The sequence below is a fragment of the Urocitellus parryii genome, chromosome 1 (genome assembly GCF_045843805.1).
Source record: "Urocitellus parryii isolate mUroPar1 chromosome 1, mUroPar1.hap1, whole genome shotgun sequence".
NCBI classification, from domain to species: domain Eukaryota; kingdom Metazoa; phylum Chordata; class Mammalia; order Rodentia; family Sciuridae; genus Urocitellus; species Urocitellus parryii.
This window is the reverse complement of record NC_135531.1, coordinates 133,775,376-133,846,877: the sequence shown is the minus strand read 5'-3', so window position 1 is coordinate 133,846,877 and position 71,502 is coordinate 133,775,376. Positions and strand designations below refer to the sequence as shown.

The following is a 71,502-nucleotide window of genomic DNA, read 5'->3' as shown; positions in this document are numbered from 1 at the left end:
AAGGGTCAGGAAATCCAAATTCTAGTTCTGCCTGGATATTTTTGTACCAGTCCTGTTACTTCATGGTGCCTCTGTTCCCACAGGTGCCACCGAGAGGATCAGGCTGCTACAGAAAAGGAACAGGGCAGAGGAGTGACACACCTGGATTCAGCTGGCAGGACTCAGAATCTCCTCTCCCCTTTCTTCCCACATGTCTCTCAGGTCCTCTGCCCCTTGTTCCTTCCCGAGCTTGGCATTCTTTCCCCAAGAGCCCGGCCTGCAAATGGATGGCACTTGCCTCCCTTTTCCCTCTTAGAGGCCTGGGCAGTGGATCTGCTTATCACCCAGTGTATAGATGAATAAACTGAGGCCCTGAAAGGCAAAAATGCCATAGCCCATCAGGGTGGCTTGAAATATCAAGGCATCACGTGTGGAGGTTGTGGAGAAGAACCTGGCGCCCTCTGAACCAGCTCTCATTTACCATTTGATATTCCTCTTGGTTTGGGAAGCTCAGCGACACAGATACTTAGACCTCAGGCTTGGACACTTAGAAAGGTCACAATAAATGATCACTGCTTGTAGTAACAGCAGAGCCTGGGACTCAGATGACTCGTACCAACACTGCATTTTTCACAAATTTGGAGTCCTAACACTCCCCAAATAACCCCGGGTCCCCTCAGATAATTCCCTCCTCCCCAGACTCTTGGCCTCTGCGAAAGACTTCTTTAGGAGGTTTGCCTCTCCCTCCTGTTCTTTTCCTCTCCTCTGTGCAGAGCTTATCTCTGCTTCACTCTCCTGTTCCCCTTGTCCCTCTGTTATCTCCTCGGGCCCACAGTGTCTCCCATTTGCACACAGCCACTCCATTCAAACTCCTTCTCCCTGGTGACTTTCTTCCCTTTGTCTCTACTCTCCCGAGTCTGATACACGCATTGCCTGAAGGTCAGGCTTACCTCTTAGATACATATGCATTTTTTCACCAGCAGTTGGAAAACAATTACTGCTCCTCTCCACACTTCCCCTCACCATGGCTAACTTTCCCCTTTCTCCCTACAACTTTCTTGGCTGAAAATCACCAGTGGTTTCTTTTCTTTTTTCTTTTTTTTTTTTTTTTTGATCCTAAATATCAGCTTCATGATAGCTTTTTGCAGGCTGCTTGAAGACATAGGGGACTGGATAGTCTCTTTTAATTTTCTTTCATAGGCCTTTGTCCTCTAGGCAATGCACACATCTTTTGGGCCTGGCCCTTGCCCCTGTCTTGTGAACACACCCTGACGCGTCGTTGGCACTACCTCCCCAGCCTATCAGTAATCACTCTCACGGTTTCTCAGCAGCCAGTTCCCTCGAAGACCACAAACTCCATGTTTCCAGCTCACACGGGAGACATCTCTTATGATTTATCTGAAACTTCTTGGGATTGCTCCTATTGTCTTGCTTTCACTTTACTTTGTGTTTATGCTCTGTCACTTGCAAATGGGAAGCCACATGTCTAGGCTGAACCTGGTGTCTAATGCTTTCCTCTCCCTTGTCTTTGATAACTAGTCCATGTTTCACTTCTTCCCCATCGTAACTCAGAAGTCGAATTACTAGTCATTCCTCTGTGTCTTTAGGGTATTGGTTCCAGGAACCTGTGGATTCCAAAATCAGTGGATGCTCAAGTCTCTTCTAAAAAATAATGCATCTAACCTCTGTACCTCCTCCTGTATACTTCTAATACCTAATATAATGTAGATGCTATGTAAATAGTTGTTATAATTTATTGTTGAGGGAATAATGACAAGAAAAAAATATGTTCAGTACAGATGCATTATTTTCAAATAGTTTTGATCAGTGATTGGTTGAATCTGTGAAAGCAGCACCCACAGGAACAGAGGGCCAACTGTATTTGCATGCCAAGTATTCTGACCTGGAAGTTTTAAGAGAGACTCAAAATATCAGCTCTGGCCACAGATAATTCTCAATTGGTTAGGTGCAAATTTTGAGGGTGGTGCTTTAATTTCAGTCTGGCCTCCGGTGGAGCTTACCAAATAGTCTGCTCTCTCACATTCCCTTGCAGTTGGGGTCAGAGTCTGACCAATGAGCTGGGGAGGAAGTGAGAGAGCAGAAGTGTTACTTCTAGGTCCAACCAGAGAAGAGCCAGGGCAATTTTTCAGCTGTCTCTTCACTTGCCCGGTGATTTGGCACACCTCAGATTTAGATTCTAGAGCTTAAGATCAAAAGCATTTGGTTTGCCTTGGGCACCTGCTGGAAGCAGGAAATACCTCGGGTGTTAAGCCACTGGGCTCATATACACCACATCATAACCTGGCCTAGGCTAACATTCCAGCATTCTGTGCAACTGGACCAGGGTTGCCTCTTATGGAATCGTTTCTATATGTTATGAAAACCTAAATTAATTTTAATATTGTTCCATATAAGCCATAAATAGAAAAATACCAATTCCAAGAATACAATGCCAACTCCATAGCCAACACAGGTAGATAAACAGATATAGACACAGAGATTCCAGAGCATCATAGATAGGGATATGATGGAAAGGATTTTAGTATTCTTAGATGTTTAGGCAATTGAAATTCTATTTGCATAGCTGAACAAGAATAGAAAGCAAGAAGCTTCTATGAAAGTAAGCCCTAGATAGATTCCAGAATCCAAAATATGCTCAGCTTCTCTAGGTCAAGACCCTCATCAGGAGAAATCCCATGCTTAAAGGAACATAATCACATGATCCAAAGGCAGATTCCTCTTTATTATTTTTATTTGTGCCACCTGCATTTTGAAAATTATACCATGGAAGAAAAATGGGTACATTTAAATTCAAATTTAAAATTCAAACTTTTATTGAATTAAGTAAAAGAATGAGTCACAAATTGAGAAAATATATTTTCCAGCATGCAGTGATCAAGGGATTAATCTTCAGAATGTGTATAAAGTGCTCTTTAAATCAAGTAAGAAAAAGATTTTTTTTTAAAAAAAAAAGAAAAATGTGAAAAGGCTATGAACTAAAAACCCTTAGACATGGAAACTATGTTAATCAGCTCTCTGTTACTGTGATAAAATACCTGAGATAATCGACTTACAATTTAAATCATGGTTTCAGTCTTATCATTAATTGGCCTCATTGCTTTTGGCCCTGAAGCAAGGCAGTACATCATGGCAGAGAGTATACGAAAGGGCAGAGCTCCTCACCCCATGGCCAAGAATTGAAAAGAGAGAGGAAGAGTATGGTACTACTGTCCCAATAGCCTTCTCAAAGTCATGTCACTGGGACATGAAGACCCCTCACTAAGCCTCACCTCTTAGAGGTTCTACCACCTCCCAATAGCACCAACCTGAGTACCAAGTCTTCACTTAGCACATGAGTCTTTGTGAGGTACTTAAGATCCAAACTATTGCAGAAACCACATAACTAAAAGCATATGAAATATGTTCAATCTCTGATAAGCAAAGTTGTCTACCCATATTAGATTTTTGTCTAAACTCTGGTCACCACACTAAGCAAAAATTATAAGCAAAAGAAGATATGATCCCAAAGCAAGGATTTACTTTGAGACAGAAGAGTAGAAAGCTCTGGATTTCTGTGCTAAAGCAGTACCCACAGGAGGAAGGCAAGAGGGAAGCCATATCCCCAAGACACTGACCAAATTTTGAAAAAAACAGGAATGCCTGTATCTTGGTCCATTTGATGCTACTGTAATAGAATATCATAGAGTGGGTAATTTATAAGAACAAAATTTTTATTTGGTTTATGGTTCTAGAGGCTGCGAAATCCAAGATCAAGGAGCGATATCTGATAAGGTCCTTCTTGCTGTACCATTCTGTGGTAGAAGGGCAAAGAGAGCAAGAGATCCAACTAGCAGCTTCAAGACCTTTTGTAATCATTAATAATCACTCACATGAGAACAGAGACCTCACAACCTAAACACCTCCCATTAAGCTCCACCTCTCAACAATGTTGCACTAGGAATTAAGTTCCCAGCACATCCTTTTGGGAGAACACATTCAAGCCACAGATGCCTTTGAGAAAGCAAATGTCTTTAAAAAGGGCTTCTGCTGGCTGTCAAGAGACCCTGAGAGCACCAAGAGAATGGATGTGTTAATGCTCCCTGCCAACAGATGCCCTAAAGAAGACTTAATTGTAATTGGGACAGCCAGCGGAAACTTTCTGGAAACTGTTGTAAAATATTTCATGCTGCTGTCAGAGAATGTGTTGCTGGGTTCATGCCCAGTGTTTTCCTCATCACCGTGGACAGACTGTAGTAGTTCATGCCTCTTATTGAAGTAATGAGTTACAATTGTTGGGAAAATTCATGTCGAAAAAGTTTGCATGTTTTAATGTTGGCAGTCACTTATTGGAAATAAGATTTATTGGTCCTTTGGTAAGATGTTAAGCTGGCAGCTTTAACTGAGGAAAAAAGTGTTAGAAAGCCAATGGAAACAACTTCCAACTCTAGCAATAATAGTGACCTACCCTTTCCTAGACAGCTCAGGATGGTGCTAAGTGTGGCTACAACTTTTACCATCAGGTGGATTTGGGGCAAGTTGAATATTCTCTCTGAGTCTCAATTTCCTTATCTGTAAATATAGAAAAGAACAGTGATTTTTGGACTGTTGGGAAGAAGAATAGAATCGGGTGTAGTACTTAGCACATAATCAGCCATCAATCAATGTCAAGCACTTGTTAGTAATGAGATTAATGGAATTGTCAGATCTTTGTCCACAGGGGTGACTGTGCTCTCAAACTCCCACATCACAGGGTGGACATCTTGGACTGTTTCTCCACCAATGGCCTTTGTTAGCAATGAATCAGCTTTGGCTTAACTCACAGAGCCCATTGTGACCCTGGGTGAGATCAATGACCAGGATGGGAAGGAGAAAGCAGAATTAAGAAACTCACAAAGCCAGTATTTCTAGTCTTGTGTTTCCCACTGCTATTCCTCAGTGCACCCCCTCTTTGGGTGATTTGCTCTCAGTCCTACCTGGAGTCCAACCCCTGAAGGTAGGGGGTAGGTTGAATGACACTCTTTCTGCCCTGCTTTAATTCCCTCCAAAGTCTTTATGGCTATTCAGCATGCCATATATATATATATTTTTTTACTGATTCAATTTACTGTCTGTCCCTCTGAAGCAGGATATTTAGGCCATGGAGGTGTGAACTTGTTCCCTGCTCTATCCCTAGCATCTGCGCAAGGTCTGTTTCAGTGTTGATGTTCAAAACAGCTTGTTGAATGAATTGAATAAATTCCATTGAATCAAATCTGTTGTTACCCAAAGTTACTATTATAAGATGAGTTATATCCTCCCATTCACATGTTGAGGTCCTAATCCTCAATAACTCAGAATGTGACTATATTTGGAAACTGGACCTAATAAAGGCATAATTCAGGTAAAATGAAATTTATGAGTACAAATATGAAATAATGGTCCTCTTAAAAGATATCAGGATACCTACAGACAGCAGGAAGACTCTGGGAAGACGTAGCAAGAAGGTGAGCCTCAGCAAGCCAAAGAGAGAGACCTCAGAAGAGACGGCCCCTCCTGACCCCCTGATCTCTCAGATGCTAGCCTCCAGAACTGCGAGACTGTAAATTTCTGGGTAAGTCATCCATTCTCTGAGAGCTCTGGCAAACTCAGACAATTATTGAGGAAGATTTCTGTAGCAGAAGTGAGTCTGGATTTCATTGGCTATTAATTCTTTAATAGCCCATCCTTTGAAAACAAAGAGTACCCCCTTATAAGCTGAGCAAATTCCCCAGTGGCCCAAAGACTAGAAAGTTTTCAGAGCCAGCTCTTCTCTTCCTTTGAATACAAATGACAGAGTCCCAGGTCTTGCCTTCTAGTGTCCACTCTTCCCCTGCCAACACCTTCCATGACTGCTTCAAGACTCACGTTGAGATGCAGACTGCACAGACAGTGTCCCTTGCTCACTCTGAGTCTCATCCGCTGAAGAAGACAGATGAAAGTCGTTGCATTTGCCAGTCAGGTGGACATCAGCAGTGCTCTTGAGACTTTCTCTGTGCAGGATTGGGAGGCGATAAGAAACGCAGTTGAGCTCAGTCCCTTGGGGGAAACCTGTAGTCTAGCAGGAATAAGACTTACAAACTTGAAACAAACAGAAATACAAACACACCCAAGGCAGGATCTAGTCATTGCTATCCTAAACTGTAGGTATATATATCCTCAACTGTAGGCTATTACAATTCAGAGAGGGATGAAGAATCTGAGAGCTGAGGTAGAGGAGAAGAGAGGCTGGGGGTTGAGTGTCCTGTGCTTATAATATTGGGACTCTTAAATGCATTATAACATTGCGATATTGGGACTGATAGTGGGGTAGGAGTTTGGGTTAGGCATTACAACCCCAGAAAATGGAAGAAATCAATATCAAGAAGAGGATTTGGGGATGGAATGGGATGGGATTGTCACATCCTAGTGAATATTCAATACATGGCAAGATCGCTCAGTCAGCTGTACCCACGCAAGATTCCTGGAGGAAATGAGCCAAGCATGTGATGGAGGATCCATTGCTTTGTTTTAAACTACAGGTCTTTTGTCCAAACCCCTGTGTAGCCTCCTGGTGAAGCAGGGAAGCTGTCTCTTTCTACCCAGCTTTCATGCAAACCCTAGACCCATCTGAATCCTGGCTTTGGCAAGAATTCAAAGAAAAACTGAAAGAAATCAAGTGGAATTCCAAGAGATACTGAGAGCACAGATTTATAAGTAGTAGGAATATTTTCCTGGGTCCTCTCCCACCAGCTTTATCAGAATTTTCTGGGTATGCAGTGTTGGAGAGTAAGCAAAGGTTGTGGGGTGCCATGATGTGTGGCAGTAGTGACTGGGCTGATCTGGAGGTAGGAGGACCACACTGAGGAATGACTTGCCAAAGGAAGAGGCAGCACAGGAAACCAAGTCCAATTTTAGCATCTGCCTCCATCCCTAAGACTCACCTTCACCATCAGTACCCGTCACCTTCCCTCTGCTCCCTGGCCACACACAAGTCTGAAGTCTAAGCAGAGCAGTCACCGTATCTGCGAACCCATCTCTGAATTCTCTCTACCTGTAATGAGTTCTCTGACGTTGTTATTCTTTATTACTGTGCTAGACAATGGAAAACATGAATTTATTTGAGTTACTTCCTTCTTTCTGGTTGTAATCAAACTGCAAGATATGTGTTAGAATTCTAATTAAGAAGCCTGGGAACTTTAAAAAAAAAATTCCCTTAAGCCAATTTTTTTAACGTCAAGAAAAATTTGTGATGAGCCTCCAGGCTATCCTCTGTTGAGTGCTCCAATTCTAATGATAGATGGTGTTACTAGCTCTTAAACACTCCCCAGCCTCTCTTAATTGACTGGCTTTGGCTCTGTTCCTGGAATCAGCTCCTTGGTAGCCTCTGACCGTGTAGATTGTTCAATATAGTGGAAGGAAGGTGGTGACTTTGAGTAGCACGCTCCTTTCTTACTGCCCACTTGTTCCAGCCTGAGCAACATATTAGGAAATAAGATCTCTCTCGCTGCCATATTACTTCTTTGAAATGGTAAACATCAAACCTTCACACCGCCTTTTTCCCAAGCATTAAGTTCACTCTTCTCTCTGTAGTATGGGACTTCTCAATCATGGGTAGTTCTCAGCTCTTCTCTGGATTTATGAATCTTTAGGTGTAAGGGGTTTTGGAGAGATGTGAGCAGAAGTGAGAAAAAGTGGAGACGTAGGAGAGGAAAAATACAAAAGCCACGGAGGATGGGACAGGGAGCATAAAAATGGGGCCTTCTAAGACAGATCCAACATTACTTAAAAGAAATCCATTTGGCTCTCTACTTAGTGCTTCTTGATTTCTCACCAAAGGGTTTGGTATAAAAACCAATAGATATTTATTTCCCAAACTGTCTTTGTGACTTTCTGACCAAGGGTGTTTGGTGTTTTGTCACAGGTTTGCTTTAGCAAATATGGGACCTGAATCTGAAAATACTTTGGGCTGTTCTAGAAATTATCCTCCTGCAGACAGACCTGATGGAAGTCCCCATAGCTGGGTCTTCCTTCTTAATTCAACCTTTAGAAATTCATGGCATTTTCTAGGACTGCCTTGATAATTCCCAGGTCAGTGTTTCTATGTTTGTACGTTTTGTTCCTAACTGAAAATATACATTTAAAAATTATTTATTGGATAATAGGCATACTGCGAAATGTTAGTAGGCAGGAAGATGAGGTCAAGGATAAAGAATCAATCTTACTTTGACTTCCTGTGCAAGTAGTCCGACTATGGGTTCCCTCAGCCATCAACATGACCAACATTAATTGTTGATAGATTTATACTCTCCAAATCTTATGCTTAAGACACACGTTAGGAAACAGACTTCCTGTCAGGCCTGGATGCTGAGTACTCTGTACTTTCTGACATGCAAAAAAGTGAATGCCTACAGAAAGGGATGTCTCTGCAGCCTCTGTTTGTGCAAGGATTCTATTCACTTTTTTTTTTCCAAGTCCTCTCACATTATCTCCCTTAATATCTTTTATTTTAACCAATTATATATATGCCAGCCCTTTTCTCCTACTATGTATCTGGTAAACTAGTTTTATAGAAAGTCTCATTCCCTTTTTTCTGACTCCTCTCAGTCCCAACTTCTCTCCTCCCGCTCTGTTAGTCAGCTTTCTGTCACTGTGACAAACTACCTGAGATAATCAACTTATAAGGAGGAAAGGGTTCACTTTGGCTCACAGTATTAGAGGTTTCAGTCCATGCTCAATTGACCCCATTGTTTTGGGTCTGTGGCAAGGCAGAATATCATCATGGGAGTGTGTGGTACAGAAAACTGCTTCCTATCTGCAAAGAGGGAGATAGGAGGAGTTCAGGGTCCCAATATCCCTTTTAAGGACATGTTCCCAATGACCTAACTTCCTCCTATTAAGCCCCATCTCCTAAAACTTCCACCAACTTGCAATAGCACCAAAGTGACCAACTCTTTAACACATGGCCTCTGGGGGACACTTATCCAAACCATAGCTCCTTCTGTATGGTCTCCTCATCTGGCCAACCCTGTGGTATCAGACTGCTTAGCCACCAACTTCCTCAATTGCCCTCCTGCTCCTCTGTCACATATCAGAGACGAAAGTGAGGTCTCTGGCTTCTAGCCTATCTGGCCTCCATAGCTCCCCTTCTACATCAGTGAGCTCACCTGACACTCACTGAGCTCAGGGGAGAACCGAGCTCAGGGTAATGCTCAGGAAAGCTCTGGGGCTCAACACCACCGGGGCTGGGATGGCCATTTGAAAGGTGCTTGATCAGGGCTTTTTGCTTCACAAAAAGCAGACCATCTGTGGGTTTAGCATTCATCTGCCACTGTGATCCTACCAGGAAATTCCTATGGTCCTCTCTTTACTGACATGTGCCTGCTGGGGCCTACAAGGACCCTCATTTGGGGAACTCCATTTTTGACATCTATCATAAAATCAGAATCAAAGTCCCTGCCCCAGAACTACAGAATTTAAATATGCATTTTTAACAAACTCTCCAGATGACTCATATGTGAGCGCAAATCAGAGAAGCTCTTCTCCAATGCCAGACCAGATCTGGAGGGTACAAGGTGTTCAAGAAAAGTAGTTTGATTAAGTAGCTTTTGAGACTGGAGAAGATAGTTGCCAGAAAATGGTGTGTGTGTGTGTGTGTGTGTGTGTGTGTGTGTGTGTAGCAATACAAGGACCCTTTGGAACTCCAGTTTCCTTTACTTCTTTCTTTGTACTACTAGAGATGGAATCCAGAGCCTCATACATGAGATGAGCACTCCATCCTACCTCTGAGCAATATTCCCAGCCCTTTTTAAATTTTTGAGACCCGGTCTTGATAAATTGCTAAAACTGGCCTCAAACTTGAGATCTTCCTGCCTCAACCTCCCAACTAGCTGAAATCACCAGTGTGTGCCACCAGGCTTGGCTGTAAGTTCAGTTTCTCTGCAATTATGGGGACCACAGTTCTCAGGGCCTCAGTCTCCCTCATGGAAACATGGAGAAAACAATCATTGCCTCCCAATGACTTGCATCTTCCCGGAGTTAGCCTCTCATGATAATACAGAGGCAGATTAAGGAAGATCCCTGAGGTACTCCCGTGTTTCTCATCATGTGGGAGCTTTCAAATAGGCATCAGAGACAGAAAGGAACCAGGCCAAGGCCAGAAGAGGGTGTAAGTGTTTCAGCCTCATAAGGCCCAGTTTTCTCATCTGTAAAGAGGAAGAATGATGTTTTATCTTGCCTGCTGCTGTGCACACCGAGTCGAACCCCAGCTTTGAAAGAGACGGATGAGCACCAGCCTCCTTCCCGGGAAGTTGTAGCCACTGACTTGCTCAGGGCCAGAGCAGTTCTACCTTTTGGCCATGAGCACCTGCTCGTGTAGTGAAGGGTTTCCAAAGGCCTTTACAAAAATTTTACATGCATCTTAAACAGAGAGCTGGGTAATTAAGCTCATTAGCAGAAAATAATTTGCTCAGCTTGCTGAAGGTCGGCAGCTCCTGCCCGTGGAGTGCAAGAGGCAAAGGAGAAGGAGCTAGAATCAGTAGGGAGGAGAGAGACGGGCTTTGCCATAGCCTCCCTTTTACCTTTTTTTGTAGGCACCGTGGAGGGGCTGGTGAGGGTGAATAGGGGGTAGCAGGGGCCTCTATAGTGAGCGATTAATGGTGGATAAGAAAAATCTGGGAAATTGTGTAGAGGACAATTAACCGGGGGAAAGTGGGTTTCTGATGGTCTCAAGAGGGAAGCATGCACCCAGCCAGAATCTGTTTCCAAATTTAAAAACCAGCTCTGAGGATACATGTCTCTCTACAATACACTCATTTGATGAATTCTAATGTTTAATATCTACTTTTTGCCATGCATCACCTGCGAGAAAACATAATGCGAAAGGAAAATTATGTTCTGCCTTCAATGAGTATATTTTATAACATTTATCCTGATTCTAAAACCCTCAATAGCTCTCATAACATAGAATATTATATAAAAACTCTTTTACTTGAATATTCAAAGTTTAGTCCCAATCCATGTTTTTCTTTTTTCCTCTGGCCACCACTACCCTTGCTACACCTCCCACATAGTCTCAGCACTTTAACCAGATAAAGGAATTTCCAACCTATCCGCTTGGTGGGCATTTTTATGTGCTCTTCCCTTGATTTAAAATATTTTTTCCCCTTCTTGTTTGCCTTATCAACTCCTATTCATCCTTCAAAGCCCATCTTAGGAGTTATCCCTTCTGTGTAGTCCTCTCAGTATCCTTGATCAATGATAATCTCTCTCTCCCCTGTGCTTCTGCAGTACAAGCCAAGTGGTTCCATTGTGCAATTTATTTTCCTACTAATTTGCAGCAACTGATTTCTTAAACCTTCTTCCCAGTTCTCTGATTCCTCTGGGAACTTTGTTTTTTCATCTTTTCTCTGCCATAGCATTCATCTTGGAAAAATGACCTACTGTTTCCAGTTTGCCTCAGTTTCCCCACAAGTTGAATAGACAGAAAACTCCCAAAATCTTTCTCATAGGAATGTTAAATATTAGCAAGATGCTTCTTCAGCACCTATGGAGCTCCTCTACGTAATGGGTGTGGAATTTTATCGGTGGTGGGGAATGAAAAAGGTACAGCTCCTGCTCTAAAATAATTTATCATTTAATAGGTCAGAAGAATGTATACCTTGATGATAAACATGAGATACAAGATGTGTTAAGTGCTACAAGAGAAGTACAAATTATAAACTGTAGATATGCGAAGAGAATTATGTATTGTTCAATTCTTATTTATTTATTTATTTATTTTGGTACAGGGTATTGACTCAGGAGTACTCGACCGTTGAGCCACATCCCCAGCACTATTTTGTATTTTATTTCGAGACAGGGTCTCATTGAGTTGCTTAGCACCTCGCTGTTGGTGATGTTGGCTTTGAACTCGCAATCCTTCTGCCTCATTCTCCCCTGCCACTGGTATTACAGGCGTATACCACTGTGCTCAGCTTGTTCACCTCTTTTATTATATTTTAGAAAGCAAGATTTGGGAGACTTGTAAAATAATGTTAAAGTATTCTGCCTTAAGACTCTGCCGAAGATGATGAGGTACTTTATTCCCAAGAGGTCTGAAAGTGTCGAAGGACATTGTCAGCCTCCTTAAGAACTCTGAGGTAGAAGGAGATCAATGAAGGGAATATTAGGACATGGTAACTAGCCACTAGATGGAGTTTTCAGCGGATGGAATATTCTGGAGCAAGCTGTCTTTAGGGGCATCACAAGTGCTTCTCTTAGAATGAGGCAGGGGACCCAGGAATCCTGACTCACGGAAGCCAGCTGTGGTCCTCAGAATCATCCAAGAAGGTGCTTGAAACATGGCAGTAGAGTAAGAAGTCTCACCCAGGTGCCATTCCCAGGATACTAAGTACTGCATATGCACACGATGGAGAGAGCGTGTCCACACTTGGCAAACTCCTCTTTAACAAACTTCTATGTTATAGAATTTCTCAGAGTCTGATATATTGATGCATTTTAGACATTTCAAAGAGAAAAACAAATAAAGCAGGACTTCCCAAACCCCTAAGTATGTAGAAAGTCTTTTATTTTACCAAGGCATTTCATGGAACTTATGTTCAATACAATAATTTAGAAAATGCCAGGAAAAAAGAGAAGAAATCTAAACCTTAGCAATTCCATCTCATGTAAGTTTTTGTGTTTATGAATATTTAAAGTATTCAAGAGAAGAAGCATTTGGAGACAATGGAAGTTCAATGCCTGTACCTTACTAATTCATAGGAGGAAAGAGGAAAAGTGCTCACAGGAGAAAGAATGACTGATTTTTAAATCTCAAATGTCTTTCTTGGCTTTATTATATTTTCCTTCTTATAAATGCCAACAATGATGAAAACAGATGATGGACTAACCTTACTGATCTAATTGCATTACTGGGATGCAGGTTGGTTGTGAACAATTCAAGACAGATACACGGTGCTCAGACTTTACCTCTTAGGGGAAGATATTTTTGTTTATAAAGCTCTAGCAGTCAGAGAAATGCAAATCAAAACCACCCTAAGATACCATCTCACTCCAGTAAGATTGGCAGCCATTAGGAAGTCGAACAACAATAAGTGCTGGCGAGGTTGTGGGGAAAAGGGTACACTTGTACATTGTTGGTGGGACTGCAAATTGGTGCAGCCAATTTGGAAAGCGGTATGGAGATTTCTTGGAAAGCTGGGAATGGAACCACCATTTGACCCAGCCATTCCCCTTCTCGGTCTATTCCCTAAAGACCTAAAAAGAGCATGCTACAGGGACACTGCTACATCGATGTTCATAGCAGCACAATTCACAATAGCAAGACTGTGGAATCAACCTAGATGCCCTTCAATAGACGAATGGATAAAAAAAAAATGTGGCATTTATACACAATGGAGTATTACTCTGCAGTAAAAAATGACAAAATCATAGAATTTGGTGGGAAATGGATGGCATTAGAGCAGATTATGCTAAGCGAAGCTAGCCAAGCCCTAAAAAACAAATGCCAAATGTCTCCTTTGATATAAGGAGAGTAACTAAGAACAGACTAGGGAAGAAGAGCACGAGAAGAAGACCAACATTAAACAAGGATGAGAGGTGGGAGGGAAAGGGAGAGAGAAGGGAAATTGCATGGAAATGGAAGGAGACCCTCAGGGTTATACAAAATTACATACAAGAGGAAGTGAGGGGAAAGGGAAAAACAGTACAAGGGGGAGGAATGAATTACAGTAGTGGGGGTAGAGAGAGAAGAGGGGAGGGGAGGGGAGGGGAGGGGGGATAGTAGAGGATAGGAAAGGCAGCAGAATACAACAGACATGAGTTTATCAATATGTAAAGCAATGAAGTGTAACTGATGTGATTCTGCAAGCTGTATACGGGGTAAAATGGGAGTTCATAACCCGCTTGAATCAAAATGTGAAATATGATATATCAAGAACTATGTAATGTTTTGAACAACCAACATTAAAAAAATAATAAAAAAAAAAAGCTCTACGTGAATTTTCAAACAGCTGGGATTAAACCTGGAGCGTCACCAGAATTTGCTGGGGATCCATTTCTTATGTCATTAGACACTTAGTGTTTAGGTCCCACCTGGAGGACCTAAATGCGAGGTTAGAATGTGCTGGGTCCATCCATCTGGAATGTCTTACACTTTAACCATCTCCCCCATTCAACTGACAAGAGAAAGAACTTTCTAGGAGAAGCTCCTCCACGGACCTCCTTGCCCTACTCCTCCTCCCTGAAGGGGAGCCTGCGGGGGGCCCCTCCCTCGGGGAAGCCCCACCCCCACACACACCAGCACAGAGCTGCAGTTAGTCCCACTGACTGGCAAACAGCCTGTGAATGGCAGCACTGTTGGCCTCCTCCACCCACACCAGCAGCAGCAACACCCCGTTTATCTCCAGGTTGAATGGTGGAGTACAGGAAATACTCTCAAAGAAATCAAGCCCATCTGCCTAGAAGGGCCTGGAGTTCCCAGGGTGGAAGCTGATGCCCGAGAATAGGGCCTTTCTTGTTTTGGCATTGGTCAGAGAATGGATTCAAATTTCTGAGAGAAATGGCTTGAGCTTAGACTTTCACAGTTCACAATACCCCTAAGGGAAGCCCACGAGGTGTCCTGGAACGGGGCAGGGCCAGAAATGGCAGAGGGAACCCACAGGAGCCAACCACATTAATGAGAACTAAATTGGCCACTTCATAGTGAATGCACAGCCCCCCCAAACACAGAGAGAGAGAGAGAGAGAGAGAGAGAGAGAGAGAGAGAGAGAGAGAGAGAGAGAAATGGAATGAAATTTTAAGAAAAAAATAAGATTGAAGGTGAAAAACAAAATAATGCAAAAACTCTATACCAATAGCAGACAAAAACATATCAAGAACAACAACAGCAAAAGCTTCAGATTTCCCTTATACTAACATTATAGAAGATAGTTTGTCCAGGATTTCTAATTTTAGAAACCTATTTTGGGAGGTTTCTGGGAAACAAAAGTAATCCAGCTCTTTATTTGCTCTAGCCCTAAAAGGCCTAACCTGCTATTGGCATGAATAAGCTGAGCTCATAGGCTCGTTGGTTCCCCCACCCCACCCAGAGAAATGAGGGAACTCTACAATTTGAAGAAAATCCTCACCCTTAGTACTTGTTCATATACACAGGGCTGTGGGCCCATCTAACATGGAAACTGACAAACACTCTGGCCCTTGAACCCTGGGAACTACTGAGTAATGCAGACTCCAAGGATGGGCTCCTACAGTCAGTGATGTAGAGGTGGGCAAGAGTCCATATCTCTAAGGGGTTTTCTTACAACCTATTGGAGCAGAGCAGGCATGATCTGCTTGCAGAATCTGTGATTTCTTCTGGGAACTGAAGGCAAACACCATTATACCTTATAATGCCCCAGCACTGCTGGATTCTTCTGTCACTTGAATTTTCAAAAAGCACTTCTCCTTCACTGTCATTATTCTAAACAACCATTTCAAGAGATAGTGTTCTGTGGACCTCTACTCAAAATAACTATCCAACAGGCACAACACATGTATTCCTGATGAGAGTTTCCATCCCATTCTAATTATCACTATCCTGACACCATTTGATCAGGGTAAACTTCCACCATTCTGTAAGGAGAGTTGATTCTGTGTTTTGAAGTTGCAAGACCTGCAGTGGTTTCTGATCCAGCACACAGAGTTACTACAATGGGACTCTTCTCCAAGGTGTGTGCACTGAGGATTTTATTGTAATCCCCAGGAGACTTTCTATAAGCACCAGTGTGTTGGAAATATGAACAAATCTCCAAATGCCTCTCAGCTGAGATTGTTTACCATCCCTGGTAAAAGCTGACTTGTGCTTTTAGAATGCAGCCCGCTTAGAGCTTCAAACAACACATTTCAATGAAAGTACCATGACTTTTTAATCTTTGTCAGACCACAGGTCCAAGCTGCAGCTACCCAGAGCTCTCAGCAGATCTGGTCTCAGATTATTTTTAAAACCCATATTAATTCTTCTTTTGGGTGCCTCCTAACTATTGTTTTGTGCCATGGTTTCATCTGAAAGAAGTTGAAATAGGAACATATGTTTTTTCAGTTATCCCAGGAAAAAAGCCTCTGTGAGGTAACCAGAGTGAAAAAGATCCTGCACTCACAGTCTAATTCTGCCTAGGATTTCGGGCAGTATTTTTAACTTTGTTTGAAAACCATGCAAAAATCCAAGTCTCTCCTTTGCTGAAAATGTTGTATTTGAGTTGAAATGAATCTATATTAGCTTCCTATTATCTCTCTAAAATAATTTTTATGCAATTAAGAAGATCTTGCTGCTATAACTTTTATATGTATGAAAGATTTAAGGCAGTATTTTAACACACTATATGAGGAATCATTTTGCCATAATGGTTTATCAAGAATAACCAAATTGCTAAAAATCAGTGCTGAAGAGGCTGGGGTTATGGCTCAGCGGTAGAGCACTCACCACGCATGTGCAAGGCCCTGGGTTCAATCCTCAGCACCACATAAAAATAAATAAATAAATAAATAAAAGTTATTGTGTACAACTACAAAAATAAATATTAAAAAATCAGTGCTGAATATTCCATGTGTTTTCTTTAATTCATTCTTTGTTGGTGGTTATCAATTAGTTCTATAACTCTATAAATGTGACTTGCAGTGCTAAAATTCAAGTTCATAAATCATGTGTGCATTCTGATTCATACACTGGGATTAATTGGAAGGAGTTGGAAAGCTGGATCATATTCCTAGAATCTAAACAAATCTTCATAATGCTTTCCAGTGTAAAGGTCTTAATTTTCAGTCTGGCAGTCTAGGATTGGACTTTCCTGCCACATCCCGAACTGTACTTATTATTTGAATACTTGAAAAATGTCATTCTGACTGGGGGCATCTGAAATGCCAATGCAGTTTTGAATGGTATTTCCTTGAATTCTAGTGGGCATTTTGTAATTCCTGATTTAAGAACTGTGTATCTCTTGCTTTTTTCCATTTTTTAATTGTATAGTGACATACTCCTCAGCCTTCGAGAGGAGAGATTCACCACTTGTGCTCTGCTACTTTTTCCTGGCAATGCTGCAGTGTATTTCTTCAATGAATGCATTTCTTTTTTTTTTTAAAGCCATGGATTCTGTATTTCATCTCATCACTGGATCTCTGTCGTGGCTTTCCAGCATTTCCACAGAGCCTGACTTATTCATTATGCAGCCATGCACCAGTTTTTCTGGCTCCATTCACCAGTTCTTCTGGCTCAAATCTCTGAAAATACTCAGTCATTAAATAGTGCCTTCCTTCTATGGAATTCCAAGACTTTCTTCAATGAAGATGTTTGCATACTCTACCCAAATGCAATGTTTTCCTTTGTCCACATTAATTGTACACACATTTTTGTTCCAAATTTCTCTTCCTTGAAAATGAAATTTTCATGAAGTAAATACTTTACTGACACATATTAATTTTTGGAAGATTCTATGACTCAAATTAAACAATTCCAAGCATATTTTCTTTCTACTTGACGTGACACATTTGTAAGTCTCTATCACATCAAATATCATATTTTGACATTAAGTATTTAACCCTCCCAGACTGCAGTTGTGGCTTAGTGATAAGAGTGTTTGCCTTGCATGTGTGAAACCCAGGATTTGATTAAGCATCACATAAAAATAAATCAATCAAATAAATGAATCATGTCCAACCACAAGAAAATTTTTTTAAAAAATTAAATTTAACCCTCCTATGTCTAAAATTTCAAATCTATATAACATCAAGTTCCAGCCTCAAAAGAGTTTTGATTATTTTCTACTGTGTTCTTAGTTTTGTTGGGGGAATGCACACATTGCTAGTTAAGCACTGATGTGAGATGCTTTGAATATATGTGTATCAGTGACTGTTGTCAGAGAACACATTTCCTCTTTCATTTTTCCTGGTTTTATCCCATGGGTAGCTAGATGGAGAGAAGAGCTCAGGTTCATTTGGGCTACATAAGATCATGACTCATAAGCAAATATAGTTTCACTAAATGTAATGGTCTAATCTCCAATTCAAAGACTGCACAATTGTAAATATGGGGATGTGCAAAGAGTGATGATAATATCTATATGTAACTCATTTTTGTCATTATTATTACCAGAATGATTCTGAGCAACATCAGGAGATGTGTGCTGCTTCTGAATCTGTTGAGATCAATGCAAGCACAAAAGAGGGAATAAGTAAACTTGGAAAAGGTAAGAACCACATAGAAGACTAAATACATTGGAAAGAATATGTCCAAGAAATATGAGCACTGGTATATACTAATTGTGCAAGACATGTGCATATTAAATAAGTAGTAATGTTTAAGAAAAAATTGTAAGAAGTGGAGTCTCTCTGTAGGTTTCAGCCACAGGTTAAATTGGATGTATAGATAAAGGTACTGAACTGTGAGTTGCATTTGAGACATACTTTTATCACAGGTAAATTTAAATAAGGAAAAGGCCTAAAAAAGAGGGAATGAAGACTGATGAAGGTAGTGAGTACACATCATCAAAAAGAATAAAAGTAAAAAAGAACCAGTGGTACTCAGGAGAGGGTAGGAAATCCCAACAATATGTGAGAAAAGAATAGGGTTTTCAAAATGTGGGAAGAATTTGGGTGTTTCCAGTTCCAAAGTTGAATGATGGGGAGGATTTAACTTTTCCACCCTTCCTGACTTACTCACAGTTGGGAATGAATTGAGCACTGAAGACCTGTTCCCACAGAGCTAAGTTCACTTTTCTTAAATGATTAGGCAGGTGTACAATTTAATGACATGCAACATGTTGCTACTCACTAGGGCAAAATTTTAGGGCAGAAACAGCAAATGGTTCAGTTGAAAGGATTTGGAATTATTACTGGGCATTTCCCAAATCCACAGGTATCTAAAATTAACTTTGGAAAGCTTAAAGATTCTTTTAAACTTTATTTTGAGAGAAGAATCCAGAGCTACATTCAAATTAACCTAGAGGAATTAGAAGCTGACAAATGTCACACTGACACTCTGCAACTGTTAGGAAACATCTCTTAGTGACCATGTTCAAAAACTTGTTCTGACTCAGTAGGTTGTACCTTCTATATGTTCATTATAGTCTATGGTGATTCAAATGATCCTGATCTGTAGAAAAAATGATTTGGAGCTGTGCATTGGATATCCTTTTGGGAACTATGCAAGAAACACTATCAGTTCCTACATTTCAAGACACATCCAGATCAAGTGCAAGCACAAATCTTGCTTTTCATTCGGAGCATGTCTCTTGATATGTGGGAGGGACCCAAAGACTAAGGTGAAGAGAAGATATTTCTTAGATAAATCTGTCACATTGACAGGCAGCAAGCCGTGGCAAAGAGCCACACATAAAATGTAAAATGTAAGGAGACAAGCTCCCATTTCCGTGGGTTCCTTTGGGAAAGCTAAAGGGATGGGAATGTGAGGAAGGTAACATAGAATTTAGCCAGGAAATATGAGGAGCAGGAGAGAATTCTCATCAGTTTGTCTGTTTCAACTCAAAATCCCAAGCAGTCATGATAGGAATCAGTTACAACTGGAAGAATCTGAGTAACCTGCAGCTACCCATTTCCCCCTCCATCTACATCCAGAGGCATCACAGTGTGTGAGGCATCCATATGTCTCATTCAGATGAGCCATGTTGTATTTTTGAAGCATCCATTGCTTTAAAGGATGCTAGTATTTCCATATTTACTATTCTCATTATCATCCTTAATATTGTTGATTTCATTATTTTATTGGTGGTTTGTGAGAAACCATGTCCCTGGACATTCCAGGAATGCACCATATGGCTGAGATAAATCCTGAACTCTAGAAAGCAAATGTTGTGATCATCTGGAACTTGCATGCAATTACTTAAAAAGCTGTCAAGATAAACCACACGAGACTCATTTTACAACCAGAAAACTTTTATGAAGTTTTCTCCTCCAACACCAATACAATACTCTTCTTGTATCAACAAATTTCTTTGAAACACACTAGTCTATTGATATCTGATAATTCTGAAAACTTTCAGAACCCTTTTTCTTTTTGGAAAAGTGACTAGTATTGCCTAGTCCAAACACTTTAGCTTTACTGTATATTTTTTTTTTCAATGGATGAGGAATCAATGTCTTCCCAGGATAGGGCAAAAAGAAAGTAATTATTGATTAAACAAGGGATTCTGGAAAAAGAAGGTACACCAGTTTTTCACATAAGTGAGCAATATGTGTATTACCTTTCATTCTAAACACACATATCTGGGCTAATTAGCTCAGAAAACTCACTCTGATGTGCACAGAAGTATACCTTCTCCTGAAAACTCATTGAAACATTGGATTTGTTAATTATGAGGCAAATGAGGGACAGGAAGTATGCTTTCAATAAAATGGATAAAATGATTCTGATAGGGTTCACTCAAGATATGTGCTGCCACATTTTAAACTCAGTTTCCTTATTACACTCCTCAGGGTCCTTTTTTCCTCTTCTGAAAACAGATCACTGTGCTCTTCAACATTCTGCATCTCTAGCATTCTATTAAAGACCATTGCAAAAGTGATTTTACCACTGGAAACTTAACTGCAAGTTTTCTGAAACGTATATTCCTGATTCTGATTTAGTACATTTGAGTCTTCTGTCATTGCTCAACATAAAGCCCCCAAATGAAAGAGGATTCCTAAAACTAAAGTAGTCTTCACCAATGCTAACTACCAGGACTAGGGTCCATATTCATTTAGTGTGTAATGAGGGTAGTTTTGTTATATTCAGATTTTTGGAAAGTAATTAATTTTAATTAGGTATATATATGACAGCAGAATGCATTTTGATGCATTCTACACAATTGCAGCACAACTTCACATTTCTATGGTTGTACACAGTGTAGTGTCACCATATACATACAGTACCTAGGGTAATAATGTCCATCTATTCCACCATCTTTCCTGCCCCCACATACCCTCCCCCCTCCTCTTTGCATATTCAGATTTATTTGAGCATCATCTCAATCTCTTTTCAGTTTGTTGGGATTTATATGATTCCTGCAAGGTAAAATTCATTTTCTATGTTTATTTTACATTATTAAGTGCATGCTGGATGGGATCAAATCTAAAATGTATATTATATCTTTTCTCCAAAAACATCAAGCCTATGAACAAAATCGAAGAAAAAAGGGTAAAATTGACGATGCAAACATGGAACTTCAATATAGGTAACTTTTGTGGTACAACTTTTCTAGAAAGCATATAATAAAACCTTTGAAAGGATAACAAACTATTCACACATTATATATATATATATATATATATATATATATATATATATATATATATATATACTCCACAATGGTTGTGATTATTGCCACAACATGTGAATGTTGATGCTTGATCCATTTTTCAAAATATTTTTGTAAATTCATGAGGAAAATATATTAAAAAGTGCTTATATCATACTTATCTCTAAAATTATATTTCCCAAACTGCAGTCATTACAGTGGTTAGTTGAAATATGAGGCTGATTTTCTTTCTTCCCTAAATTTAAAAGGAGATTAAAGGGGAAGAGCTAGAACTGAGATGCCTGAGAAAATGAAGATATGGTTTATGCTTGAATCTAGGAGGTCAGTTTCAGCCTGTGACATAGGAGAAACCCATTGAAAAGAGAATGTTCTACTATGACAACTTGTGTATGGACTAATTCCAAGACCTTGTACTTTGTTTCATGCTTTACTTTTGTTTGTGCCCTTCACCATTAATGTGATCAGTCTATAACAAGAAAGGATGCAATGTACAATCATATGTAATTTATTTTACTCCTTTCCTATAAAATGAATCTATTATTACTGGAGAAACTTCTTTTCAGGAATTTGGACTAAATGATCTAAATCAAAAATTAACTTACACATAGCAATAAGAGATTTCTCATATTCCTATGACATGGTTTGTTTATGTTTTTCTCAATGCTTGGCATTGAAATGGATTATTTTGCATGCTGGGCAGTTGATCTCCCATTGATCCTCTCCCACAGACTTTTCTGATAGTCCTGTGGGTTTTGTAAATCCAATTTCAGAACATTTCACACCAAGCTTCTAAATGAGTTCTCTCAACAGAGGAAGATTTTGCTTCAGGAGAAACTACTTGCTAAATGAAAGCAACATTCACAGTTCCTGCACTGTATTAAGCATCTCATTTGTAAATGTGAATAACAGAATCTCAAATTACTCAGACCCACCTTCTGTCTGTGTTCATTTAGTTAAAATTGATTCTATACATCTCACTGAAATTTTTCTACTCTCTATATTTTGAGAAAAATGTCATCCAATCAGGATGCATCAATTTTCTAGTGCACTGTTGCCTTCTCATTATTCATCTCCATTTCATGCACATGCCACTCAAGGTCACCTGCATATTGCATTGAAGTTGGTTCTGCTATTTATGCATATACTGCATATATGACCATCGGCCCACTTTAACACAAGGATGTCCAAGCATCTTAACTTCTCCAGGAATCTTTCATAATACAAATTTTGTCTCACTGTGTATTTGATCCCTCTCTCTGCCTGCAATATCCTCTGGCCATTCTCCTTGCCAATCCCTATATAGTCAGACAAGCATGTCCCATTTAAACCCTGTGTCTATGTATAGCCTTCCATTCTTTCAGCATTTCCTCTGTCTAGTGGATATCCTCACTTTTGAAGTCTTCTTTCATCTTTATCTCTAGAAAAATCTTTACCCCTGGTCCCTAGTTTCACCTCTAGCTCTTATCAAAAATTCAACTATAGGTAAAAATAAATAAACCTGTTGACAGTAACATGATATAAAAGCAGTTCCCTCAAGTTCAGTAACTGATGAACTGGATAGGAAACTGAATACTTTACAGCTCATGTGTTTATTACCCCATACCAAAGTTGTAATATGTCTAAAGTAGTCCCAAGGAAAAGCAAAAACAGTTTATGTCAGGAATAAGAGGTATAATCATGGACGTTTTGCATGACAGAGGCAATTTTAATAGAAAAAAATATGAAAAGAAAGGGAAATTAAAAAGAAAAACAATATGGAATTCATTTTATTAAGGTGTAAATGTGATCATTTATATGGGACAAAATTAAGTACAAAGGATTTTTAAATTTTAATAATTGAGCAAAGAGTAAACAGTGTGATGATTTTGGTTTACATGGAAATTTAATTTTTTTCTATAAAATTTTTATTCAAGTTGAATGGATCAAGTTGTGAGTTATTATAGGCATCATACCTGGTGAATACCTAGTGTCTCCCCCAGTGGTTTTCTGAGGTATTGGACCAGTAAAATTACTCTTCAATGATGTCAGTATAAATGGGGTTCAGAGGCACACATCCATAATTGCAGGTATTTGAGAGGCTGAGGCAGGCCCCTGCAGGGTTTCCAGTAAACCTTGGACTTTATAGACACTCTGTCTCCCAATATAAAGACTTGGGATCTGAAGTCAGCATTATAGTATTTGCCAAGGATACACGTTTTGGGGTAAAATACACAGGCCCACACACCAGCAATAAAAATTTCACATACGACATACAATCTCCTAAAGTAAAACTTCAATAAAAATATAACTGGGAAAATAAAATTATAAGGTTATTCATACTCTTCCTTTTTATTTGGATAATTTGTCTTTCACATGAATTTTTTAAGAAGTTTATCTGTAAATTTGTCAACAGAGCCACATTTGGACAGATCATCCGAGGCAGAACAGAAGAGTTTTCATGATATTGATGATACTGCACATCGCCAGCAAAAACTAGGCCAATTGAAATAACCTACTATAATACTCTTTGGGAATCCAAACATAGTAATTAAATATTTAAGTACAGAGAAGTTAACTGGTCAGCTACAACTAAAAAAAATTAAAGAAATCAATGCAACTATTAATTATATTTACCTTATCTATTTAGTTGTGGTTAGACCTAATTCTTTGGATGCAATTTTGGGGAAATCATGAAATTTTGAAGGTCTTTTCCTCTGTTCTCCTGTTGTCTGTGATAGTAGGTGGTTCATTTCCATGTACTTGAAAGGATTTCTATTCCATAGACTCATGTGGGTACTTGTAGTGTGCAAGTTTCTCTTTGGGATGTTTCCTAGGCAGTATTTACATCTGAGTATCAGAGCTGAAAATGAGCATATTTTATAGGCTACTTTCACTCACAAGTATCACTGTAAGGGGAGAGTATCACGGGGCCACCATCACCCTACTCATAAGATGTAAGCCATCTGAGAAAAAGAAGGTTTGAAATAACTAGTAAAGAAATAAGAGCCAGAGCTAGAAATTAAGTTTGAAAGGTGAAGCAGAGCTCTTAAATGGATCCCCAATTTCAGTGGAGCTGCAGCTGAGCAACTAGAAAATGTCTCCAGTTCTCCAGTTCTTCATTTAAGGGAGAGTGTATCAAAGGCAGGGATAAGTTTTCAGAAAGAGGAAAAGTGTGTGTGTGTGTGTGTGTGTGTGTGTGTGTGTGTGTGTGTGTGTACTAGGGATTGAACTCAGGGCCGCAAGACCACTAAGCCACATCCCCCCACCCTATTTTGTATTTGATTTAGAGACAGAGTCTGAGTTGCTTAGCACCTTACTCTTTGCTGAGACTGGCTTTGCATTCATAATCCTCCTGCTCAGCCTTCTGTGTCACTGGAATTACAGGCATACACCACCACACCTGGAAACAGGAGGAATGTTATTTTTTGGTGTGGTAGGTGTCTTGCAGCAAAGAGGTTGGTTAGCATAGTGGCCACACCCAACTCTGGCTGTGTGGCTGTGTAGCCTCACCTGGTCAACCCATCTCCAGTGCAGTGCTGAACCTGATGGAACTGTGTAAGAAGTCACAGGTTGGGGCCAGTCTCTCAAACCAGCAAGATTGCTGATGGAAATTCCCAGATACCAGACTTTTCCTACCCAATGGATTTTATGTCTATTTAATTCTCGTAAAGTGCATGGCTGGTTCCTGTCAGGAGAGAGTAAACTCCAACAACCATCACAGCATAAAGAAAAACATGTACTCACTGTACATAATATCTATGTTTTAAATTATCTCTAGAACAGCAATAAATGAAGAAATGGAGTAGGAAATAACAAGGTTGACCTCCAAAAACACCTGCCTTGGTTAAGATACAATTATTGGAATATATTTTTAATAGGAAGTACAGTGAAAGTGGTGGGACTAAAGAGAGACAGAATAGGAGAAGAGGAGAAGGGCAATAAAAATTAGAAATGAAAGGATTTAAAGTGAGAATAAAATTTGTCTCTGGGTACCACCCCCCCCCCAAATAGAATGAAACTCTCATTTAAAAAAAAGAGAGAAAAATGAAATAACCTGGAAAACAAATACAAATAGCAGGCCAAAAAATAATGAACAATAACAGCAAGAGTTTGAGACTCCCTAATGTTAACACAGTAGAAAATAAGATATTTCTGTCCAGGATTTCTAAATCTAGCCACATAACTTTGGGGGTTTCTGGGAATCAAATATTATCCAACACTATCTTTATTTGCTCTAGCTGCAAAAGGCCTAACCTGATATTTGCATGAATAAGCTGAGCCCCTCTGCTCCTTTGTCTCCCACCACACTCAGAGAATACTGAGGAAATTTAGCAATTTCAAGAAAACCCTCATCCTCAGTACTTGTTCATGACTCAGACAAGTGGGTCTATCTAATTTGGGAACTTCCTGACAAACACTCTGGTTCATGGAGCCTAGGGACTAGTATGTAATGCAGACCACCTGATTGATTCCTGTAGCCAGTGGTCTAGAGATGAGCAAGATTCCATGTCTCTGAGTAGTTTCCTGGCAACCTATTGGAACATGGCAGTCATAGTCTGCTTGCAGAATCTTTTGGAAACTGAAGGAAAATATCATTGCACCTAACAATGCCCCAGCACTGCTGGATTCTTCTGTCACTTAAATTCTCAAAACACACTCTCCTTCACTATCATTATTCTAAATACTTATTTAAAGATGCAGTGCTCTGTGGACTTCTACTCAAGTAACTGTCCAACAAGCATTACACATGTATTGCTGATGAGAATTTTCAGCCCATTCCTGACTATCACTATCCTGAAAACATATGATGAGGGTGAACCTCCACCATTCTGGGCGGAGAGTTGGCTATGAATCTGGGAAGTTCAAGACAAGCAGTGGTTTCTGATCTCACCCACAGAATTACTACAAGGGGACCCTTGTCAAAGTTGTCTGCTCTCAGGATTTTATTGTAATACCCAGCAGGGTGTCTACAAGTATCAGCATGGTGGTAACATAGACAAGAACTTGAAATGCCTCTCAAGCCAGCTGAGTGGCTTGACCCTATCTGCTCATGTGTGTCTGCACATGTGTATTGTTCTGTAGGAGGACAATTTTTCTACCAGAAATAACCTTGGCACTTGCTTTCACAAAGCTTCAAACAACATCGTTCAATGAAAGTGCCAAGAACTCTTCATCCTTAGGCAGACCACAGGACCAAAGTCTAGCTTCCCAGAGCCATCAGATCTGTCTCAGTTCTCTTTTACACCTACCTTAATACTTGTGTGGGTGCCTCAATAACCACAGTTTATGAAAGAGTTCCATCTTATAAAAGTTAAAATAAGAATGAAGGTTTTTTTCTGAAATCTTGCAGTGCCATTCTGCCTACGCAATTTGGCAGTATTTTGAATTCTGGTTGATATCTCTGAGAAAATTCAACTACCTTGTTTGCTGAAAATGTGGCATTTGAATTGAGAGGATAATACATTAGTTTCCTATTTTTCACTAAAGTATTTTCCTTTGTATAATTAAGGAGATTTGCTGTTGCAACTTTTATGTTAGAACATTTAGGGCACTGAATTCATATAAAATATTGGGATTTATAAATAACTAATCTGCTCAAAATCAGTGACAAGTATCTTTTTTATATACATTTTCCCCTTGATGGATATTAGAGTTAGTTGCATAACTTTATAATTGTGATAACAATGCTAAAACATTGACATTAAAAAGTTACATGTACATGCTGGTTTTGGTACTTTGGCGTTCAAATCAAGGAGTGGAAAAACTGGGTCATATGACAGTTATATTCCTAGAATCCAGAGGATTCTACATATTGCTTTTCAGTGTGGAAATCTTAATTTTTCAGTCTGGATGTGTAAGATTATATTATAAATGAATCGTGTTCAACCACAAGCAAAAAAAAAAAAATTTTTAATTTAACCCTCCTATGTTTAAAATGTCAAATCTGTATAACATCAAAAGAGTTTTGTTGGGGAACACACACGTTGCTAGTTAAGCACTGATGTGAGATGCTTTGAATATATGTATATTAGTGCTTGTTGTCAGAGAACACATTTCCTCTTTCCTTTTTTCCCGGTTTTGCCCCATGGGTAACTAGATGAAGAGAAGAGCTCACCTTCATCTGGGCTGCATAAGATCGAATCTTATAAGGAAATATTATTTCACTAAATGTAATAATCTAATCTCCAATTCCAAAGACAGCACAATTGGATGGCGATGTGCAAAGAGTGATGATAATATCTATATGTAACTCATTTTTGTCATTACCAGAGTGATTCTGAGCAACTTCAGGAGATGTGTGCTGCTTCTGAATCTGTTGAGATCAATGCAAGCACACAAAAGGGAATAAGTGAACTTGGAAAAGGTAAGAACCACATAGAAGACTAAATACATTGGAAAGAATATGTCCAAGAAATATGAGCACTGGTATATACTAATTGTGCAAGACATGTGCATATTAAATAAGTAGTAAAGTTTAAGAAAAAAATGTAAGAAGTAGAGTCTCTCAGTAGGTTTCAGCCACAGGTTAAATTGGATGTATAGATAAAGGTACTGAACTGTGAGTTGCATTTGAGACATACTTTTATCACAGGTAAATTTAAATAAGGAAAAGGCCTAAAAAAGAGGGAATAAAGACTGGTGAAGGTAGTGAGTACACATCGTCAAAAAGAATAAAAGTAAAAAAGAACCAGTGGTACTCAGGAGAGGGTAGGAAATCCCAACAACACGTAAGAAGGAAAAAGAACAGGGTTTTTAAAGTGTGAGAAGAATTTGTGAGTTTCCAGTTCCAAAGTTGAATGATGGAGAGGGTACAACTTTTCCATCCTTCCTGACTTACTCACAGGTGGGAATGAATTGAGCACTGAAGACCTGCTCCCACAGAGCTAAGTTCACTTACCCTAAATGATTAGGCAGGTGTACAATTTAATGACATGCAACATGTTGCTACTCACTAGGGCAAAATTTTAGGGCAGAAACAGCAAATGGTTCAGTTGAAAGGACTAGGAATTATTATTGAGCACTTTCCAAATCCACAGGTATCTAAAATTAACTTTGGAAAGCTTAAAGATTCTTCTAAACTTTATTTTGAGGGAAGAATCCAGAGCTACATTCAAATTAACCTAGAGGAATTAGAAGCTGACAAATTTCACACTGACACTCTGCAACTATTAGGAATCATCTTTTGGTGACCATGTTCAAAATCTTGTTCTGACTCAGCAGGTCGTAGCTTCTATATGTTCATTATAGTCTAAGGTGATTCAAATGATCCTGATCTGTAGAAAAAATGATTTGGAGCTGTGCATTGGATATCCTTTTGGGAACTATGCAAGAAACACTATCAGTTCCTACATTTCAAGACACAACCAGATCAAGTGCAAGCACAAATCTTGCTTTTCATTCTGAGCATGTCTCTTGAGATATGGGAGGGACCCAAAGACTAAGGTGAAGAGAAGATATTTCTAAGATAAATCTGTCACATTGACAGGCTGCAAGGTGTGGCAAAGAGCCACACATAAAATGAAAAATGTAAGGAGACAAGCTCCCACTTCTGTGGGTTCCTTTGGGAAAGCTAAAGGGATGGGAATGTGAGGAAGGTAACAGAATTTAGCAAGGAAATATGAGTAACATGACAATTGAGCAAAGTGTAAACAGTGTGATGACTTTTGTTTACATGGAAATTTAATTTTTTTTTCCTGTAAAACTTTCTTCAAGTTGAATGGATCAAGTTGTGAGTTATTATAGGCATTGCACATGGTGAATACCTATTGTCTCCCTAAGTAGTTTTCTGAGGTATTGGACCAGAAAAATTATGCTTCAATGATGTCAGTATGCATGGGGTTCAGAAGCATACATCCATAATTGCAGGTACTTCAGAGGCTGAGGCAAACCCCTGCAGGGTTTCCAGCAAACCATGGACTTTACAGACACCCTCTCTCCCAATATAAAGACTTGGAATCTGAGCATTATAAATACAAGCATTATAGTATTTGCCAAGGATACATGTTTTGGGTTAAAATACATAAGCCCACACACAAGCAGCAATAAAAATTTCACATATGACATATATTCTCCTATAATAGAACTTCACTTAAAAATATAACTGGGAAGATAAAGTTATATAATTATTAGTACTCTTCGTTTTTATTTGTATAATGTGTCTTTCACGTGAATTTTTTAAGTAGTTTATCTGTATATTTGTCAGCAGAGTCACATGTGGGCGGATCATCTGACACAGAACAGAAGAGGCTTCATGATATGGATGATACTGCACATAGCCAGCAAAAGGTAGGCATATGTGTCAATTTAAATTCCTGGTCATTTCTTTTTCTTGCTTCTAGACATTAAACTAGGCCAATTGAAATGACCTACTACAATACTCTTTGAAAATCCAAACATAGTAATTAAATATTTAAGTACAGAGAAGTTAACTGGTCATCAATATCAAAATACCTTTAGCAATCAAGGTGGATGCCAGATAAACTTTATGCAAGCAATTGCACTAATATTTTCCAATAATGTTTGCATTTTCATCTATGTGACAGCCTTAAATGGTGAAGGATAAATTGGAGAATATCATATCAGTTGAAACTAGGAACATGCATAAATGCAATGACCGCTGAACACATTCATGTAAAAATAACTTCATTCCCAAAGGCTCAGTGTTTAATTTCACATTAGCTGTCACCCATGACAATGTTAAAGATGTTTTTCTCCATGAATTCCTGTGTCTTTACTAAAGAAGATACCAGACTCAAATGAGACACAAAACTGCCTGTTAATGGAAAATGATTCAGGATGGGTACTTTTCTGTTAATATACATACAATTTCTATTGATTTTATGTCATTTCCTTTCAGGAAATCAATTCAATTATTAAACATATTTTTCTTAGTATCTAGATGTTGTTAGACCTAAGTCATTGGATGCAATTATTGAGAAATCATGAGATTTGGGAGGTGTATTTTTCCTCTGTTCTCATGTTAACATGTCTGTGTCAGTAGATGGTAGATTTCCATGCATTTGAATGGATTTCTGTTCCATAGTGTCTCCTGGGCACTTGTAGTGTGCAAGTTTCTCTTTGGGATGTTTCCTGGACAGGGTTTATAGATGAGGATCACATCTGAAAAATGAGCATGTTTAACATGTTACTTTCACTCACAAGTATCTCTGTAAGGGGACAGTATCACAGAGCCACCATCACCTTGCCTGGGTAGTTTCCTGCTCAGAAGATGTAAGCCACCTGGGAAAAAGAAAGTCTCAAATAATTAGAAAAGAAATAAGAGACAGAGCCAGAAATTAAGTTTGAAAAGGAAAGCAGAGCTCCTGAAATGTTCCCCAATCCCAGTAGAAGCTGGAACTGAACAACTAGAAAAAGGATCAAGTTGTTTATTTAAGGGAGAGTAGATCAAAGGCAGAGATAAGTTTTTAGCAGGAGGAATATTGCTTTTTGGTGTGTTAGGGTTCTTGCAGCAATGAAGTTGATTGGCATCTTGACAGGCCACACCCAACTCTGAAAGGCTGTGTAGCTGTGTGGCTCCAGCTGGTCCACTCATCTCCAGTGCAGTGCTGAACCTGACACAGCTTTGTAAGAAGTCAGTGGCTTCTAAGTCAATTTGCTTCACACCAAGTTCACATTGGCTCTTGTCAGGAGAGAATAAACTCCAATAATGATCACAGCATAAACCAAAATATGTATCCACTGTACATAAAATATATGTTTTAAATGATTTCTAGAACATCACAAAATGAAAAGATAGAGTAGGAAATAACGAGTTTTACCTGCAAAAAAAAAAAATGTATGTCCTGGTTATAATATAATTATGGGAACATATTTCAAAAAAGTAAGTAGAGTGAAAGTGGTGAGAGTAAGCAGAGTCAGAATAGGAGAAGAGGCAAATGTAATAAAAATGAGAAATGAAAAGATTTAAAATGAGAATAAAAGTTGTCTCTGGATAACAACAAAAAATGAATGAATGGAATAAAACTCTCATAAATAAATAGAGAAAAATGAAATAATGTAGAGCACCCATACAAATATCAGACAAATATATCATGAATAATAACAGCAAAAGCTTGAGATTTCCTAATGTTAACAGAGTAGAAAAGAATATATTTCTGTCCAGGATTTCTAATTTTACTCACACATAACTTTGGGGGTTTTTGGGAAAAAAATATTATTCAACACTTTATTTGTTCTAGCTCCAAAAGTCCTAACCAGTTATTTGCATGAATAAGCTGAGCTCCTCTGCTCCTTTGGCCCCCACCACACTCAGAGAATGCTGAGAGAACTTAGCAATTTCAAGGAGAATATCACCATCATTACTTGTTAATGTACTCAGACATGTGGGTCTATCTAATGTGAAAACTTCCTGACACACACTCTGGTTCATGGACCCTAGGGACTAGTATGTAATTCATACCACCTGATGGATTCCTGTAGTCAGTGGTCTAAAGGTGGGCAAGATTCCATGTCTCTGAACAGTTTCCTGGCAACTTATTGGAGCATGATTGTTATATTCATGAAGAGGGATAGAAAATCTGAAACCCTGATACTCATTCACAGTGACAATTCTATACAAAACTAGGGGCAAACTGTTTCATAGTAACTTTGTATTGTGGTCGTACACATGTAAAAAAAATTTCATTTTATGAACAATGAAAATTTTTTAACTTTTTGTTTACTGATTGATGTTTATGAAACCTTTGAGGTAAAAAAATATAATCCTTTTTCTCTCCATTTGCTATAGAATTTGAATCTAGACTAACTGGAGTTTTTTCCATAAGATTTACTAAAAAGCCAAGACAAGATCTATTTGTGGAAGCATCACAAGGATTCCAAAGAGATTTTTAAAGAAAAATAGATATGAAAGATAGTATTGCATATTTCAGACTATTGCCATAATATTTTAAAAACTTTATTGAAGAAAATGTTTGTATTATTCTTGTGTAAAATTCTCAAAACATGAGACTACGTCTTTGCATCTATAACAAAATTTGAAGTGCAAGTGCATAACAGTTTTTATTGATTTCTATGTATCCAAACTATGTAAATTGTTGCATTTAAACATTACAAAGTTTCTTTTTTCTGAACCATTTGTAAGTTGCAGGCATGTAGTTTTTAATTGCTGAATATTTGTATTCCTAAAAGCAAGGAGTTATCTTACATACAGTGTAAAGACCAAAATTTTAAAAATGGTTCATTATGAATATCTAATCTACAAATATGATTCAGAATTTGCCAATTATTTCAGCAATGTTATTTATAACCAAAATAAAATTCACTCTTGGAAAATTTCAGAATCCATTATTGGTCCTGTTTCTTTCACCTCCTTTAATCTGGGATATTTCTTTAGTCTTTCTGGGCTCTTCATGGCACATATGTTTTTGAATGGTGTACTTCAGTACCTCTGCAGATTTTCCTTTAGTTTAGAATCACATGATATTTCCTCATGAGTGGAATCAGATTATGCCATTAGAGAAGGAATATCATGCATGCAATGCTGTGTTCTTTCAATGCAGCATGTTCTAGAGGCACTTGCAGACATATCCAAGAACTGTGAACAGCCTCTAGAAATATTTGACATCCAATAGGATGAATAAATATTATACATACATGAATATGATCTTGAATGTATGTGTTGTAAATTAAATATTCTTATTTTTTCACATTTTGAAATGTGTAGGGCTACCCAAATAAAGCAGAATACCAGAACTGAAAGAGTCTGAGAAGTTCCCTGTCTGTAGATTAGAGTTCACACCTGAAAAGAAGTCCAAGTGCCTTGGAAAAAAGTCATTCATATCTTTTGACATAAAATTTTATGAAAAATAAGTTTTAAAGGTACTTTTCCCCCTCTAGTTTAAGCTTATCATGAATAACATTTTTGTTCCAAAAAATTCTGCGTTCTAATTTTCAAAATGTTGTCATCATAGTCTAACATCATAGGTCTCAATCATTTCTGAAGATGTTTCTGCTTTCTTCCATTTAAAAGTATTTTCTTCAGTAAGTTTCTGAACTTTCCTATTGCATTTGCTGGAGTGGGGATTGAAGAAATTACCTCTTTTTTTTTTTTTTTTTTTTTTTTTTGGCCAGTAATGGGATTCAGTGAGGCACACTTCTTAAAACCCAGAAAGACTCTAGGGCCAAAAAGTGCTGGATATTTGAAATATGTTCTGTTGCAGATCAGTGATATTGGCCTTTGTAGACTTTACTCTCAGGCTGATGGCAAGAAGAAATTCACTGGCCACACATCATTTAAAATTTCCCAGGGCTGGGGTTGGAGATCACTGTTAGAGTGCTTGCCTAGCATGCGTGAAGCACTGTGTTTAATTCTTAGCACCATATAAAAATAAATAAAGATAAAATAGTTCCCTTATTCCTTTTAGTTTATTTAAACTTTTCATATATATAAATTAGTTTGAAATGGTAAGAACTTAGGCTACCCATTAATTGCTGTGCTGTAGATATGATGTGTATTTAAAATTATGCAAGGACGATTAAACCAAAGCATGAGGGAGTCTTGGCTAACCCTGAAGTTAGCTAACCATGAACTTGCTTCTTAGTTCTTAAAAGCAGCAAAAAGACATAAGGAACACAGGATATCCTTTAGAGTCTCCTTTCCAATTTGTCATTTGGCAGAATGATATGTGAAAAACAGGTTGCTCCTACTAAGCTCTTCTTTGCTTTTTAGTTTTTATTTTGAATTCTTAATGGACTTGGTCATACTTAGGCAGGAGAACATGACTGTCAGCCAAATATTCTTCTCTAGTAGAGATTTATTATAAACAGTATAAATGCAACTTGGTTCCACAATTTTCTTCTCCCCCGAAGGAAAAAAATCTCCATTTTATTAACTTGGTTAAGTTTATGAGAGGAGAAAGTGCATAGACAGAAAAAGAGGAGAAGAGAAAAAAGAGTTATGACATCCCATAGCCTTGCCCATCAGTGACTTCATTTCAGTAAACACCATGGTGTTACCCAAAGCTCAGACTTTATTCCTCATGACAATTCATATAAAAGGACAAGTATTCTGGAGAAAAGTGGGGGAAGTGTATTGCTTTGCTAGCAAAGTAGAAACACAGGACTATTATCCCAGGATGTAATTCTGTCAAATTGTACAGAATACTTTTAAAGAGGTGGTTTACTCTAAGATATCATCTCACTCCAGTCAGAATGGTAGCTATTATGAAAAATATTTTTTAAAAAGTGTTGGTGAGGATGTGGGGGAAAAGATACACTCATACATTGCGGATGGAATTGCAAATTGGTGCAGCCAATATGGAAAGCAGTTTGGAGGTTCCTTGGAAATCTGGGAATACAAACACCATTTGACCCAGCTATCCCTCTCCTCAATTGATACCCAAAAGACATCACACTACAAGGACACAGCCACATCAATGTTTACAGCAGCACAATTCACATTAGCTAAACTGTGGAGCCAACACAGATGCCCTTCAGTGGATGAATGGATAAAAAAAATGTGGCTTATATACACAATGGAATTTTACTCAGCAATAAAAGAGAATAAAATCATAGCATTTGCAGGTAAATGGCTGGCAGTTGGAGAAGATAATGCTAAGTGAAGTTAGCCAAACCCAAATAAAAATATTTTGTCTGATATAAGGAGGCTGACTCATAATGGGATAAGGAGGGGGAACATGGGACAAATAGATGAATTCTAGATAGGGAAGAGGAAAGGGAGAGTAAAGGAGGAGCAGGGGATTAGCAAGGATGGTGGAATGTGATGGACATCATTATCCAAAGTACATGTATGAAGATACGAATTCGGTATCAACCTACTTTATAATACAAACAGAGATATGAAAAATTGTGGTATATATGTGGAATAAGAATTGTAATGCAAAAAAACAAGTACATGTATAAAGACATGAATTGGCATAAACATACTTTATACAAAGATATGTAAAATTTTGCTCTATATGTGTAATAAGAATTGTAATACATTCTGCTGTCATGTATTAAAAAAAATAAAATTAATTTAAAAAATAAAGAGGTGGTTTAAAGGCTACATTCCAGCTGTGCCTTTTGAGTGGTCATAATTCACTTGTAGACTTGAGAAGATAGCTGTTTCTTAGATCTTCTAGAACCACCCCTGTAGTCTGAATTATTTCATTCCTGTGGTGTGTGTTCACACACCTAATTTGGCCTAAGGTGGGAAGAAAGGTAATCTTACTTCTCCCAAGTTTAGGAAGCGAGAGAAAAAGAAAGAGGAAAAAAGTTGAACCCAGGAAAGTTGAAGTTTATGGATGTTGACTTTGCTCCATATGCTCTTCCATTTTACTCTCTGGCTTCTTCTTTCTGCCTCACCATTATTAATCATTTGACTTCAGATCTGACCAAATCATTTTTGCCCTCTAGTGGTGAAATGATGCACTAACATAGTAGAAATGTGTTAAGTTCATTGAGGTTTATGTTCAGAACTTGGGAGAAACATTTTCTTCATAGGATAATGTTGTGATCTGTGCCCACATAGTTATGTAAAATGTCTCAGCACAGTATACTGTTGAAAAGCAGAAAGTATCCCATTCTGGGTGGCATCATTCAGCAGATTCACATAGAGGCAGGAGAATCTTTTTAGGAAATATTTTTTCCTGTGCTCATATTGAAGTTTCAAAGCAGAAGTAGCTACCCTTAGCTTTTACATTTTTTCCCCTTAGCACAAGTGTGCATGGTAGCACTACTTATAACAGTCATAATCTGGAAATAAGTTAGCTGTCCATCAACAGTAAAATGGATAAAGACCTTGTGATATATTCAGATACACTATAGCACTGAAAAGAATTTACAGCTACATTTGACAAGGAAATGAAACCAGACTAAAAGAATACAGACAGTATGACTCTATTCATAAAAGCTGCCAAGTCATAAAAATAAATCTATCAACTGATGTCAGAATAGTTGTTACTTCAGGATGGAGGAGATACTAATTAGAATGGAACATGAGTGAAGGTACTTTGGTAATGATAACCTTTACTTGATGCAAGTGATAATTTTATAAATTTAACTCAAACTATGCACTGATTATTTTTGCTCAATTATGCTTTATTGGTCAATACATGAGAAAATTCATAAGAAGAAATAAATGGGTAGAAACATAATGTGACCTCATAAATCTATAAATTAAAATCAACAAGAGAGCATAAGAGAAACCATAAATCATTTTAGCTGGAACTGGCCATAATTTATGGGACTACCTGAGTTTTGCTAGCAGCTGACGCATGCCACAATGGGTGTGCTGAAAAGAAGGCTGAGCTGACTCATGGGGTCCTGAATTCCAATCCCTCTGTACTGATGATGAACCATATATTTTTGGATTAAACATTTAGCTCTCAGGTTTTAGGCATTTAGAATAAACACCCTTACTGAGAGCCATTAGCCAAGTAGGTATGACAATTTCCTTGCCAGCGTACCCCATGTTGCTTAGAGGAAGGACTCGTGGAAATGGACTTGCCTTGGACATTTGCAGTGACATTGCATGTATGCTTGAGTAAGGTGACCTTGCTCAAGGACCAGGGTGGAACCGGGTTTAGGGCGGATCAGGTTTTAGGGTGTATCCCGCTCCTTGGGTTTAGGGCGGTTCCAGGTTTAAGGTGTACCCAGCTGGGAATAGGGAGTATCCTGCTGATTAGAGCCTGGTGGAGTACGTGGATTTTGCCCAGAACATGAATTTTCCCCAGAATGTGTTTGTAGAGGGCCAGTGTGAGTTCGGGAATAAAGAACAGCCCAACTATGTGTCAAATCTATGTTAACAAAGCAATCCAGCCACTTAGAAATCAAAATCCTGAACTAAAAATATTTCACTATATGGATGATGTATTATTAGCACATAAAGATAAAAACATATTGCTGGAATATTATGCCACACTTACAAACTTATTAAAAAATTATAATCTAGAGATAGGAATAGATAAAGTACAATTAAATTTTCCAATTAATTATTTAGGAGTTCTATTATCCTCAACCATGGTCTATCCACCAAAAATTCAAATACGAGTAGATCAACTCAAATCACTTAACGACTTTCAAAAGTTATTGGGAGACATAAATTGGATAAGGCCTTATCTAGGCATACCAACAGGAGAGTTGGGACCTTTATTTGATATCCTAAAAGGTCCATCAGGTCCAAATTCACCCCACATGTTAACTCCTAAAGCTAGAAAGGCATTAAAAATTATTGAAACATATATGCAAAATATGCATTTGGATAGAATTGATATAAGTTTGCCTTTATTATTTATTGTACTACCAACAAAAAATATTCCTACAGGAGTATTTTGGCAAGAAGGTCCATTGTTGTGGATACATTTATCTTATTCTCCTAACACTATTCTTACTAGGTATCCTGAGGCTGTAGGACAATTAATATTCAAAGGAATAAGAGCAGCAAAGGGAGTGTTTGGAATTTCCCCCAATAAAATTATTACTCCATATACTATGGATCAAATTGATGAGTTAGCTAATGAGTTAAATACTTGGGCAATAATCATGTGTAAATCTAATGTTTCATTTGATAATCATTTACCATCTAATCCTTTGTTGTCTTTTTGGTCTAAGCATCCTGTAGTTTTTCCTAAAAACAAGATGATTTGACTCAAATCCATAACAGCTGATATCCAGAGCTCCAGCTTGGCTATTCTTAAATCTGCAACAGTGATTAACCAGGATGCTTTTTTCAATATCTATTTTATTATTGCATTTTTCCCACATCATAAAGCTCTATTTTAGTTTTGAGCTCATACAAACCTAGTTTAATGTTTTTCTGATCAGTTTTATTTTTTGACTGTGGAGTTTTTAAACATTGCAATGGAGATTTCACCTAGGTAAAGCTACAAGCCTTTACTATTGTCTTATGTGTTGTACGTTTGTGTGCACGTTTGTGTTTTGTGTTGTATGTCTATATGTGCATATGTCCATATTTCATATATGAGAAGCGCTCATGAAAAAATGGATCCGAATTATTATTTTTTTTATTCACGTGATTTAAATGGTTTAATTTAAATTAGGTAAACAGCTGTTAAGGATTGTTTTTAAAGGTGGTTAACAGATCTGTTTGTTTACTTTCACCTTTCCTTTTCATTATATTTATTAATTCTGTTCAGGATAATGTCTCTTTAGCATCATTGCCAGAATTCCCATTTCCATCCGAGTGCCGGTGAAGACTAAGATAAAATCAAACTACAGCTTCTATGATAGCTATCACAGTAAACTGTATAAACTGATGCATCAATGAATATAACTCAACTGCTCAATCAAGGACTCGATTTACTTTGGGAGGAAATGGACATATTGATAGACTCCTCCACTTTGAACTGCTTGCAGAACTTGCCTGGACTATATATCAGTTGTATGCATTGTGAACTATCGTTTGGTGCAGCGATTTGTGGTAGTGCTGGCATATTTTTGCTGATGGTGTCACCAGTGATGCAATTTTTCCAAAGGAGCCAGCAACTAGCTTGATGTCGTGGCATTTCTGTATCCTCCTCCCTTCTGCTAGTGATGGTCTAAAATTTGGGTGCCAACAGAGGTGAGACAAAGAACCTCACCCCCCACTGGCACCAAGGCTAAATTTGGGGGCCAACAGAGGTGAGGCAAGAACCTCACCCCCCCCACTGGTGCATAGGCCTATCCACAAGTATGGCTGTATGCTGGACCAGTAGTCAGTGACGGGTATGATCCAATTGCAGTGATATCAACCTAAGACAGGAGGCTGATGCCTAGAGGTCAGTTTTTCCCATGACAGGTAAGAACCATATGTTGAATTGGACAACCTACCAGGCACGGTCCTTAAGCCACATTTCTTGTTGTTTAATTAATCAGAAGGGGGGAGATGCTGAGAGCCATTAGCCAAGTAGGTATGACAATTTCCTTGCCAGCATACCCCATGTTGCTTAGAGGAAGGACTCATGGAAATGGACTTGCCTTGGACATTTGCAGTGATATTGCATGTATACTTGAGTAAGGTGACCTTGCTCAAGGACCAGGGCGGATCCGGGTTTAGGGCGGATCAGGTTTTAGGGTGTATCCTGCTCCTTGGGTTTAGGGTGGTTCCAGGTTTAAGGTGTACCCTGCCAGGAATAGGGCGTATCCTGCTGATTAGAGCCTAGTGGAGTACGTGGATTTTGCCCAGAACATGAATTTTTCCCAGAACGGAAAAATTTTTGTTTGTAGAGGGCCGGTGTGAGTTCGGGAATAAAGAATTGCTGTTTGAATCTACAAAGCTGTGAGTGGCTCGTGATTTTGTGCCCAGCCAGACTGTGGCACACCCTCAACAATAAAATATGAAATTCTGGTAACATTATTTTTAATTTTTCTCAGCCCTAAAATTTTCTGAACCTCCAACACCAAACGTGTGTTAGACATCCAATTATTTGAATTCCAAATATTCCTCAAGAGTTGATGGTGAATAAAAAGAACTAATAGAGTAAATCTAAAACAATTATTACTCTGACAACAATACAATTACCACAAAACAGGAGCATTTTGAGAATGAAAGGTGTTTCTAAAACAAACAAACATAAGAAAGTCTTTATATATTAAGACTAACCAATTGTTTGTCTTATTTTGGTGGACCTAAATTATAGTTATTTTCAAAAAAACAAAATTTTAAATATTTTTATGCATTAATTCAATGAAAAACAATTTTTATATAGCTTATCTTTATTTCCAAAATAACATAAAGTATTTATTCTTGGTCCATACAAAAGAACTTTAATCATGTTTTAAAAATCATATTCTTTTGTAGCACTGTGCCACTAATATTTTTCAAAAGAATATATTTCTTATTGCAGCAATGCATATTATTTTTATTTTACATGAGAGCATGTTCAGTATTATATCCTAGGATTAAAACAATTGACTCTTTTAATAGAAACATTTTTTACTTTATTTTTTTTACTTTTTTTATGTGGTGTTGAGGATCAAACCCAGTGCCTCACATATGCTACATAAGCACTCTACCACTGAGCCACAACCCCAGCACTAACTGATTTTTTTTAACATCTGACTCTTTTTTTTTTCTACAAGTACTACACACACAGTTTGTTTATTCAGTCACTTACAGAAAAGCATCGTATTTTCTCTCACATTTTGGCAATTACAATTAAATGGAGATATTATTAATACTGAAAAATATCAGGGTTTTATAAATGTCTAGTTTATAAAAAATTTTAGCAAACACAAACCAAGAGAATGAGCATACTGTGCACTAAACATATAAACAAAGTAACCACAATTAATATATAACAATTAAAATATATTTTTATTTTTATTAGAGCTTTCTAGCTATACATATTTGTTGGGTTCATTGCAACAAACTCATGCATAAATGGAATTTGATTTCAGTTTATGATTCACCTCTTTTCCCTCCTACCTTCCCTCTCTTCCCCATTCTCCTTCCTCTACTCCACTAGACTTCCTATCACTCACCTATTCATATTTCACTGGTCCTTTTTGCATTAATATAAAATTCCCTGTGGTATATTTAGATAATACATGACATAATTTTCTTAAAATCATTTTTCATTGCCTCTGCTTACTCATCCTCTCATTCTATAGATCTCCTTCTACATTACTAATCTTTGCATTATCTTTATGTTCTATCAATCCTGCCATTTTTTCTTTATTTTCTTTTAGCTTCTGCATATGAAAGAAAACATCTGACCTTTATGATTCTGAGTTTGGCTTACTTCACTTAGCATAATATTCTCCATTTCCACAAATTTACCAGTAAATGCCATAATTTCTTTCTGTGTTCTGGCTGAGAAGAACTCTATCTATCCATCTATCTATCGATCTATCTAATCTATCAAATATATCTAATCTATCTCTCTAATATGTCTACTTATATCTATATCTATTATCTCTATCTATCTATATCTATATGCATATATGTCTATATTAACCCATTTATCTATTTACAGGCACCTGGTTAATTCCATAGTTTATTATTTTGAATTTTGCTGCTATAAACACTGAAATACCTCTATCATTATTAGTATGCCAATTTAAGATCATTTGGAAAAATACTGAGGAATAGAGTAGCTGGGTCATTTGGTAGTTCCATCCTTAGTTTTTCTGAGGAATTTCCTTCCTGCTCTTCAGAGTGGTTATACTAGTATGCAGTCTTACCAAAAAAAAAATGTACAAGTGTACCTTTTTCCCAAACCTCACCATAATTTGTTAATATATGTATTCAATATCCTCCTGACTGGAGTGAGAAGAATTCTTAATGTAGTTTTTACTTGCATTTCCCTGCCTTCAAAAGACATTCAAACTTTTTTTCATATATTTTTTGGTCAATTAAGTTTCTTCTTTTGACAAGTTTCTGTTTAGTTCTTTTGCTCATTTATTGATTGATTATTTGTTGTTATCCAATGAAGAGTTTTTTTTTTTCATTCTGTTGACTCACTTCTCATTTTTAATTATTTCCTTTGTTGTGAAGAAGCTTTATGATTTACTGATAGCCCATTTATTGATTCTTGATTTTATTTCTTGCACTTTGGGCATTTTTTTAAAGGAAGTTAGTCCAGGCACCTGCTTGAGTTTTTTTTTTAATTATGGTTCAAAACATTACAAAGCTCTTGACATATCATATTTCATTAATTTGATTCAAGTGGGTTATGAACTCCCATTTTTACATATACATATTGCAGAATCACATTGGTTATTCATCCATGTTTATACATACTGCCATACTAGTGTCAGTTGTATTCTGCTTCCTTTCCTATCCCCTATTATCCCCCTTCCCTCCCCTCCCTTCTTCTCTCTCTACCCCATCTACTGTAATTCATTTCTCTCCTTATTTTTTCCCCTTTCCCTTCACATCCTCTTATATGTAATTTTGTATACCAATGCAGATCTCCTTACATTACCATACAATTCCCCTTCTCTCTCCCATTCCCTCTCACCTCTTGTCCCTGTTAATGGCAATCTTCTTCTCATGTTCTTCCTCCCTGCTCTCTTTTGAGTTGCTCTCCTTATATCAAAGAAGACATTCGGCATTTGTTTTTAAGGGATTGGCTAGCTTCACTTAGCATAATGTGCTCTAATGCCATCCATTTCCCTGCAAAATGCCATGATTTTGTTATTTTTAGTGCTGAGTAATATTCCATTGTGTACAAATGCCACATTTTTTTTATTCATTCATCTATTGAAGGGCATCTAGGCTGTGTTTTCCACAGTCTAGCTATTATTAATCATGCTGCTATGAACATTGATGTAGCTGTATCTCTATAGTACACTCTGTTTAGGTCTTTTGGGAATAGTCCGAGAAGGGGAATAGCTGGGTTGAATGGTGGTTCTATTCCCAGTTTTCCATGGAATCTCCATACTGCTTTCTAGATTGGCTGCACCAATTTGCAGTCCCACTAGCAATGTATAAGTGTACCCTTTTCCCCACATCCTCACCAGCACGTGTTATTGTTTGACTTCATAACGGCTGCCATTCTTACTTGAGTGAGATAGTATCTTAGAGTGGTTTTAATTTGCATTTCGCTTACTGCTAGAGATGGTGAGAATTTTTTCATGTATTTGTTGATTAATTGTATATTCTTCTCTGAGAAGTGTCTGTTCAGATCCTTGGCCCATTTGTTGATTGGGTTACTTGTTTTCTTATTGTTTAATTTTTTGAGTTCTTTGTATACTTTGGATATTAGGGCTCTATCTGAAGTGTGAGGAGTAAAAATTTGTTCCCAGGATGTAGACTCCCTATTTACCTCCCTTATGGTTTCTCTTGCTGAGAAAAAAACCTTTTAGTTTGAGTATGTCCCATTTGTTGATTCTTGATTTTAACTCTTGTGCTATAAATGTCCTATTAAGGAATTTAGAGCCCGACCCCACGAGATGTAGATTAGAGCCAACTTTTTCTTCTATCTGACACAGTTTCCGGTTTGATCCCTAGCTCCTTGATGCATTTTGAGTTAACCTTTGTGCATGGCGAGAGAAAGGGATTTAGTTTCATTTTGTTGCATATGAATCTCTGGTTTTCCCAGCACCATTTGTTAAAGATGCTATCTTTTCTCCATTGCATGCTTTTAGCACCTTTGTCAAATATAAGGTAGTTGTAATTTTGTGAATTGGTCTCTGTGTCCTCTATTCTGTACCATTGGTCCACCCGCCTGTTTTGGTACCAGTACCATGCTGTTTTTGTTACTATTGCTCTGTAGTATAGTTTGAAGTCTGGAATCACTATACCACCTGTTTCACTCTTCCTGCTTAGAATGGCTTTTGCTATTCTGAGTCTTTTATTTTTTCAGATGAATTTCATGATTGCTGTATCTATTTCTATAAGAAATGTTGTTGGAATTTTGATTGGCATTGCATTAAACCTATAGAGTACTTTTTGTAATATTGCCATTTTGTTGATGTTAGTTCTGCCTATCCATGAACAGGGTATATTTTTCCATCTTCTAAGATCTTCTTTTATTTCTCTCTTTAGGGTTCTGTAGTTTTCATTGTATAAATCTTTCACCTCTTTTGTTAGGTTGATTCCCAAGTTTTTTTTTTTTTTTGAGGATATTGTGAATGGGGTGGTTATCTTCATTTCCATTTCAGAAGATTTGTCACTGATATACAGGAATGCCTTTGATTTTTGCATGTTGATTTTATATCCTGCCACTTTGCTGAAATTCATTTATTAGCTCTAGAAGTTTCTTTGTAGACCCTTTTGGGTCTTCTGGGTATAGGATCATGTCATCCACAAATACTGCCAATTTAAGGTCCTCTTTTCCTATCTTTATGCCTTTAATTTATTTTGTCTAATTGCTCTGGCCAGTGTTTTGAGAAATATGTTGAATAGATGTGGTGAGAGAGGGCATCCCTGTCTTGTTCCAGATTTTAGAGGGAATTCCTTCAATTATTCTCCATTTAGAATGATGCTAGCCTGAGGCTTAGCATAGATAGCTTTTACAATATTGAGGTAAGTTCCTGTTATCCCTAGTTTTTCTAGTGTTTTGAACATAAAAGTGATGCTGTACTTTGTCGAATGCTTTTTCTGCATCTATCGAGATGATCATGTGGTTCTTATGGTTAAGTCTATTGATGTGGTGAATAACATTTACTGATTTCCATAGATTGAACCAGGCTTGCATCCCAAGGATGAATACTACTTGATCATGGTGCACAATTTCTTTGATATGCTTTTGTATTCGATTCAGCAGGATTTTATTGAGGATTTTTGCATCTAAGTTCATCAGAGATATAGGTCTGTAGTTTTCTTTCATTGAAATGTCTTTGTCTGGTTTCGGGATCAGGGCGATATTGGCCTCATAGAATGAATTTGGAAGAGCTCCTTATTTTTCTATTTCTTGGAATAACTTGAAAAGTATTGGTATTAATTCTTCTTGAAGGTTTTGTAAAACTCTGCTGTATATCCATCCAGTGCAGGGCTTTTGTTGGTTGGTAGTCTTTTGATGGCTTCTTCTATTTCCTCCTTTGTTATTGGTCTGTTTTAATTGTGTGTATCTTCCTGACTCAATCTGGGCAAATCATATGACTTAAGAAATTTATCGATATCTTCGCTATCTTCTATTTTATTGGAATATAGGGTTTCAAAATAATTTCTAATTATCTTCTGTATTTCTGTAGTGTCCATTGTGATATTGCCTTTTTCATCCCATATGTTAGTAATTTGAGCTGTCTCTCTTCTTCTCTTCATTAGCATGGCTAAGGGTCTGTCGATCTTATTTATTTTTTCAAAGAACCAACTTTTAGGTTTATCAATTTTTTCAATGGTTTATTTTTGTATCAATTTCATTGATTTCCACTCTTATTTTAATTATTTCTTGCCTTCTACTACATTTGCTGTTGTTTTGCTCTTCCTTTTCTAGGGTTTTGAGATGAAGTGTGAGTTTATATATTTGTTGGTTTTTTCTTTTTTTGAGGAATGAACTCCAGGAAAATGAATTTCCCTCTTAAAACTGCTTTCATTGTGTCCCATAGACTCCGATATGTTGTGTCTGTATTTTCATTTATCTCCAAGAATTTTTTAGTTTTTCACAGACACAACATTCTTGTTTGTATGTGGTGCTGAGGATTGAACCCAGGCCACACGCATGCCAGGCGAGCGCGCTACCGCTTGAGCCATAGCCCCAGCTCATCCAAGAATTTTTTGATTTCCTCCTTTATGTCTTCTGTAACCCATTGATCATTCAGTAACATATTGTTAATTTTCCAGGTGATGCAGGATTTTTCCTTCCTTATTTTATCATTGATTTCCAGTTTCATTCCATTATGATCAGATAAAATGCATGGTATTATCTCCACACCTTTATATTTACTAAGAGTTGCCTTATGGCATAATATATGGTCTATCTTTGAGAAGGATCCATGTGTTGCTGAGAAGAACGTGTATCCACTTGTTGATGGTTGATATATTCTATATATGTCGGTTAAGTCTAGGTTATTGATTGTGTTATTGAGTTCTATAGTTTCTTTATTAAGCTTTTGTCTGGAGGATCTGTCCAATGGAGAGAGCGGTGTGTTGAAGTCACCCATAATTATTGTGTTGTGGTCTATTTGACTCTTGAACTTGAGGAGAGTTTGTTTTATGAATGTTGCAGCACCATTGTTTGGTGCATACATATTGATAATTGTTATGTCTTGTTGGTGGATGGTTCCTTTTAACAATATATCGTGTCCTTCTTTATCCCTTTTGATTAATTTAAGTTTGAAGTTGATTTTATTCGATATGAGGATGGCCACTCCTGCTTGCTTCCGAGGACCATGTGAGTGGTATGATTTTTCCCAACCTTTCACCTTCAGCCTGTGTATGTCTTTTCCTATCATATTAGTCTCCTGAAGGCAGCATATTGTTGGATTTGTTTTTTTAATCCAGGTTACTAGCCTGTCTCTTGATTGGTGAATTTAAGCCATTAATTTTTAAGGTTACTATTGATATATGGTTTGTACTTCCGTCATGCTTGTTTATTTATTTATTTTAATATGGCTAGTTTTTCCTTTTTGGTTATTTTTTTTCCTTCCCTTTACTGAGTTTCCTCCCACTGTTAGTTTTGGGTGCTGTTTTTCAACTCCTCTTCTTGTAGTGTTTTGCTCAAAATGCCTTGCAGTGCTGGTTTCCTGGCTGCGAATTCTTTTAACCTTTGTTTATCGTGAAATATTTTAATTTCATTATCAAATCTGAAGCTTAATTTTCCTGTATACAGTATTCTTGGTTGGAATCCATTTTTTTAGCGATTGAAATACATTGTTGCAGGATCTTCTCACTTTAACATCCGTGATGAAAAATCAGCCATTAACCTAATTAGTTTACCCCTGAATATAATCTGCCTCCTTTCTCTTGTAGCTTTTAATATTCTCTCCTTGTTCTATAGGTTGGATATCTTCATAATTATGTGTCTTGGAGTGGGTCTATTATGGTTTTGAATGTTTGGGGTCCTGTAGGCTTCCAGGATTTGGCAATCCATTCCATCTTTCATATCTGGGAAGTTTTCTAGGATTATTTCATTCAATAGATTGTTCATTCCTTTGGTTTGAACCTCTATGCCTTCTTTTATCCCAATGACTCTCAAGTTTTGTTTTTTTATGACATCCCATATGTCTTGGATAGATTGCTCATGAATTTTAAGCATCCTTTCTATGTTGACTATATTCTTTTCAAGTTGATAAACTTTGTCTTCATTATCTGATGTTCTGGCTTCTACTTGATCTAATCTATTGGTAATATTCTTGTTTGAGTTTTTAATTTGGTTTATGGTTTTCTGCATTTCTAGGATTACTATTTGATTTTTTAAAAAATCTCTATCTCCTGGTAGAGCTCGTTCTTTGCCCTTTGAATTTGCTTATTTAATTCGTTTTCAAAATATACTTTCATTGTTTGGACTTGCTGTCTAATGTCTTCTCTAAGATTCCGTTCCATCTGAGTTAGGTATGCCTTGAGTTCTTTCTCTGTCCATTTTTCTGATGCCTCTAGGTTCTCCTGTGTATTTAAGTTGTCCTGCATTGTGTATAATCCTTTTTTCCCTTGTTTTTTCATAGTGCTCAAGTTACTTTCCAACTCTGTTTGACTGCTGTGTTTCTTTTTTCTCCTTTAAATTTGTTTTGGTTTTTATAGTTCCACTATCTCTCCTTTGTGTTAGGAGACAATGTTTAGAGATGTTGGATTTAATTGTGATTTAAGGTAAATTCATTAGTTTCATTAAAGGCCTTCAGAATTTAATGGCATATAGAGAATTGAGGTTTGGACTTAGGATTTTATGTTAAGGTCGGGCGATTTGATGGTATGGAGGTTAGTATATGTTAGCTTCTTTGGAGGGGTTGCTCAAATGCAGGCGGATATTAACAAGAGAATAGACAGGAGTTCTTGGGGGTAGTTAAGGGCTTAGGTGGACTATAGACCTATTCGTAGTATTCATCTATTTGCATTTAGTAAGTTATATGTAATCTGGGTGTTCATGTTTAAGAGGAAAGATGGGGAAAAGGTAAGGACTTGAACCAAGAAAGAGAGAGGGAAAGAAGAAAGAAAGAGAAAAGAATATAAAAGAAAAGAAATGATTAAAAAAATAATAAAATGCAGTAAAATAAAAATTACAATTGAAATAAAAATTACAATTGAAAAAATAATGAAAAAATTTAAAATTAAAAAATTAAAGAATTTTAAAAATGAGAAAAGAAAAAAGAAGGGCACTGTTAGGCTTCTATTTTCTTTGCTTCCAGTAGGTGGTGCTGTGCCTTCCAGGCCAAGATTTTGCCCTCTGTCTGTAGGATACAGTCAGTGTGAGGCCACTCTCTCCCCCCCCCCCCAGTATCTCTTAAAAATCTGTTAGCTTAGGTTTATTCCTGGCCTCTAGTCCCCTGGCTTCTCCTGCTAGCCAGGCCTTCCCCAGTGTGATGCCTCTCAGCAGTTCAAACTATACTCTGGGCCTGCAGTTTGCTGGGTGTGGAGTGTGGCTATTGGGAACCGGCACCTTATTGTGTTGATTCCTTCCGCTTGCCACTCCCCCAGAGCTGGCAAGACAGGTTTTGTTTTTGCCGCTGATGGGAGGGGGAGTTGGAGGTCAGATTCCTTTACCTTTCCCCATGTCTCTATTCCCTCTCACTCTGATAATCCCTCCCCAAGAAAGCCGGGGAGAAATTTTATGTGACTTCCCCGCTGTATGGGAGATGGGCTGAATAACACACACCTGTTCTATTGCTGTGATCTGTCGGAAACTGGCGATGGTGACATCTGCTCTCCAAGATGGTGGCCGCTGGCTTCCATGGTGGACTGTCTGGTGTGGGGGACACTACTGGACCGCTTCCTTCCCCATCTCAAACCCTGAACTCAGCCCGGAGCTCAGTGAGGGCACAGCCGGCAGGACTCCACAGAGTCCGCAGCACTGTTTCTCTCTGTGTTGCTGGCCGCTTCTCGGCGCCCCGCCTTCTCTCACCAATCTATTTTTGAATGACAAATGGATAACAAAAGAAAACAGGGAATAAAACCATTCTTAAAAACAAAATAGACTAGCGATACAAAATTTTACATCTCTGGAATATAATAAGTTCAATGAGGAAAATTTATAGTATCAAGCTCAAATATTAAAAAAATAGAAATATGCCAAATATATAACTTCACATTACAACTCAAGACCATAGAAAAAGAACAAACCAACAGTAAAATCAATAAAAGACAATAAATAATTAAAATCAGAGCTCAAACCAATGAAATTGAGACTAAAAAACAATATAAAAGATAAATTGAACAGTTGTTCCTTGTAAAGAAACACAATGTTGATTAACGACTTAGCCAATCTAACCAAAATAAAGAGAAGACTAAAATTAACATAAAAGGGAACTATTACTATAGACACTACTGAAGTCCGTGGTTCATAAGAAACTATAAAATTGATACTCTAATAAGCTAGAAAAGCTGGATGATACTGACAAATTCCTAGAGATATATGACCTACATAAATTGAACCATTAGAATATAGGAAATATAAACAGATTAACATCCAATAATAAAAGTGAAGCACCTATTAAAAGCCTTGCAACAAAAAAATTCCAAGCCTAGATAGATTCTCAGCTGAGTTCTACCAGATCTTTTAAAAAAAAACTAATTCCAATTCTCTTCAAATTATTCCATGAAATAGAAAAGGAAGGATCACTACCAAATTTATTCTGTAAAGCTAAAACCACCCTAATACCAAAACCAGAAAAAGATACATCAAGGGAAGAAAAACTTCAGATAAATTTCCTTGATGAACATATATGCAAAATTTCTTAATAAAATATTGGCAAACTGCATGAAAACGCATTAAAAAAGAAAGTACATCATGATAAAAATAGAAGAAAGATCAGTGTACTAAATGGATGTGAGAGAGAAGAGTTGGAATAGTGACAATTTTCAAAGTTATATGAAAGTATAAATTTGCACATTTTGTATATCCCTGAGGATAGCCTTCCATTTCCATACAAAATGTCATACAAGAGGAAAGGAGGGGTAAGACAAGATAATACAAATGGAAGAAATGATTTACAGTAGAAGGGGTAGATAGAGAAAAGGGGAGGGGAGGGGAGGGGAGGGGAGGGGGGATAGTAGAGAATAGGACAGACATCAGAATACATCAGACACTAGAAAGGCAATATGTCAATCAATGGAAGGGAAACTGATGTGATACAGCAATTTGTATACGGGGTAAAAGGGGGAGTTCATAATCCACGTGAATCAAACCGTGTAATATGATGTATTAAGAACTATGTAATGTTATGAACGACCAATTAAAAAAAAAAAACAATAACGTATCCACATTCCAAAAGTATGTTAAGATTCCATGCATTTTGCATTTTGTGGCAGAGACCAAGACACAGGGATAATTTTTATTTAATGAAACCTCTAATCAAATCCTGTGGATTTACTAGCAATTGGTTAACCTTCAAAATAACATCACTGATCAGGACTCTAATGCCCAAATTTGTTAATCTCATGCTTTGTTTTGAAAATCACCCTCCATTTAACATTCTGTCACACTGGGTGCTGACGATCCCTTAGCCCTCATCTGCACACAGCTGCGGTCTACATGGCCCCAACATGTGGATTCAGCACTGCCCTGGATTTTATATTAGGGATTGAAATAGCTCCAAGTTCCAGTGGTGCTTGGGCAGCCTTGGTGTTCAGCTTCTGCCTCTGTTCTTTGATCTCTGTCTCTGACTTAGGAGCTCCCCAGGATTGCTGGGTCTCCAGGAGCCTGGAACTCTACCTTTCTCTTGTTTTTAACTCTTCTCAAGCCCCACTTGTTCTTTAATCTCTAGTCTGATTGCTGTGATAATTTTGCCTACTGATAAAACGTCAGAATATGAACCATACTTCACTCCTGAGTTTTGGTTTCTCATAAGCGGAGATGTTCCAGATGTGACTCTGAGCCCCTTGTTCACTTCTCCTTAGACTTCTGTCCATCCAGTGGCTTGCTTCTTGACTTAGATCAAGGCTTGCCAGATAGGACTGAGCTTTCTCTGAGCATCGGTCGATGGATCTGTTCTAGGGTTCAGTCAAGACCAATTCAATATGTGATTCTAGATCCTGCCATTCTTGTCTGCCTTCATTAGGTTTGGCAGAACCAAGACACATAGGGGGAAGGCCAGCTCTGTCCCACTTCTGAATAATGAGAATGGTTGGGTGTTGCTTTTTGCTTCATGTTTCCCAAGTGGTGGGACTAAAACCAAAAATATTATGTGTTTCACCCTGTAGTTCCCAAACAAAAATTCCATCAATAATATTTTGCATCTCAAAGATCTCTAATTAGATATACCATACACCTATTGTTTTATACTTGCAGACCCAAGCATTAGGCAAGCAAGCTTTGTATTTACAAAAACTAGAAACTTCCCCAACATATTTCTAAATTCTTTATTTTTACAAACTCTGATAAAAGTGATAACATGAATTCCTCCCTCCCCATTCAGTTGACCTCTTACTTCCTGGCCATAATCATTGAGGCTTTTGAGCTTCACAGTGAATTTCTCTTTTTGGTCTGTGGGTGCATCTTTCACTTTCATTACATCTTCTTTTGAGTTTTTCCCCTTATCTCTCTTTTGTGTGTGTGTGAGTCTGAATAGGCTTTTCATTCTGGCCCTGGCAGACATTAAGCTTAGTCTTCCCAGCAAGTATCAGTCTCCAAACCCTGACACATAGGTTGCCAAAGAACCCTTTCCTGATGAGAGTAAATAGAGCCATGTTTGATGGGTCTCAAGCTAAAATAGGAAATTGTCCCTTTTGCTGTGCAGAAGCATTTCCAATGCTTTGACATTTATGTTCTACATCTAACATTTCTACTCTCAGTACGCGACCTTAATCCCCAAGTCTTGGTTTCCTCATTTTCAGAATAAGGACATTGGCTATTTGATCTCCAAGGTCACTTACTCCTCTGCAGTCTGTGATGCAACTATTCTCACATTTGGCAGATGCTCTCTGCTTTCTGAAAAGCTCAAGTCTGTGGAGTCAGATAGAGAGAAAGAAAATGATCCCAGTCACGATTTTGCCCTATCAGAATCTCTATCTTCAAAGCTGTATACACATTTTCTTAGGAAGAAAAAATAAGAAAAGGAAACTGTGCATATCAGAGGTCATATATTGAGATCAATTTTCTAGGGAAGGAAAAAAAAAAACCTCTTTTTGCTCCCATAAGTAGGTTCATGGCTGAAACCCCCTATGACAAAAGACAGGCAGGACAAGAAAAAGGCATATAGATTTATTTAATATACATTTTACCTGCAGGGAATCTTAAGAAATGAAGATCCAAAGAAAGAGGAAACCTGTTTACTTTTATGCCATTTAATGAAGAAATGAATAGTTGTATAGATATATACAATAGATGGGGGATTGACCCAATAATAACAAACTGAGGAGAACTTAGAAAGATCTATATGTTCAGATCCTTCTCTGTCCCTAAGTCTTCAGCAATGGGCTGTTTCCATTCCTCTGGATGAAGGGAGGGGCCCCCGGGAATAAAGAGTAAGAAAGACTGCCCTTCTACCATTTTTTAAAATTCCAAGGTGCTATTTGGGGTACCATGTCCTGAGCCCCATTAAGTTTAAGAATAGAGAAAATCACTAGGATTTCCTAAACAGAAATAAGGTAACATTTTAGATATTATTATTTTTATACTTTATACTCATTGTTTACTGTTTTATTGAGTGGAGTACATAGTTTCAGAGATTTCAAAATTAAGCCAATTAGATGAAATGTGATTGTTATTCCTGTTCCTCTGTTTTTGCTTTTCATAATAATGTTATAATTTTTCATAATAATGTTATAATTTTTTAGGCTCATAATGCAGTATGAGCCTAAAAATTCTCTAAACTACAACAGAGCAATGAAATTAAGGTTGCCCACTTTTACTCACCAGCCATTGTCCAGTTCTAATTCAACTTTCTGACCATGATTTGATTAGGAGGTTAATGCAGGAAAAGAGTCTGTCCACTGCAGAATCAGACACTGGGAGTTAATTGTGGTTTCTCCACTCGCTTCTTACTTTGTTCTTGGATCCTACTCTTGCCCTCAATTTCTGTCATCTTTAAATGGTAAGAATATTTGTCTTCCTTGGTAGGGGGTCATTATGAGAACTTTCAAAATAGACAATATATGTAAAATACTTAGTTCATGATCTGACATGTAGTAGGAGCTTAATAAAAGAATTATTTAAAATGTCTTATTAATTATATAGTTCTAGAGGGCTCGAGGCCAATGTGATAATTAAATGTCTAAATCTATTCCAATTATACTCATTTTTTAAAGCTTTTTGTATTTTCCATTATTTTCTCTAACACTAATAAATTGTCATTTAAAGGTAAAAAAAAAAGAAAGTATAAATTTGCATTATGTATTATGTTTCCCTGTATAACACCCTCTCTATTAGTATATAACTGTGAACTATCAGCAATAATACTTCTTAAATATTCAGGGTTTTGCTCACTTAGCATGGAGACTGCAATATAACAAACATTAAAATGTGTCTTTGAAATTGACCACAATCAAATAACTTGTGTAAAGAAAAGCACAATATCTGGATACAGAGTGAAGATGATAGGCCTGGTTTCCAGCCCACAGTAAAGGTGATATAAACTTGAGGAGAGTAAAGTAGAACTCAAAATGATAAGCAAAACTATTATACCCTTACCTCCTCTGTTGCCAGCAGTTGCTTTTACTGTCATTTGTACAGTAGTTTATTTCTTTTACAAGTAATATTCTGCACCTTTGCACACCATCTGTGGGCAAGTAGCTGAGATCAGAAAATTGAGAACCATACTTCAGGACCTGGCTTTCAGGATTGAGCTAGATGCAAACATCTATGATAGCTTGAAAACTTAAAATAGAAGAGAAAGGGAGATAGGGAAAGTGAGGTTTTTATTTTGCAATTTTAAATAAGGTCAATGAGTTTCTGAAGGTGGTCTTGCCTTGATTTCCCTTTTTTGAAATTTCTGATTACTATTACTATAATTTAATCCTCTGAAAATATCTTAGATAAAACTTCAAAAAAGATTTTTTACTTAATTAACCTGATTTAGATATTGTTGTTTGTTAGCCAATGTAAATTAACTGATATAAAATAGTTTTCATATGATAATTGCTTCCATATTAATAAACCGAGATAGTAAATTACAGAAAATAGTAGCATATTATTATCATGAGGCTTTATGCTGAAACAGAAAGAATTAGACATAAATTCAGTGATATAGTGAGTCCTTGATTGATTAGAGAGATAAATTGAGAATATATGCAGGTAAAAACAAAATGTTCAGACTTACATTCATCAACCTTGTGGCTTAAATCCCTCACTGTCATTGACCACCTTTGTATTTCTGAGTTGGCTGCCTTGTCTTGAAAAAGGAGAGTATAACAGTTAAGATGATAGTATTTGTGAGGATAACCACACACAGAAAAAGGCTTGAAAGAGTACACAGTATAAATGATTTATCAGTATATGTATTTATGTTTTTAACTTTGAAAATGTATTATGTTTGATGTTCTGTATGGCACTTATGACAAATTTTATTTCCTCATAAGTTAGATAATTTATTTGAGATTTCAAAAACACTAATTTTATAGAAAGAAGAGACAAATATTTGGAAGAAAACAATTCCTAGAACTTCTATGTAGCCATTATAGGTTTTCCTAATATATTTGTATACACATATTATATATATATATATATATATATATATATATATATATATATATACACAGGAGATATATATATATATATATACAGGAGATATATATATATATATATATACAGGAGATATATATATATCTCCTGTATAACAACAAAAAGAGGTAAAATTTAATTAAATTATGGCTCATATGTTCAGATGTCAAAACGCATGGTAATCTGATTCTCTTGTTCTGTGTGTGCATTGGGGCATAATATCAAATTGGAACAATGTGGCACATAAAAGCTGTTCACCACATAACAGCCAGGAAGTAGAGAGGAATAGAAGTCAGAGACAAGATATAATCAAAGTCCATTCCTGCAATGACCTACTTCCTCCAGCTATGCCCTACCTAGGCAGCCTCTTCAAAATGTTGAATGTATGTTCTACTCACCTATTTCCCTCCCAAGGGAGCAGCCTCCAGTTGGGTGTCTTTTTTGGTTTTAGTTTGTTTTTTGTTTTTATTTTTCTTTTTCCCAGTTGTTCTGAGCTGTGCTGGCCTGACAGGAGGTCTATTGTTGGTGAAATGCAATGGTTTTTCTTACTTGTTTCCATGTGGCTGTTCTTGGCTCTGTGCTTCCTTGCAGCACTGTAACTTCTTGTTTCTAGAGTCTCATAAAGGCTTTGAACCCTAGATTGTCAAATGGGTGTCTCTCTGAGGGACATAACAAGGTCTGTGGCTTCCTGTTTGACCACTGTGTTAATTGGAGCAAATGTGACTCCATTTTGTTTTATGACTTCATCCTGTAAAACAACCATGCCAAGTAGAAGAGTCATGACTGAGGCAAGATGTCCTTTTCCTTTTGCTATAGAAACCTTTAAGAACAGGGTACTACCTAATGGGGTATTGTTTCTGTAACTAGGGTAACGGGGCTATGTTTCTGTAATTGGGGTGACTGGGCTAACTGTGATTGGTTAGGCTTCCCTCCGCTTGGCTGCACTGTCTCACTTCTGTAACCTGGCTTGCTTGCATTTTCTAGACCCCCTGAACATCCCTTTTGCAGTTTTCAGGCTTATTAGGAGAGCCCTTGCAATTGTTTGGGGTTGATCAGGGGAACAGCTTTATGTTCTGGTCAGCCACCACCGGTGTGCTTCAATAAAGGCTTGATTCTATTAAACGTGAGTGGTCTGGAAGTCAGTTGATGAAACCCTGGGATGAAGCTTTAACTATAACACCATGTTGCTCATAATATGTCTTTTCCTCCCCTCTTGTTGCAATTAATGTTTTGTCTTTGTATGGTTGTCACTAGTTTGACTATCCTTTCCTAAGTGTGGATTTGTTGCTATTTTTCTTGCTCAGTTTTCTCTGGGCTTCTTGGATCAGGTGTGTAATTTTGGACATGTCTCAGTCACCACTTCTTCAACTATTTCCTCTGCTCCTTTCTTTTCTTTCATCATTCCAATTATACATCTTACATAGTTGATATTGTCTCGAAGCTCTTAGATGCTTTGTCCTAGATATTTTTCCTGCTTTTTGTGTTTAAGTCATTTCTACTTTTCTATCTTCAAATTCACTGTTTTGTCTCCTCAGCTCTGTCAAAGCCATTGATGAGCCCATGTAAACTATTCTTTTTTATTACTATTATATATAACATGTTATATATTACACATGTTACATAATATATAATGATATTTTGTTGCTCTTGTGTTTTTTTTTAAGTTTCTAGCATGGTCCCCAGTGACCTACTTCCTCCAATTAGGTCTCTACTGCCCAGTAGTCCATTTAGCTATCAATGGATTAATCCACCAAATGGGTTAGAGCCCTCATGATCCAATCATTGTATAAAACCCCCATCTCTGAACTTTGTGGTATTGAGAACCATGCTTTCAACACATGAGTCTTTGAGGGGACATTCTAGACCCAAATCTTAACAAGCTTCCCAACTTCTAGGTCTTGCTCTTAAGATTTATTAAGTTGTTGGGCTGGGGATGTGGCTCAAGAGTTACCAGCTATGCTCTAGTGAGGTTTGCCTGGGCAGCATCTGCCTGAAGGAAAAGCGTCTTTTCCTGATTTGCACAAGGTGCTCAACAGATTAGCAGCAGCCCTACCAAAGTGCTATGCAATGGTTTTAAAAAGCAACTTCTTATACAGTTTCAGTGGAGTCACAGTGCTCTGCAGCCCTGTTTAATATGTATGAATTAGTGCTATTGCTGTCCCCCTGCCCTCCAACAAAGACCCATACATGGGCTCTGTTCCTCCCCCTGCTGCCATCAACTTCTCTTTCCTTTGTAGCTATCAAAGGGATCTTTTTTAAAAGTAAATTATGTCATATTGCTGCATGCTCAAAACCTTTAGAGGCTTCCATCCCATGGAGTCCAATCAAGAATCTTCATTGTGGCCTTTAGAGACCTATAATGGTCTAGCCTCTTGACCTTCATCTACTTCTTCTCTTCCCTTTATGCAAGAACTCTAATCACCCTGGCTCTCACCTCTGGGATTTTGCACTTACTTTTCCTGTCTGATACCCATTCTTTTTCCTGATGACTCATTTCCTCATATCCTACAGGTTTCTTCCCCTCAGCATGCTTATCACTGCATAATAGTACATATTTATTTATAATCTGTCTCTTTCTTTGCATTTTTAGCTCTCTTATGTAGAATTGCCTCTTTCATTCATTCCCACTTCCCTATTTTCTAAAATAGTGGCTGGCCAGAGTGGACTTCCAGCTTTATAGTAAATGCAGAAATGACTAAGACTAGGTTAGTTCTGATGGACATAGAAAGAAGCAAAATATTAAGGTCTGTAAACAAGTCAAAATAACACCTGGTATTTTGCCAGGGGAATATTAGAGTTCGTAAACAAGTCTGATTGGTGCCTGGCAAAATGCCAGAGGGAGTGGTTTGAGAAGTAACAAAAGCGAGCCATTAAGTGTGGAGATTCCTTATTGGTTGACTGATGTATCTAGTTTATGCTAATTAAGATAGGCTGTGCAAAATGTATAAATAGCTCTGTTGTCCTACAATAAATGGCTCCTATTCCTGCTGTATCAACGTACGCAAGTTATTCGTCACCCCCCGGCTATTCTGCTGCAGCCGGACCCGACAGCAAACCAATTCCAAAGATATCTGGAAAGTAAAAATAGGACTTAGAGATGGATTTGATAAGGAAAATAAAGGAGATGGAATTATTAGGGATACTTGCTTAGTTGGTGGCTCATTCTGGAAAGAACAAAATACTATTCACTGGAAGGAGATCAAGTATGGGAGATAGTACGAATTTGGTTTGGAATTAATTAAATTCAGTTGTCTTTAGTTGACCCAGTTATCCAACTGGAGATGTCAGGACTGAGTATGAAATGTAAATTTGCAAGAACCTGGTCCATATAGGATAATTAAAACAATGAGTGAGGTTAAGATAAACTAGGGAGAAAGCTTAGGTTACAGTAAGAGGAAGAAAAAGGCTAGGAGTGAATATTGAGCCACACTGAAGTCTTAGTGATGTTAGGTGGTAGGGGCAGAAGCATTTCAGGCAGTCAGGTAGAGAAGAATGAATCCATAGTGAGGTCAAGTATAGATGTACTGAAGGAGTAAATTGGAGAGAGTTTGGTACCATCAAAGGCAAGATGCATAATAGAATGGTAGCAGTAGAAATAAGAAGTGGATGGATTTGGAATATATTATATGGTCAAATAAAAAAGTCTTGGTAGTTGATGAGATGATGGAAACAAGAAGCTGCTTCTTGAGGATTTGATTGAGAATAGTGCCATTTACAGAATCCAGGGATTAAACAGGTTGGACAAAGTGATCATGAATCTGGTTCTATGCATATTAACTTTGAGGTGTCATTAAAGCATCTGAGTTGCTGTTTTGAGTAGATAATCTGGAAGTGTGTGTGGCGAATAGAGTATTCTTGCCTAGAGTATAAGTTTGTAATTGAAGCTAGCTAGTGGAAACAAATAAAGAGAGAAAAGTTGGTCACCAGGAACTAAACCCTAATGAACTCTATGAATTAAAAGAGCAGGTAATGAGGTCACTGAAGCTTAGGAAGAGAGTGTCCCAAGGAAAGCCAGAGATTGTTGTCAGTTGTTGCTGAAGGTAAGTTAGGAGAAAATCGAAGAAAGTGTCTTGTCTTAGTGGCATTAGGTGGTAGGAGCAGAAAGCCAAAGTGGATATGATGAAAGGTGAGTGAGAAGAAGCAATGGATGAATGTAGAATATACTACATATAGGAATATATTTAGATAAAAACACTATGTAATACACCTTATTCTGCCCCTTTCACTTGGTGCATATTAAAACTCTTTCTGGTTCACTACACACAGAGCTTCCTCACTCTGGACTGGCTCTATGCCAGCTCTCTTCTCCACTGGGAAAACATCTGGACTTGATTACATGCAGTTTTGGGTAATGACAGCAGGCAGGCCCACATGAGATTAGGATTTTATAAATGTTATTAGCAATGTGGGAAATTATTTAAAGCTATACCTTTATCAAGTGCCAATGTAAAGTTTTGATGTATTAAAATTAGAGTTAGCCCAAAGGTTCATCAGAGTAATCTAGTTGAATAAACTTTGGTGTATACACATAGTGAAATTCTCTGCAGCTGTATAAAGGAAATAAAGAGGATCTTTGTAAATTCCACTGTCATCTAAGAAGGGGCTGAGGAAGTACCACAAAAAAAGTAAGTATATTATGTATGTACTTATAATTTTTTTTAAAAAAAGATAGAAACAGGAAAAAAAGGATAAAAGCAGATCAATAAAAATAGTTTTATAAGGTAAAGGAAGTAAGAGGATGAGGGAGCAGGAATAGAATCTAGAATTTTTTTAAGATATCTTTTTTTAATTTCACTTTGGAAATACAAAGACATTTCAAAAAATTATAAAGTAAAATTTAAAAATGAAAAAGTATCCCCCAGATGTTGAGAGCAAAATGAAACAGATGACCCTAATTGTGTTTCAGGTTGGTTAGTTTAGCAACATAGATAATTATTTCAAATTCCTTTACATCACAGCAATTTCATTATTTGTAGTTTATATCCTAAGTATAAAAATAATTACAAACAATAGTGTGCATTTCAGTGACAGCGATAAGAGTAACTTTGACACACTTATGCATGAAACAATTGATGTCTGAGATAGAGAGGTAAGGGTTTATATTATTTTGCTATGGCTGTATAAATTACCACAGACCAAGTGGCTTAAAACAACAGAAATGTATTGTCTCACAGTTCTGGAGACCCAAAGTCAAGGTACTGGCAGAACCCTGCTCCTTCTGAAACTGGGTTTTTCCCTCCTTGCCTCTTCCTAGCTCATAGTGTTGCCAGCAGTCCTTGGTAATCCTTGGCTCCTGACTGCATCAGTCCTAACTCCTCTACCTTCACATTGCATCCTCATTTTTCTGCCATGCATTTCTGGAAAATGGCCAGATTTTGCCATTTTCCAAGGACACTAGTCATATTGGATTCAGTACCACAATAATGTCCTCATCTTAATTTGATCAAACCTGCAGAGACCCTATTTCCAAACAAGGTTACCTTCTCAAGTACTAGAAATTAGGACTGTAACATATTTAGGGGATGTGACAAATCAACCCATTATAATATATAGATGGAAAAGTATTAGTGGTGGTTGAAACTTGCTTGAAGTTTCATTGTACAGTTTGCTCTTTTATATTGCTGCAAATTTTCCACAATTATTTTTTTTTAAAAAATTAGGTACCAACCATACAATTTCTGAATGTTTCTCTTTTCCAGAAACATAAACATCTGGAGGATGTTTACAAATGTGCCATCCTACCCTCTATCATGGTGATATATATAATTCCCTGCATATAGCTCCTTCATTCTCTAACTCTAGAAACTTTGTAAGACTGCAAATACAAGCAACATTTTTATAGAAATGACTTGGATCATTTTATGTATCTGGCTGAAGAATAAGGTGGGGAAGGAAACTTCAGGAAATAAATCTGGAAGGTTGACAAAGGTTCAAAGACTAATGATAACTTCACCCCCATCTATCCTATGACTTGTCCTTTAAAGTCTCATCTTAGATATCAGAAAACTCTAAACAGTATCTGCATCCCTTGTCTACCTGCACCCACCACCATCTAAGGATAGTTTTGATGGTGGTCTAAGCTCATGTTTGCATCCATTTCTACCTTGCATGTTTGTTGTAGAAATGATCACATTGTGTTGTAATTGTCTATTCATTTCTTTATTTCTATGCCAAACTATAAACTCCTTGAAGAAATTAACTTTCTTTTCACTACAGGATCTGTAGTATACTGTAGATTACCAGTACCTATGTTATAGCTTAACATATACTAGGTACCTTTTAACTATTTGATAAATGAATAAAGTAAGGATCAATGAATACTTTTTGAAATGGCAAGATGAGCTTTCTGTATTAAGAAGGTAAATCCAGTGAGAAATAATACTAGAAAGGTGAGATACTGGGGTCAAAGGAACAAATTGAAGGTCAGTAGCAATAGTCACTGTAGAGTAAGGAAATTGTGATCAATAGTAATGGCTGTTGGAGGCCTTTCACCTAATGGGATTTAAGAGAACTTGTTGACTGCCTAGACTTGAAATGCAGGGGAAAGAAGATTTCAAGTTGAAACCAAACATTTATAGAAAAAGTCATTGAAATGGTTATGATGTCGTTTTGAACTGGGAAACATAGGGAAAAAAGCTTTGAAAAGGAATTGTTGGTAAAACCCAATGTTCAAGAACCAGCTGTGAAGATAGAAGGTGCTGAAAGATGAAAGAACAAGCCAGACTGACACAGAATTGCACCAAGTGCAATTTATTAGGGACTTACAGACAGAAGTGTGCTTTGGGTGGCAGCAAGGCAGAAAGATGCCCATACCCTGAGGAAAGGGAGTATATACTAAGCAAAAATATTCTGTGGCTATCTGAAATTTACCTGAACTTTCTCAAAATTATTAACATGTTTAACTACAGTTAAGAAACAGTTCAGTGTCAGTGGCAGGCTAGAAAGAGAAAATTCAGGGTTGTCCTTCACATAGGAGGTGTGGGGATGGAGAGAAGATTGAAGAGACACTCTCAGTATAGGAAGAGCCCTGGGAGGATAATCTAGACCTAGTGACAGGAACTCATCATGGCGGTGGTCATTAGCAAGAACATTCTGAGCTCAAAACTTCTGGCCTAAGTTTTAACCTTATTCATGAGGTAGCTCAGGCCTGTGCTTGATTCTTGGAACAGAAGTTGAACTGCACCTTAGGAAACATACTTGTAGAGGTGTAGCAAATTCTGAGCAGATCATGAGGAAGTTAGGATGTCCTCAACGAAGACTCATATCTGTTTCAGTGGAAAATATGAGATTAAGGCATTGGCACTTTAGTGCTAGGATGAGTTTACCACAATTGATATGGACCCTTGTAGCAATAATTACTTTCATTACAAATAAAAATGTCCATGTCTCATTTTCCTTATTCTCCTCTAAACCAAACTTTCAAAAACATTTTCCATTTGATGTTTTTGCTTTCTCACTTGCCATTGTTTCCTCTGTATACTCCAGTAGGACCTTGTTCCTTACTATTTCACTAAAAGACTGTACTAAGCTCTACACTGCCTCCATCTTGCCCATAGTCAGGGTTTTTAGTCCTCAAGGTATTTGCTGCAATTGATTATTCACTTTTTCCTGGAATACTTTTTATTCTCTTTGGCTTCTGGAACATCATACTGTCCTAATTTTTTTTCTTAACTTGTAAATGTTGTAGTAATCAAGTAATTTCTCTCCATTCTTTGTCTTTAAATAAAATCTGTATGCTGATATCTCCTACACGCATATCTTCAGCTCTGACCATTTCCCAGCTCTCCAGAATAATCTATATAACTGACTATTTCATTGTCTCCCTTCAGTGCCTACTAAGTCATAAGGTAGTTTTTGTTGTTACGTTATGAGCTAGAATCCAGAGTGCAAAATCTTACTGCTTTCTTCCCAGCACATGTATAAACCTATAAACAATGCCAATAAACACAGGGGAAAGTGTTCCCAATACTTTAGGCCCATATAAGGAATTAAAATCTGATTGTTTAATTTAGTATATCTTAGGTCAATAGGAACTAGGAAGATATTAAGCAGAGAATTTAAAAATTCTCTTTCCCTTATAATAAGCACCAAAATTATGGATGTGGGTGAATATAAAACCAGTCAAGGGGGATGTGAATTCAATACCTTTAGAAATACTATTTTTAAAGCAGGAAGAGAAGAAGAGTTATTCATGAAGAAATCTAAGAAAGAGAAAAGCAAAATATATAATGTTCACTAAGCAGAAAAAAATGTGTGAATGTAAGAAAGATGAGAAAGAAAATGTCAAATAAGAATCTCAAACACAGTAAGAAGCAAGAATCATCCAGGTGTGGTAGCACATGCCTATAATCCCAGTGGCTTGGGAGGCTGAGGCAGGAGGATCACAAGTTCAAAGCCAGCCTCAGCAAAAGCAAGGTGCTGAGCAACTCAGTGAGACCCTTTCTCTAAATAAATACAAAAAATAGGACTGGGGCTGGGGCTCAGTGGTCAAGTGCTCCTGAGTTCAATCCCTGGCGTCCCCACTTCCAAAAAAAAAGAGAAAAAGCAGCAATAATCCCTTCAAACAATAATGTCTAGTTTAGGGAAAAATGACAAACTACAAATACAACCATTCTTCTGACAAAATTTAATATTTACTGAATTGTACTCTTATCTAATTGAAATATTTATTAAATTCAGGTCTTTGCCATTTTTCATGTTATTCCTGCTTTACATTTTTATATTCTTGCCTGCTGTTGATCTTGGACTCTTTTCAACCCTCCCTGCATAGCTTTTCTGGCTTGATGCATGAGCTGCCTTTCCAGCTCACAACCCTTGGCTTCACGCCTTCCTTATGGCCCCTCTGTAAATTAACTCAGTAATGCTGTGCGAACTGGCCCTAAAACCTCCCTGACCACCCATGTGCTGTCCTGAAAAGAAGTTTCTACAAGGGGCTTAAAATATGTGTATGTGAATGTATAATGTATGAAATTAGCATGTACAAATATCTAACATTCTAGAAACTAGGAATATGTAAATAATTAAGAAAGATTAATAAAACAAGTTTTGTGAATAATTGGGTTGCTATCAAGAGGATCTATAGGAAGATAGGATGTGCTGATCTGCTTATGAAGAACACTTAGAAAAGTAAAATGATCTATAAGGAGAGAAATATAGAAAGATACATAATACAATATGTATTTGTATACATACAATGTGTATATAGTGTATGTGTATGTATTTGTGTGTGTATATATATATGTATATATATATATATATATATATATATATATGTGGGTATGTATGTGTATAAACACTCTGGTAAGTGCTAGGATAAGGGGAACAGAATATGAAAGTTCAGAGTCAAGCAAGGACTCATAGAGTTAGCTTTTGAACTCAATCTGAAGGGTACAAAGGAATTTTGGCATAAAACAAAAGAAAGAAAACTTTCCAGATTAGGAATACTTACACAAAGAAAAGGAATGTTGAGATGATACTTTAGGAGTTCTTCATGTGAAGTTCTTTGGATTCTGATCCTAGACTGTACTTTCTAACTCGTGTTCCCCTTTTGATATCTTCTGTCTCTCTCTCTTTAAATGGGTTCATTTTATTCATTTCTTTCATACCTTGTACTTTTACTCCATTGATTTTTTTCCTATACTGCCTAACTCTCCTATTTTTTCTCTTCTTATATTTTTTTTGCAAGATACCAGGACCTTCTTTAATAGCATCAATATATATATTGGTTCTTCACACTTAATCCAACAAGCTGAATTCTGTGATATGTAAATAATGTGGGAAAGCCTTCACTCTCAGTACATCCCTGTATAAGCATCTAAGACCCCACACTGTGGAGAAATCTTATAGATGTAAGGAATGTGATAAGTCCTTCATCTGAAGGTCAGGGCATTTTATACATCAGAAAATCCATGCTGGAGAAAACCCTTATAAATATAATCCAGGTAGGAAAGCATCTGGTTGCAACACATTCTTTCCTGGTCAAAGAGTTCATCCCAGAAAGAAGTCCTATTTGTGTAACGAATGTGGCAACACCTTTAAATCTAGTTCATCCCTTTGTTATCATCAGAGAATTCACACCGGAGAGAAACCTTTTAAATGTGGTGAATGTGGGAGAGCCTTCAGTCAGAGTGCATCACTTATTCAACATGAATGAATTCACACTGGCAAAAAGCCCTATCGATGTAATGAATGTGGAAAAGGCTTCACATCTATTTCACGACTCAATAGACATCCAATAATTCATATTGGTGAGAAGTTTTATAATTGTAATGAATGTGGCAAGGCCTTAAGTTCCCATTCAACTCTTATCATTCATGAGAGAATTCACACCGGAGAGATTCAATGTAAATGTAAAGTGTGTGGGAAAGCCTTCAGGCAGAGTTCAGCTCTCATTCAGCATCAGAGAATGCACACTGGAGAAAGACCTACAAATGCAATGAGTGTGAGAAAACATTCAGGTGTAACTCATCCCTTAGTAATCATCAGAAAATCCATACTGGAGAGAAACCTTATCAATGTGGGGAATGTGGGATGTCATTTGGCCAAAGTTCAGCCCTTATTCAACATCTAAGGATTCATACAGGAGAGAAACCCTTTAAATGTAATACTTGTGGGAAAACATTTAGACAAAGCTCCTCACGAATTGCACACCAGAGAATTCATACAGGGGAGAAACCCTATGAGTGCAACACATGTGAGAAATGTTTCAACCACAGGTCATCCCCTTACTAATCACTATAAAATCTATATGGAGGAAGAACCCTAGAAAGAAGATTTGCATGTGTAAAAGCCTTAAACCAAAGCTCATCAGAGAATACATACTTCAAGGGTGATGTAATAAATGTAATGGATATTGAAAAAGCCCATAATCATTTAGTGTCCATTAGCTATCAAATCCCATGGACAAATCTTGATTATGTAATAGCTAAAAGGAAAGCATTCATACCTGTCACTTTTTAAAATAACTTGAGAATTCATAAGTGGAAACACTAACTTTGGGCATTTGTAAAATAAAAGGTGTTTGATTTTCCTCTTTCCTACAGCAGTGTAGTCTAGCTATCACATGTGATCATCACAAACATCAAGTGGGTAGGGATTTCTCTGGTTTTCTCATAAAAACACCAAACTCTACACTGGTGATAATTTTTATAATATTTTAGTAGCATATGAGTGAATGAATCAAAGAAATTATACATTTTTAATGAAAAGGACCAAAATAAAAGATTAAAATAAGCTGTAAACTACCTCTCAGTCTCTGGGATTTATCCTTTTCTTGTCTTAATGTCAAACTTTGCACATGGATTTCATTTAAAATAAAAAAAGATTTCAGGGGCTGGGATTGTGGCATAGTGGTAGAGCACTCGCCTCGCACATGAGAGACCATGGGTTCGATCCTCAGCACCACATAAATATAAATAAACAAAATAAAGATATTGTGTCCATGTATATCTTAAAAAAAATTTAAAAAGATTTCATTAAAAGAGAAAGAAAAATCTGGTCTCTGATTTAGTAATTACTGTGAATTGAAAATTTCCACCTAATTTTTCTTTTAAGAAAAAAAATTCTTGCTTTGCAATTATTTATTATGAAGATATACCCACTAATATCTTGTGAGCTGTCACCTAGGGGTATTAAATACAAAATAGGCAATTATTTCAATTTTAAAGCTACTATGAGGTTTTTTCATTAAAAAATAAAATAAAATTTAGCCAGCCTCAGTAATTTAGCAAGGCTCTAAGCAACTCAAAAGCTCGAAAAATGTTTCTGTGGTGTGAATGCTCTTTCTCAAAATATTCTTATGTTGAAATTCTAACCTCTGAGGTTATATTAAGAAGTAGGGCCTTTGGGGAGGTGATTAAGTCATGATAGTGGAGTCCTTGTGAATGAAATTTATGCCCTAATAAGATAGTCCCAGACCTGGTGAGGTGGCCCACACTTGTAATCTCAGCAGTTTGGGAGGCTGAAGGCAGGAGGATCACCAGTTCAAAGCCAGCTTCAGCAACTTAGCCAGGCCCTAAGCAACTTTGGAAAGACCTATCTTAAAATAGTTTTTTTTTTTAAGGGTTGAGTACATAGCTCAGTGGTTAAGCACCCCTGGGTTCAATCAACGATACCAAAAAAAAATATAACCCTGGTGTAACTTCCTCTGTCCTTTAATCAGAGGATGCCTGCTGAGAGCCATTGCCAAGTAAGAATGATACATGGCATGACCCAGGTCATTTGCAGTGACATTGCATGTAAGGTGACCTTGCTCAAGGACCAGGGCGGGATCCAGGTTTAGGGTGTGTCCTGCTGGGATTAGGGAGTATCCCGCTCCTTGGGTTTAGGGCGGTTCCAGGTTTAAGGTGTACCCTGCTGGGAATAGGGCGTATCCTGCTGCCACAGGCACTTCTGCTCCTTGAGTTGCCCTTGAGTTCTCTAGGGATTCAGAGAGTTTTTTGGCATACAGAGCCCAGTGGAGGTGTGGATTTCCCCAGAACGTGCTTGTAGGGTGCCGGTGTGAGTTTGGGAATAAAGAGTTGCTGTTTGAATCTACAAGGCTGTGAGTGGCTCGTGATTTTGTGCCCAGCCAGACTGCAGCAGATGCCATCTTTGAACCAGATGACCCTCATCAGACAACCGACTAGCACCTTAATCCTGGACTTCCCAGCCTCAACTGTGAGAAGTTTCTATTGTTCAAAGTTACCCAGTCTCGGATATTTTGTTATAGCAGCCCAAATAGACTGTCATATTATTTTATAAATTATTTTATAAACTTGGTGTTTTTCCCTCCAAATGCTAGTGATCAAACCTAGGGCCTCCTGCATACTAGGCAAGCACTATATACTACTGAGCTACACCCCAAAACTCAGTATTTTTTTTATCCCTGCTTTGAGATGTGTACTGTATTGCACATTGCAAATTTTAAGAAGAAAGGCACAGACCTTCCTTCAAGAAGCCATGGAGTAGGGGATGAGAAAGGAGTTGAGGGACTATCAAAGGAATAGGGAAATGTGTCACTGTATATAACTGCTTGTTTTATCAGACAAAACAGTTTAATTATGACAATATGTTGCAGTGCAAGAATGTTGTAAAATTTTGCACCGGATGAAAAAATAGCTGCAGGGGGCCTGGAGATATCAAAGAAAGCTTTGCAGAGGCAATGAGGCCTGAGCCAAATTTCGAAATGATAAAAACTCTTGCAAAAGTGAGATAAGCATTTCAAATAAGTAAACTACATGTGCAAGAGTACAGGTGAGTAATATGGCACATTAGGAAACATGTGTAGAGCTAGTGAGCAGAAGAATAAAAGATATTAAAGCCTGAGGAGAAGGCAGAGGCCACATAACAAAAGGCCTCATTTGCCATGGTAAGGAACTTGTGTTTTATCCTAAAATTAATATTCAGCCAAATGTGTGGGGCATTCCTGGAATCCCAGTGACTCTGGAGGCAGAGACAGGAGGATCACAGGTTCAAAGCCAGCCTCAGTAATTTAGCAAGGCTCTAAGCAACTTAGCAAGACCGTGTCTCAAATTTTTAAAAAGAGATGAAGATGTGGCTCAGTGGTAAAGCCCTTCTGGTTTCAATCCCAGTACTAAAAATAAATAAATAAAATTATATTACTATCAAGCAAGGAAATTTGTTCAGCAACAATATATAGAGGATCAATTTAGGAGGAGGTTAAAGAAACCTAGATAGACTGATGCCTAGAAATTTAGACTATTGTGATTCAAGTGATAAATGAATGAGAATACAAATTCAAGCAAGTGCTGCATGGATGAAGAATAGGAGACAAATGATCCTTTATTAGAATAAACAGGGTTATCCCAGGCAAATAGGAGAGGGTGTTGAGTGACAAGAAAGATAATCTGGCCCACAGATAAGGCTGCCAGACAGATGTCCTATATTTAATGATTACATCTTGAATCCTGCACTGTCAGGACACCCTAAATGTATTCAGAAATTTTCTTCCAATTAGTAAAAAATCAGCAGTTAGAGCTATTTTTCTGCCTCTGTAATTGTCATTTAAATCACCTAAGTAGCAACACAAGCTGAAATCACCTCTACCAAGTGATCTGAGCAACCCTTTATGGTGTCTTCTGTATGTTTGGCTAAGGAAAGATGAAAGAGAACTGAGAGTTGAAAATACTTGCTTTCCATCTTAAAGAAAGGATAAGAATATTGTTTTGGCCAAAGTCCCAAGTTGTAAACAAGTAATTATTAATAATTAGATGTCCAAACAGCACACATGCTCTAAAACCAGGGCCAGACTTATTCCAGTGGACCTCCTTCTGAAAGTTAGAAAGTTAATGCCAACCTCTAGCTTCTGAAAGACCATCATCAGTTTCATGCTTCTAGTCAACAATCAGAAAGGACCTCACTTCAGAAACCATGTTCCTGAAAGGACCAGTCAATACCCTATTCTAGTGACCACATTAACACAGTTGAAAATCAGTCTGTTTATAAATGCTCCTGCTTCTAAAAATCCACCAATCCTGGATACTGAACTTTAGGAACTTTGGATAAGATCAGATTTGGCTTTCTTCAGAGAGACTGTTCTTGCAAGTGCAGCTCTCCTGTGCAGGAACACGTGAAGCTCAACTTTTCTGCATATCAAGTTTAATTTATGGTTGAGTTTGCAAGTCTGCAACCATTTCAACAGTTCAACTTACTGTTTAGTTACTGTTAGCCTCATGAATGAGACCACTAAACTCAGTATTTTAAATTCTTGCAATGATTGCTATAATCTATTTTATATATTTTGGTAAGAACACTTAACTTTACATCTACCCTGTTATCTATTTTTATTTGTGTATATTTGGATCTCAAATTCAAGTGCAAATTTTTTATTAATTTTAAAAACTTTGGGTTTTTGTTGAATGAAGGGAAAATCCTTTGAAGCTCTTCAATATGCAGTTGGTTATTTAGAATAAAAAACAATGGCTAGTCAGATGTATACTCCAGCATACACTAATAGCTAAGCTAAGAGGTATATGATTTCCTCAATTTTCATCCTGTAGAAATGGATAATGTAACAAATTTCCTGATTTAAAAAATTCAGATGAAAATAAAATAATCACAGCAGAAGTTGTAATGACCTTCCACACTATATTTCATCTCCTCAATCTTTCCAGGACAAATGACCAGCTGAACACACCAAAGGTATTCTCTGATTTTGAAATTGCAAACAAATTTTCAAGTGCCAGAAAAAAAATCTGCAATAATAAAATGTAATAGCTCTTCTTACTATTATTGAGATTATTAAAGATTTAAAATGCCTCATCTTTTTTTTTTTTTTTTACAAATAGCTCCATAAGGGGAAAAATAAGGGGAAAAATTTCTCTGAGTGATGCTTTACTCTTGAAAAATCTTGCTTGGTAGGCTATTTTATTCCTTCCAGATGAGACCTCAGAAACAATACAAAATTTTTTCAGAAACACATTTAATTGAGTTAAGTGAAGTAAAATTGTACCACTTTGGTTGAGGACAAATTTAGGTAGATGCATAAAAGTGCAAATAATTTTTAGTCAAAATTAAAGCAAAGTATAAAAGATTCTGTGAAAGGTGTTGGCTGTCCTTCCTGGATTCTGCATTTCTGCATAATGCTACACAGACACCTGTTAGCCTCCTATTAACACTGGTCCAATCATCTGGAATTTGTTTCCTTAATTCAGCATTTAAACTGAGCAGTTAAAAGGATTTTTGTTATTTTATTGGCATTCAGAATTTCTTGATTCAAAACTTATTGGGACTTAGAGTTTCAGCCCTGATATGTAAACATCTTGGAAGTCATCGCTCCTTCTTACAACAGAAAAAGTTGGTCAAACTGAAAATCAATAATAGTTTCTTTCTGTTACAGGAATGGGACCTTCTAAAAAACTGAAGCCACAAGAAGACACCCCCACTGGATATGTCAAGAGCTTTGTAATGTTTTGAACAACTAATAAAAAAAAGACACCAGCACTTGGAAGCACTGACTCTTGTGATCAAATCATAAAGATTTTAGACATGTTGCTCAGAGTAACAGGCAATGAGTTTATTAGGACTAGGAAAGGGGACACCCTCAAGGGAAAGGGGGACTGTGTGCCTCTCCTGCACTTAAGTTTTATTTGTGATTCCACAGAAATTTCCAGAGAGTCCCGCCAAAGTCCACCTCTTGACTTTTGACTGACAACAGATTGACATCAGACTTTCAAGTCCCCACTGCCATGACAACTCTAGGTCACCTTGGCCCATGCTGACAGTTCTAACTTGGATATTTAACCATAAATTCTTAAAGCCAGGAAGGGCTGCAGGTAAATTGTGACATTATTTCAGGCCTGCATTTCTCCTGCAGATAACAGATAGTTTGCTGAGGAATGTGACATATCCTGTCCACTTAAGCCAGGCAGAGCTTCAGGTAAATTGCTTCTTGGAAAAGAAAGCATGTGGGGGTCAGCACAGTGGGCCCATTTTATAGAATTATTCCCTTATCCTCATGTTCCCATCACTGGCATCCGTGTGTCCCCAATCATTTCTATGTTTCTGAGAACTGAGGTCACAACACTGTAATCTGTTGATAAAGGCATACCCAGAAATAGCTGAAATCTGTTTGTTTGGAGCTGAAACTACTGGAGCCTTAAACTGGTGGGAAAACTTAAATGGTAATTTTGATGAATTGCCAGATGTTGAGTATGTAACAGATTGAAAGTGTGAGAACCTGCTGGGGCCCACAGTCTTATGGGATTCCACCATACTTCCATTGCAAACTAGATTGAATTCCACTTGGTTCCAGGAATCCAACTATATTCACATAGTGATGACCTGAGAAATATCAGCTCTGCAGTGGGTGAGTAACTGTTGTGACACACAACAGACACTAGTATGGCAATATGTAAATCAATGGAAGTGTAACTGATGTGATTCTGCAATCTGTATACAGGGTAAAAATGGGAGTTCATAACCCACTGAATCAAAGTGTGAATTATGATATATCAAGAACTATGTAATGTTTTGAACAACCAACAATAAAAAAAAAAGAAGAAATACACCCAGTCTTCACCACCGGGTGGGTGGGGGGTGGGGAAGAGAACTACAGTCCAGCAGGGGGAGAGTTTGCCAGATTCTTAGGCTAACTGGGGGAAGGACATTTC

General features: G+C 37.5%; 1 long non-coding RNA gene and 1 pseudogene across 2 annotated transcripts; both read left to right on the top strand.

Annotated features, from left to right (window-relative positions):
* Window positions 1-18,107: 18,107 nt before the first annotated feature.
* LOC144254293 (uncharacterized) lies at window positions 18,108-32,518 on the top strand. 2 transcript variants are annotated; one of them, XR_013343475.1, is made up of 4 exons: window positions 18,108-18,191; window positions 27,507-27,600; window positions 29,443-29,522; window positions 31,984-32,518. It is a non-coding gene; the product is annotated as an uncharacterized LOC144254293 (long non-coding RNA). The 2 variants fall into 2 exon arrangements; XR_013343474.1 differs by having other exon boundaries at window positions 29,440-29,522.
* A 31,645-nt stretch (window positions 32,519-64,163) lies between these two features.
* LOC144255120 (uncharacterized) lies at window positions 64,164-65,156 on the top strand (annotated as a pseudogene).
* The last annotated feature ends 6,346 nt before the right edge of the window (window positions 65,157-71,502 follow it).